The sequence below is a fragment of the Quercus robur genome, chromosome 11 (assembly GCF_932294415.1).
Source record: "Quercus robur chromosome 11, dhQueRobu3.1, whole genome shotgun sequence".
NCBI classification, from domain to species: domain Eukaryota; kingdom Viridiplantae; phylum Streptophyta; class Magnoliopsida; order Fagales; family Fagaceae; genus Quercus; species Quercus robur.
This window is the reverse complement of record NC_065544.1, coordinates 21,528,297-21,600,149: the sequence shown is the minus strand read 5'-3', so window position 1 is coordinate 21,600,149 and position 71,853 is coordinate 21,528,297. Positions and strand designations below refer to the sequence as shown.

General features: G+C 38.6%; 5 protein-coding genes across 12 annotated transcripts in view; all 5 read left to right on the top strand.

The window, feature by feature from the left end:
- The window catches only part of LOC126707593 (disease resistance protein RUN1-like), a 12,919-nt gene extending 120 nt beyond the window's left edge, over positions 1-12,799 (top strand). The window contains exons 1-8 of one of the 7 annotated variants that reach the window (XM_050407318.1): positions 1-687; positions 7,169-8,270; positions 8,466-8,738; positions 8,824-9,624; positions 9,744-10,634; positions 10,676-10,704; positions 11,805-11,849; positions 11,935-12,799. The exon at positions 1-687 is cut by the window's left edge and continues 120 nt beyond it. In XM_050407318.1, the coding sequence (XP_050263275.1) occupies positions 170-687; positions 7,169-8,270; positions 8,466-8,738; positions 8,824-9,624; positions 9,744-10,607 (3,558 nt within the window). In that variant the 5' untranslated portion in view covers positions 1-169 and the 3' untranslated portion in view covers positions 10,608-10,634; positions 10,676-10,704; positions 11,805-11,849; positions 11,935-12,799. Of the gene's footprint in view, positions 688-7,168; positions 8,271-8,465; positions 8,739-8,823; positions 9,625-9,743; positions 10,705-11,804; positions 11,850-11,934 lie in introns of all 7 variants that reach the window. The other 6 variants (XM_050407320.1, XM_050407317.1, XM_050407315.1 and 3 more) reach the window with 6 other exon arrangements.
- Positions 12,800-22,481: 9,682 nt separating this feature from the next.
- On the top strand, positions 22,482-30,417 carry LOC126707596 (disease resistance protein RPV1-like). Its single transcript, XM_050407321.1, has 5 exons — positions 22,482-23,116; positions 24,211-25,312; positions 27,023-27,298; positions 27,384-28,343; positions 29,155-30,417. The coding sequence occupies exons 1-5, from the start codon at positions 22,593-22,595 to the stop codon at positions 29,734-29,736; spliced, it is 3,444 nt and encodes a 1,147-aa protein (XP_050263278.1). The 5' UTR covers positions 22,482-22,592; the 3' UTR covers positions 29,737-30,417.
- Positions 30,418-34,006: 3,589 nt separating this feature from the next.
- LOC126706199 (disease resistance protein RPV1-like) lies at positions 34,007-36,536 on the top strand. The gene is made up of 2 exons (XM_050405531.1): positions 34,007-34,609; positions 35,544-36,536. Exons 1-2 carry the CDS (start codon positions 34,095-34,097, stop codon positions 36,370-36,372), a joined length of 1,344 nt encoding a protein of 447 aa, XP_050261488.1. The 5' UTR covers positions 34,007-34,094; the 3' UTR covers positions 36,373-36,536.
- Positions 36,537-40,184: 3,648 nt separating this feature from the next.
- On the top strand, positions 40,185-42,194 carry LOC126704833 (uncharacterized). The gene is made up of 2 exons (XM_050403829.1): positions 40,185-40,504; positions 41,354-42,194. Exons 1-2 carry the CDS (start codon positions 40,185-40,187, stop codon positions 42,192-42,194), a joined length of 1,161 nt encoding a protein of 386 aa, XP_050259786.1.
- Positions 42,195-62,310: 20,116 nt separating this feature from the next.
- Positions 62,311-71,853, top strand: part of LOC126706920 (metacaspase-1-like) — an 11,201-nt gene continuing 1,658 nt past the window's right edge. The window contains exons 1-4 of one of the 2 annotated variants that reach the window (XM_050406503.1): positions 62,311-62,791; positions 63,608-63,938; positions 64,019-64,139; positions 71,213-71,395. In XM_050406503.1, the coding sequence (XP_050262460.1) occupies positions 62,350-62,791; positions 63,608-63,938; positions 64,019-64,139; positions 71,213-71,266 (948 nt within the window). In that variant the 5' untranslated portion in view covers positions 62,311-62,349 and the 3' untranslated portion in view covers positions 71,267-71,395. Of the gene's footprint in view, positions 62,792-63,607; positions 63,939-64,018; positions 64,140-71,212; positions 71,428-71,853 lie in introns of those variants that run through there. The other variant, XM_050406502.1, reaches the window with a different exon arrangement.

Here is a 71,853-nt window from a genome sequence, read left to right as displayed (position 1 = left end):
TCAAATCAACTTTCTTTGCCTACTTTTCCGAATGCCAAGGCCTGATAGAAAAGGAAACGGGGAGCCGATCGATCTCTAACTATTTATGAGTTTCGAACCTCTATAGTCTAAGTCTATAATAATCAGTAATCACCAACACGACCATCGATCACAGTATATTACTTCTTCCATGACTTTCCAATTCCAAGGACCCTTTTCTTCTTTCTCTTCTTCTAATTCTATCATCACCCATAGATGTACTTACGACGTATTCTTAAGTTTCAGAGGCAAAGATACTCGCTACAACTTCACTGGCGATCTAGACAACGCTTTGCATAAAAAGGGAATCAATACCACCTTCATAGATGTTGATGATGATGAGCTTGAAACTAAAAGAGACGAACTTTCAGAGACCCTTGTCAAAGCCATAGAAGGGTCAAGAACTTCAGTGGTTGTACTCTCTAGAAACTATGCATCATCCACACGGTGCTTAGACCAGCTGGTGAAGATCCTCGAGTGTAAGCAAACAAAGGGACAAGTAGTTCTACCAGTGTTTTGGAAAGTAGATCCATCAGATGTAAGGCATCAAAGAAAGAGTTTTGGGAAAGCATTAGCTCAACTTGGAGACAACACTAAGATGCAGAGTTGGAAGACAGCCTTAAAAAATGTTGCCAATTTGTCTGGCTGGCACATAGCCAGAGGAAAAGGGTATGTGTATCTAATTCTTGTGCTTTCATTTTACTTCACTTTACCATGATCTTTTCTCTGTTTACTACAACACATACACACATGACTATAAAAAGAGATCTGGGTATTTACTTCACTTTACCATGATCTTCTATTTGATTCTTCTTAAAATTTTGTTTTTAGACAAGAGAGTGGGAAATTGAAGAGAAATTTTGAGACAAATGTCCTGGATCTGGAGAGGAGCCGCATCTTTGACAAAACTGTTGTGAAAATACACCCACTAAAACAAGATTAAAGAAGAGAGAAAAAAATAATAGACACAAGGATTCATGTGGTTCAGCAATTGCCTCCAGCCACAGGCGGCGACAAAGAAAGTTTCACTATAAAATAAGGAGATTACAAGAGTAGCACAAGAGCACTCTCAACAAGACCCACCCAAGCCCAAATACCATTAGCTTTCTCACACAAAGAATAAAGCACCCATTATATTTGCACTAGTCTTGTAGAACTATACTTTCTCACGTACTACAATTTCAAACAACCGCCCCCCCCCCCCCCCCCCCCCCCCCCACACACACACATATATATTTATATTATATAAGGTCCACTAGTTCAATTCCTAAACCAAGTGGAACTTGGTTTACTAGTCCTTGTTGTTCACGGCAAAACAGGCAACACAATGCCACGTAGGCAAAGTCACCAACTTTGATTTCCAAAAGCCATATTACAACAAATCTCCACCTTGGCTCAAGCCTCAAGAACTAACACCTCTGTCGCCACCACCATAACCCATAGCGCTATCACAAGCTACAAACACCAAGCAATGCTTGAACTTGACCTTTGGAACCGGCTTTGTCAACATATCAGTTGCATTCTCCAAAGTGTGAACCTTTTCAGGAGCCTTTTTTTTTTTTTTTTTGGTTAACAATTAACTCCCTTATCTTGTGGAACCTCGCAGCAATATGCTTTTGTCCTCACATGATAAACCTGATTCTTTGCCAAATAAATGGCACTCTAACTGTCACAATGCAACTGTATTCCTCCTTGGTTCAAACCAAGCTCTTCGACTAGCCTTTTCAACCATAGTGCTTCCTTTGCAGCTTCACCTACAGCCATGTATTTAGCTATAGTAGTAGACAGGGCTATTACGGAATTGTAATGTGGATCTCCAACAAATAGGTTTGCCTAAAAATGTGAAATAAAACTTGTAGTAGACTTACTATCATCCATGTTGCCTGCAAAATCTGCATCCACATACCCTACCACTGAATTATCACCCTATTGCCCCGCAAACAAGATCTCATGTTCTGAAGTACCTTTCAAGTATCTAAATATCCATTTCACTACATTCTAGTGCTCTTTACCAGGTTTTTCCATGTACATGTTGACAATACTCACTGCATGAGCCAAATCCCGCCTAGTGCTGACCATCGCATACATCAAACACCCAACAACACTTGCATACGGGACCTTTGACATTTCTTCGAGTTCTTCTTATCCTTCTGGCATTGACTCTCAAATAATCTAAATGATTCGCCAATGGAGTGCTTATAGACTTAGCATCTTGCATGTTAAATCTTTCAAGAACCTGTCTAATATAGTTCTTCTGACACAACCACAACTTTCTTGCCTTCCTATCCCTATGAATCTCTATACTCATAATTTTCTTAGTAGCACCCAAGTCTTTCATGTCAAACTCTTTGTGCAATAGAGACTTTAGCTTATCATCCTCACACATTCTCTTAGTAGCAATTAACATATCATCGACATATAGTATCAAATAAATATAAGATCCATCGTCAAGAACTTTAACATATACGCAACAATCATTCATATAACCAATCTGAATCATATAGGAATCAGACTTCTTGTTCCATTGTCTAGGTGATTGCTTGGGCCTATAGAGTGACTTCTTCAATCTGCAGATAAGATTTTCTGTACCGAGTTTCCTCAACCCCTCTGGTTGTTCCATGAAGATCTCCTCCTCTGAATTCCCATGAAGGAATGTCGTCTTCACATCCATTTGTTCCAATTCTATCTACTGATGTGCTACCAAGGCCAACACCGCCCTGATAGAAGCCTAACCACAGGTGAGAAAATCTCATCATAGTTAATCCCTTGTTTTTGTGAGTATCCCCTTGCTACCAACCGTGCCTTGAATCGTTCTCCTTCCATATCTAATATTGCTTCCTTCTTCTTAAACACTCACTTGCAACCTATCGGTTTCTTACCCTTTAGAAGTTCTCATAACTCTTAAGTCTTGCTCTTATTCAAGGATTCCATATCCTCCACCATAACTTCCATCCACTTGTCCTTTTCAAAACTATCAATTGATTCCTGAAATGTGGAAGCATCTCCGCTACTGATTAGTAAACAATAAGAAGCAAGATCCTTGAATTTGTACCTGACCGGTGGTCTTTTGTTGCATTTAGGCCTGTCTGATTTCGTACTATGAGCTTCCTTTTCTAGTTGAGACTCCACTTCATCTAGGTCCACTTGCACAACTGATTTACCACTATAACTACTGCCTCCCACTACTTGAGATTCATCTTCCTTTCTGAAAGCTTTTATCATGGACTTTTCGTCAAAGACCACATCTCTGCTTATCATCACTTTTTCTGCAATCGGATCCCAAAGCTTGTACCATTTTACCCCTTTCTTAAACCCAAGAAAGATGCACTTCTTTGATTTTGAATCAAGCTTTGACCTTTCTTCACTAGGAATATGCACATAGGCAAGACACCCGAAGATCCTCATCGAAGAATAATCAACTTCTTTCCTAATCCAAACCTCTTCAGCAACTTTCCCATCAAGTGAAAACCTAGGTGATCTATTAATGGTGTAACAAGCCATATTCACAGCTTCAGCCTAGAAGACCCTAGGAAGCACAACATTCAATCTTATGCACCTATTTGTTAAGCCTCTCAGCTCTTCCATTTTGTTGAGGTGTTCTTGGTACCATAAAGTGCCTCCTGATGCCATGCTCTTCACAAAACCTCAAGAACTCCTTATTTGTTTACTCAATGCCATTATTAGCTCTAAGGCACTTGACCTTCCTTCCCGTTTGGTTTTCCACTTCTTGAATTTTTCATAAGGCATCAAAGTTGTTTTTCAAGAATTAAACCCAAACTTTCCTAGATTAGTCATCAATTAAACTTATATAATACCGAGATCCATCTTTAGAGACAACCTTTGATGGTCCCCAAATATTAGAATAAACATAATCCAAAATATCTTCTATCTTGTGTGTGGAAGTTTTGAATTGCACCTTACACTGCTTTCCCATAATACAGTATTTACAGAAATCTAATTTGCATGTGTTAACTCTAGCCTACAGATTGCATTTCTGCAATTTTCTTATACCATGCTCACCTATATTCCTTGATCGCATATGCCACAAGAGTATATCATCTTATTGAGATTCAATAACTACAACAGCTCCACCTACAATGGTGCTGCCAAGCAATTTGTAGATATTATCATCTACTTTTTGTCCCTTCATCATAATCATAACACCCTTTAATACAATCATTATCCCATTTTCAGACTTATATCTAAAACCATTAGAGTCTAGGGTTCCCAATGAAATAAGATTCTTTTTCAAATCTGGAACATGTCTTACATCTTTTAATGTCCTCACAACATTATCAAACATCTTAACTTTAATTGTTGTTGTTCCAACAACTTTGCAAACAAGATTGTTTTCCATTAGAATAGAACCACAATTAACTAACCTATAAGTGTTGAGCCAGTCCCTGTGAGGTGTCACATGGAATGAACATGCTAAATCCAAAACCCAAGAATCGATCAACCGGTCTACATTTGATGAAACATAACACAGATGGGTACATTTGATGAAAAAAAAAAACACAAATCTCCATTTGAATCTACATCTACCGCCACTACATTGGTAGATTTTGAGGACCCTTCCTTGTCTTTATCCTTATCTCTTTTCCACTCTGGACAGTCTCGCTGTATATGCCCCTTCTTTTGGCATTTATAGCACTTCACTGTCTTACTCTTAGATTTGGATCTACTGTGTCCCTTGGAAAAATTGTTATCTCTGTCTTTCTTTCTTCCACGATCTTGATTACCTTTTACCATGAGTCCTTCCCCAGAACTCTTACCTGAATTCTGTTTCCGATGGTAGTGATCCATCAAGGCTCCTGAGATCTCTTTAAATTCCAAAGTCTCCTTCCCCCAACATAGGGTTGTAACCAAGTGTTCGTAGAAAGCTAGGAGTGAGGTCAAAAGCATCATCGCCTTATCTTCATCATCGAATTTTATATCGATCCTCAACATGTCACTAATAACTTGGTTGAGCATGTTGATGTGCTGAGCCAAATCCGCACCCTCTACCATCTTAAGCTCATAAAGTTTCTACTTAAGATTCAATTTATTTATGAAGGACTTGGACATATACTAGCTCTCCAACTTCAACCATATAATGGTAGTTGACACCTCATTCATGACATTGTACATAAGCTCATTTGCCAACATAGCCGAATTGTACTCACTACCCTCATCTTGAGTTCTTCCCGCTTGTTATCGTTCATCTTCTCTAGTTTCTTTGTTTTCCCATACAAAGCGTTCACCAAACTTTGTTGTACCAACAAGTCTTTCGCCCTTCTCTACCATAACCTGAAGTTACCAGTTTCGTCGAACTTAACTAAGTCTACCTCGGCAATAGAAGCATTAACCTCCATTGGATCAATCAACCTAGAACTCTAATACTAATTTCTGTGAAAATACATCCACTAATGCTGGATTAAAGAAGAGAGAAGAAAATAATAGACACAAGGATTTACGTGGTTCGACAATTGTCTACATTCACAGGCGGCAACAGAGAAAGTTCCACTATAAAATAAGGAGATTACAATAATAACATAATAGCACTCTCGCAAGACCCAAGCCCCAAATACACCCTTGGCTCTCTCACACAAAGAATAGAGCACCCTATTATATTTGCATAGTCTTGTAGAACTATACTTTCTCATGTACTACAATTTCAAACAATAGCCGCTAGCCGCATAACAACCCACAACAACACCACACCCCCCCCCCCCCCCCCCCCCCCCCCAACACACATATATAATACCTAAGGTCGGCAAGTTCAATTCCTAAACCAAGTGGAACTTGGTTTACTAGTCCTTGTTGTTCACGGAAAAACAACCAACACATGTGTCACTTGGTTTCCAATACCAAGTAAGCAAAGTCACCGACTTTGATTTCCAAAGTCAAGCCATATTACAACAATATCAACCAGCATTCTTTCTACAATGACTTTGATTTTGTTTTGTTTTAGGCTAATTGATTTTATATATAAAATATATATATATATATATATATTATTTCTTGGCCAAAATGCAAATTTCACCATCTAAGCTTTATCTCTATTCATTTCAATCCTCTAAGTTTGCATTCATTTATTTCAATCATCTAAGTTTCAAACCTTCTCAATTCAGTCCTGAAGAACTTGCCATCCATTGCTACTATTAAGCTCCCAAAACAGCATCCTTTTAACCTTATTTTAATATTTAATTTTTGTTTTATTAATTAAAAACGTTAATTAAAAAAACCCCAAAATTAAAATAACAAAATAAGCAACCATGTTGTCCCTCCCCACATCTAAAGAACACAAAATTGAAACCCCACCCACCCCTAGCCTAATTGGATAATTGAGAGATTGGGAGAGAGATATCGCAAGGGAGAAGGAGAGCGAGAGACCGAGAGGGAGAGACAAAAGGAGAGGGTGTTCTTTTGTGGCTCGGCTCCAAGTTTACTCAGCTGCTTGGCTCTGCTCAGCACAGCTGAGTATTGGTTTTTAGTTGTGGACCGAGAGGAAAGAACGATTTCTATAATGCAGTTGGTTTTTTCTTACTAATCTGTGTAATACAATAATTCACCCCGAGCTATTAGTAATTCTTAGATACTCTCGAAGCACAGAGAATATTCCATCATGAATTAAGAAAAAGAAGTACCATTTCACTATATTTCGGAAATACTTAAAAGAAATTTCCCCCAAGTCATATAGCCTTGCAGAGGAATTGACGCAGTTTATAAATTTCACGTTCAGGATGTTGCAAATAATGCAATTCCCTTTATCCCTACTCCTTACTAGCACTAGCACTAGGTAGGGATGTTATTTAGCATTTAATGCTATTGGCTATCAGCTATCAATTACTGTGGAGGTGGCAGATCCTTTCTCTTTACAACTTTACTCACCCCCGTCAGGCTGCCGTTAATACGTAGGTAGGGGCAACATCGGCCCGTTCAAGACTACTTGTGCCATGTGGATTCTTTACTTCAGTAGGCTTCCTCGGTCCAATCAGGCGGGTCAAATTAGATTTGGTGGATGCATCGTACATGTCTCACATGCCAAGTAGCAAACTAGATGCATCATGAATTTGATACAAGAAAAATATTGTAACTACATCATTTTCTTTTTCTTTTCAGGTGTAAAATACTCGACTAACTCTATGTTTTATCTTTTTATGGGCAGGAATGAATCTGAATTCATCCAAGAAATCATTCAAACGGTCTCTATCATAGTAAATTGTACATATCTAAATGTTGCCAATCATCCAGTTGGAATAGAGTCTCGTGTACAAGACATCAATTTGCTTTTAAGTATTAGGAGGAATGACATACGCATGGTAGGAATCCTAGGAGTTGGTGGAATTGGTAAGACAACTATTGCCAAAGCAATTTATAATTTGATTGCTCACCAGTTTGAAGGTAGTTGTTTTCTTTCAAATGTTAGAGAATCTTCCAAGAAAGAAGTTGGACTGGTTCAACTACAAGAGACACTTCTTTCTAAGATCTTAAGAGATGCTAGAAGTTCAAAGGTTGGCAATGTTGACCGAGGAATCAATGTGATTAAGCATAGGCTTTGCTCTAAAAAGGTTCTTTTAATTCTTGATGATGTGGATCATTTGTTTCAATTAGAAGCATTAGCTGGAAAATGTGATTGGTTTGGTTTAGGAAGTAGAATCATAATAACAACAAGAGATAAATCTTTGCTAACTAAACATGAAGTTAATTTCATATACGAAGTGAAGGAGATGGATCACAATGAAGCTCTTGAGCTATTTAGTTGGAATGCCTTCAAAAGAAACAAACCTATTGATGAATATGTTGAACTCACAGAATGTGCAGTACATTATGCTAGAGGCCTTCCGCTAGCTTTAATGGTTTTAGGTTCAGATCTATATGGTAAAAGCAAAATTCAATGGAAAAGTGCATTGGATAAATATGAAAGAGTTCCTAACAAAAATATTCAAGAAATACTCAAAATAAGTTATGAAGGATTGGACGAAACTGAACAAGATATTTTCCTTGATATTGCATGTTTCTTCAAGGGGCGCAACATATATGATGTTATGAGTATTTTAGATTCTTGTAGTTTATATCCAGATTCCGGTATTGCAAGACTTTTTGAGAAGTGTCTCATAACTGTTGATCGATGGAACATATTGTCAATGCATGACTTGTTACAGCAAATGGGCATGGAAATTGTTCGTCAAGAATCCCCACAAGTGCCGAGAAAACGTACTAGGCTATGGTGTTATGAGGATGCTCTTGAAGTACTATCTAAAAATAGGGTACAACTTCTTTTCTTCACTTTTTTTTTTTATCAATTTTTTTTTTTTTTCCACAGGGTAGAAGCAATGAATTTTTTTATTTAATATTCAAGAAAATATACATTTGTTGATTTTTATTTTCAAAATTTCAAATTGTAAATTCTTTTGACAAATTCTAATGTGCAATGTGTTTCACTTAATGCTTTGTCCAATTAGGGATCAAATAAAATTCGGGGCATAGTGTTGCGCTCTTCTAAACCAATAACTGTGCAATTGGAAGCTAAAGCTTTCAAACGGATGAAAAATCTCAAGTTTCTTATTGTGGATGATGTACGCATTTGTGGACAACTAACATATCTCCCCAATGGGTTAAGATTGCTTGATTGGCCTTCTTATTCTTTTGCCTTACCATCCACTTTTTGTCCTAAGAAACTTGTCCAACTCAACATGCCACATAGTCACATTACATTGGAGATGCTAATCAAGCAGGTATGCTTATTAGTATTTATGAATTTAGATCTTTAAATTTAATTTAAAAGTTTGTTGAAGACTTTTGAATTTGTTTCTTCTACAGGGGATCCAGTTTGCAAATTTGAAAGTTATCAATCTTAGTGAATGTGATTCTATTATAAAATTACCTGAGTTGTGTGCTCCAAACTTAGAAATATTAAACCTTCATCGTTGTAAAAATTTAGTTGAGGTTGATGAGTCCATTGGATATCTTGATAACCTTCAAAATTGGGAGCTCACTGATTGCGAAAATCTCCACATTCTTCCAAGCCGCCTTATGTTGAAATCTCTTTACATTTTTCGTCTTGAGGGCTGCTCAAGGCTTGAGAAGTTCCCTGATATTCAACCAGAAATGAATTGTTTATCAGTTTTAGAATTGCAACATAGTGGTATTAGAGATTTACCTTCATCAATAGGTTATCTCACTATGCTCAAATGTTTAAACCTATATGATTGCCAAAACCTTATGGAACTTCCAGATACCATCTATAAGTTGCGGCTACTTGATGAATTATCTATTTGTACTACCAAATTGATACCGACACACGATCCTTTTGATAGCTTTTCTGAATATGGGTTTATGAGGTTAAAACATCTATATCTCAATGACGGTGGAAATCCAATTGAATTAGATTTTTTATCAAAGCCCAATTACTTCCCTGTATTGAAGTTTCTAGATCTAAATGGAACCAATATAAGTGCCATCCCCGAAAGAATCAGCAAATTTACTAGATTAGAGGGACTTCGAATAGACAATTGCAAGCAGCTTCAGGAAATTCCAAGTCTTCCACAATCTATATCAAAAGTGTACGCAACAAATTGCCTGTCGTTGAATCCACAATCATTAAGCAGATTATTGACAAAGGTATCTCTCTCTCTCTCTCTATATATATATATGTCATAAAGAAACACATTTGTTATTTTTCCCAAATACATTATTAGATTATTAAATTGTAATTTCTTGAATTTGCTAATTGCTTGCAGTTTGAAGAATCTTACTACCAAGAATATGAGATTCTGCAGTCACCAGGCCTATCTTTTCCAAAATATGAACTTATACTACCAGGAACAGAGATTCCAAAGTTGTTCAACCATCAAAGTTTTGGAAATTCCATCTCATTTTGGGTTGGTCAAGATTTTCCAGCAATTCTTTTGTGTATTGTTTTTGGGCTGGAGGAGCACATAGGTAATGGATTCATTCCCGCATTTCATCTGAGATTGATCATCAAATGTCGTGAAAAGACGGTAGATATTTTGGCAAATGTAATTGACGGAAAGAGCGAGTCTGATCATCTGTGGGTTTCTTTTGTACCTTATGGCGAATTCCATGAGACATTTGATGACTTAAATCTATATGATCAGAATGAGATTGAAATTGTATTTAAAACCGCTTCTACATATGATCCACCAAAAATTACTCCAACCATAAAAAGGTGTGGTGTCCATACAAAATGCATCTGTCCTCAAAACTTTGGTGAACCAAACATGCACCACCAATGTCACTCCGCCAACCCTCTCCAGCCTTTACTACCTCTCTTCCCTAGTTCAACGAAGATAACAAATCATGAGATTGACTCTAGTTTGAGAGGCCTTTATGGTGATGACTCGGATGTAAGAGAATGCCAACCTCCTCTGGTCCCTGACCACACTAGGCACCTTTTGTTTCCATCTACAGTGGGGCTTCAATTGGATATGATAAATGGATCTGACTTAGGCTTAGGCCAATTGGTATTTGAATCAACCATTAGTGATGGGTGTGATTTGGGTTCATCTTCAATGGCCCATACCGTAAGCAATGAATCTGACCTGAATTCACATCCGCCATTGAAGAAAATGAGGACATCATGATCAGTTCAAAGAAACAGGACTTCATCTAAAAATGACATTGAAATTTTTTTCTTCTCTGTCGATTTCTTTCAGTTCTTTCACGCGCGTTTGATGTAAGGTATGTCACCTTCTTTAGTGCACTGTTTCATTTGCATCTTTGTTGCCATTTCCACGTTCTTCTTGCCGTTACTCTTATTGATTATCTCCTCTCTATTATGGTTGGAATTAAAGTATGATAAATCTTAATCTATGGAAATAAGGATTATGTTACCTTTGAGGTTGATCCATATATGGATTGAGAATTTCAAGTTTGAATTGGTAAAATGTTCTTATTAGACTTCTTTGTTATAGTGTTCTAGTTGAACCTTTATGCCTTTTCTTTTTTTTGCTTGGGCATGCTATTTTATGGCATTGAAATGTGAAAGGGTACATCGAAGCCTATGACTTCAATACATTAAAATGTAAAGAATTTCTTTCTCAAAAAAAAAAAAAAAAAAAAAAAAAAAGAGTAAAGAATTTCATCATGCATATTATGGAGATATCAGATATAGTAGCTCCTAATGAAACTCTTTTGTCCTCAAATATTTCTGTTTTTGTGTCTAAAATTGATCTTTCTGTCCTCTAGGATCCTTTAGTATGTATTTTATGCTGATGAACTTCATACTTATGCAAATCGGTACAACTGTAAGTCCTTGTTTCTATGGTATGTGATGTCCTTATTTTTGAGACACGTCTTCTACAAGACTACACCTCTGAAGATTATAGTTATATATTTTAGATATCTTTTGGATCCCCCAACTTATTCAATTTCTTTGGATGCAATTTAGATGCCATGGATATCCACTTCATCTCTTGCGTGCTAGCGTATCTTTCAAAATAAATTAATATGATTACTCCCAACTTCCCAAATAGTTGGGTTGAAGCTTTGTTTAATTATAGTAATTTTCTAAGGTTATGTGATAATCGATCTGTACAAAAAATTGGAAAAAAAATGTGATTGTTTAATAATTTTACCTTAAAAATCACCTTTTTATGTGAGTGTGTCATTAGTCCCACATCGAGCATGTATCAAGTTGACATGAGCTTAATTAACAACTGCAATGAGCTTTAATTATAACTAGACTAGTGTGAAGACTCTGTCACTTTGGAACATGTTATTAACCAATTGTTAGTTGGGATATTAGTTATTTTGATTCAATTGCAAAATAATTTTTGTAGGGAATTGGTGCCCTTTATGTGAGTAATTGCAATATAATTTTGCAGGTTGTTCTCTCTCTCTTTCCTGCTTTAGTGCTTTTGGACCTCGAATGTTGCTTGCTCCTGAATTTTTTTTTCCCCCAATTTGCAGGCCATAGAGCGGAAACCTACAGAATAATTTCTTGCTAAAATTGCCATATTTTGCTGGTGAAGTCATATTATGCATTGTCTCAAAATTATACATTGCGATTGGGCTCCCGATTTAGTAAAAATTCCCTGAAGACCACGTATCAAAGTTGAGGTAATAGAAACCATATTTGACGCTGTCTCAGTTAAATCACTAATGTCTTTGACTTTGAGATGTCAATTTTTTTTTATTTTTTGAGAATGCTTTGAGATGTCAATTGATTCTGATAAAGACACAAACTTGGAAGTTGGAATTAGAATCTAAAATGTCCTTTTAGTAATGGAAGTAATAATACAATGGGAACTAAGTACCACTAGAGAAGATTGCCGTTGAAAGGATGAACACAATTAAAATTGTTATGCCACTGTTGAGAACTAGATTTCCAATTTTGATGAGTTTTCTTTGTTGTTTACTCTTATTAGCTAGTTTTTTCAAATGCAAAAGGTGGAAAGGCTGAACACCTTGTGGCTACAGTACACGAGCAACTCAATGGTTGATAGATGAATTGTCTGTTGGTTCAGTAGAGCCATACTCAACTCATGTTGCAGTAGGTCCTTAGCATCAGAGAAGACAAGTGATTTAGCAACTTGCATATTGTTGCTTGTCTCTAGGATGTACCATTCTTTACACATCTGTGACAAAGATAAATCCTTTCGATTTGAACAAATTTTTATTATTGTTGTGACGCTAAGACACATAGTCACTGATCATTTTATGGGTATGCGCTAAGACTTCACTGATTTTTAATAGAGTCGATTGTTCTTATAAAAAAATTGTCGATTGTAATATAATTTTCAGTGCATGAATATACACAATGAATTTTGTTTCATTACATTGAAGCAGGGCAGTTTGATGTATTTAAAGGCTTTAGGTGAAAACTGAACCGAGAACTTTTTTATATTTAAATGACTTTTTAAATTTACTTTTTTAATATTATCTGAACTCTATTATCTTCTTTTAGATGCAAAATTACTAATAAATTAAATAGAATTTTTTTTTTTTTTTAAGAAAGCCTAGAGACACAAATTTGACAAAACTTTTCACACTTGTTAATGTGGCAAATTGATAGATAAATAAAAATGTGATATTAATGGTGAACCTAGATGAGAACCAGTAAAAGTTTTCCAATGTGAAAAATATTATGAAATTTTTTGTGTATTTTTTTTTTTAAAGTGTTATATTCACAACATTTTCACAATAAATCCTAGGTGTTAAGTTGTTACTAATTCTAATTTAAACCCACTACTAAAATTACTTTTTTGTCCATCAATAACAGGCAATAATAACCTGATACTCAGAATTTACTATGAAAAATATTGTTGACGTAACATTTTTCTCTCTTTTATTTTTTTCTTATTTTTCATTTGATAAAAAAATATTATTTTATTTATTGAATAATATTTTGGTTTAATTAATAATATTACAATGAAAGAAATAATCCTATTGGTTAAAATTTATTGGGTGGCATTTAGTTCAAGAAATGTTGAATTTTTGAAGTTTCTAATGGTTAATAGAACAGAAAGATTGATGATTGATAATACATTGATAGCATATTCTTGGTGCACAAACATATCCCTCTTGACGAATCAATTGGAAATGGGTAGAGATCTATAGATCCTAGTAAGTAGACATGGAAAAACGGGCAATTCGGGTCGGTTTCAGGTCGGGTCAATCGGGTTGCGGGTCGGGTCGGGTTGACCCGTATTTTTCACATGATTTTTTTTTTTTTTTAATAAAGAAAACAACATGTATTTGCCATTTGGAAAGTTATGCAACAAATTACTTGATGTAAAATGCATTATTTTGAATTCACCACTTATATTAAGAATGAACTCAGTTAAACTCATTAATACTTATTCAATAATTTTAAAATTATACAAATCTTAACGTTGCTATCTAAAACAAAATAATACAAAGATAAGTAAAACAAATATACAAGTTTTATTTATACACAATATCAACATTCCAAAATATAAAACAAAATTACAAATGACTTATTGGATAACCCATTTGATAAAGAATAAAAACATATAAGAAATTTACTATCTTCAAAATTAATTTTATAATCTATTATCAATTGTGGTTGGCACTTTATTTCAATTGAGATATACATTAAAGTTTGATTGCTTACTTATTTATACATGGTCTCTTTTATGAATATCATATCATATCATTGTTAAGCAACACACACACTAGGAAATATCATAATTTATTTTGAAAAACCATTTATTTGGACATAAATTGTTAAAAAAATAGGTCTAAGCATTCATAATTTATGCTAATTTGATATTTTGGTTTCATTATTTTCACACTTGTGAATGTTTCTCACACATGTCTACAATTTTAAATTTATGTTTTTAACTCTATTGTAATTAGATTATCTTGGCATGTACTTTACTATTTGATATTTAAAAATCTTTACTCATTACAGAATGCTCAACCATTTATCTTTCAATTAATTTACATGCAGTTATGTAAATGCATCAATTGTTTCCTTAAAACTCACAACAAACAATTAAATCAATATTGTCTTAATTTTACTATTTTTTTTACCAAAAAAAAAAAAATTTAAAATGGTTCAGGTTCAAGTCGGGTCGGGTTGACCTGCAAAAAACGCGGGTCGGGTCATGGGTCAACCCGTTTTTGCTTCGGGTCAAAAAAATCAGGTTCAAGTCAAGTATTTTTCAGATTGGGTTGAGTCGGGTCAGAAAATTCTGACCCGTTTTGCCATGTCTACTAGTAAGCTGTAGACTCTGCTTTGTTGGGTAAGCAACAGCAAAGATTTTGCCTTACCTATTTTCCTTCCCTTTATGTTTTGGGGCCTTAGGATTTTTTTTTTTTCCCCAATTCAGCATCTCTAATAGGCTTTATAAAGCCAATTTTGGAGAGTAAAAACACAAATTTTAAGTAAACACCCTCCAACAACCTCTCTAACTCTTTTTTTTTTTCTTCAGAGTTACTACAGTAGTTTTCTTGGCATGAAGAGCACTGTAACAACTTCAAATCAATATTCTCTCTTTAAAAAAATAAATAAATAACTGGTTGAATAACAAATTATTCTCTCTCTCATCCCTTCCTCTTTTCTCTTTGTTTCTTCAAAGCACTCTCTCTCTCTCTCTCTCTCTCTCTCTCTCTCTCTCTCTCTCTCTCTCTCTCTCTCGTATGTCTCTAAACGAAGACAAATAATCAAAACACAAAACATAATCTAGTTCTCATAAAACAAATTGTAACAACAAAGTGTTTGTAAACACAATAATAATGGAAATAACACAAAGAGAAACTGAATAATACTTTTGAATATTATTAATTTAAGATTAGAAAATACATAACATTATTTGGACTGAGGCACGGCACTCGCTCTTTTTAAGGAGATTTAAGCCCTTGGTTGGCTAAACTTTGTAATCGATGCAGACCTTCTCTGACTTGTCTCCCTCAGGATGCAACAACCCAACAAATATCGTATGACTAAAACAACCCTTGCACAAAGTGTTCAAGTCCAAAACTCTATCAGAAAGAAGGGTTCCATTTTTTACACCTCCTCCCTTCACCTCCCCCTTGTGGACGTATCTAGTCCAATATATGAGTCAATTCATATTAGCTCATTAATTACCACAATTAAAAAATAAAAAAAAATAGTCTCTCTCCTTTTCAACGTAGGATTAGGATTAAATATTTTCATTAACTCCTCATCTTTCATATTAACTCCAACATCTTTACATTTATATTGTAACATAAATCAATTTTAATTATATAATATTAAAATGCTCCAACACAAAGTGAATCAAACAAGAAAAGAAGGAAGAAAAAAAGGGTTAATTACACTTTACCACTCTAAACTATAACCTAGATTATGCTTTGCACTATAAACTATTCGAATGCACAGTTTGCACCTTAAATTATGATTCTTGTTACATTTTGCAACCCTACATTAGTTTTAATGTTAAGTTGGACATAAATATGAAACATGTGACTTGCACATGTGATTTTCTTAAAGCCAATTTTGGAGAGTAAACACACAAAAAACACCCTCCAACAGCCTCTCTAACTCTAATTTTTGTTTTGTTTTTTTTTTAGAGTTCTACAATAGTTCTCTTGACATGGAGAGCACTGTAGCAATTCCAAAACAATATACTTTCTTAAAAAAAGTAACTGGTTGAATAAAAAATTATTCTTTCTCTTTCATCCCTTCCTCTTTTGTCTTTGTTTCTTCAGAGCATTCTCTCTCTCTCTCTCTCTCTCTCTCTCTCTCTCTCTCTCTCTCTCTCTCTCGTTTTTTGTCTCTCAAATGTCTCTAAATGAAGACAAATAATCAAAGCACAAAACACAATCTAGTTCTCATAAAACAAAAGGCTCAATTAGTGTGAAAACACTAAAACTTATTTAGACCCCCAATTTTAAATTACAGCTAAATTACTTTTACTCTAACTTATCTAAATGCGAAACAAAAGTAAATGAAGCGCAATAAATGTAACACTACTTTAAGCCATAAGCACACCACAATGATACAAACACAAAATAACACCAAGAAGTATTATCGAAGGGGAAACCGAAGTATTCGGCAAAAAACCTCTCCGCAACCCTCTAAGTTGAAATTGATCCACTAGTGAATAAGTTGAAGTACATGAATATCAAAAAGACCCTCCAAGCCTAATCCACCCAATGTACTTGAGCTCTCTAAGCTCCTGTTATCAACGGACTTCTTGGAGCCTTGTCTTCACTAGCTTTTTGGATCCCACAATTCTGCATGATTGCATCTGCCACTCAATGGCTTCTTCCAATACTTCCCAAATGCACCAAAACTTCTCTCAACACTTAAAATGGGTAAAGTAAGTGTTTGGGTTAAGAACCTCTCAAGGATGTGTAAATGGAAAGGTGGGAGTAGATGAAAACTTTAGAGAAATGATGTAGAGAATTGTGGATAAAACAATCTCTAACTCTTAAGTGTTTGGCTAGGGTTTCTTTCTCAAAAGTTTCTTTAGAAAATAATCCTTCTTCTTCTTACATTTCTTGGGTAATAAGGGTTTATATAGTGTTAGTAAAGAATGGGAAAAGTCACACTCCAAAAAGCAATAGGTAGTGGGTTTCGTGGGTCACTCGTGACTTAGGCCTGTCAAAAACTCTTCAAATTCCAGCATGTACTTCTCACATGGCTTGTTTCGTGAGTCATCAGTCGTGAGTCAGTCGCGAAAACCACTTCTTTACAAATTCTTCACCAAACTCTTACACATAGCCCATATATAAAATTTCACAAAAATACAAGGAAATGATTGAACAGAATTACAATCAAATTTGACACGGAATTAAAGCCAACATAAAACATAGTTGTAAATCAAAAATTCTTTACACAAATTGTAACAACAAAGTGAATTAGAACAAGAAAAGAAGGAAGAAAAAATGGGTAATTACACTTTACCACCCTAAACTATAACCCAGATTATGCTTTACACCCTAAACTATTCGAATTCACAGTTTGCACCATAAACTATTCGAATGCACAGTTTGCACTTTAAATTATGATTCTTGTTACACTTTGCACCCCTACATTAGTTTTAATGTTAAGATGGATAGAAATATGAAACATATGACTTGCATATATGTATTTACTTAAGTGGCACAAACTTAAAAGACTAAAAACCCCATCTTCTCAATCAATTAAATTTTTTTTTCCCTACTCGCTCTCTTTCTCATGCGTATACCCCTCCCAAAATCAAAATCCCTACAGTCATAAATCCACAAAGCAAAATCATCTTCGACACTACCACTGTTTCACCACCATGACATTTTATTTATCAACTTTTAGATAAGCCGATGATTTTGCAACATAGCATGAAATTCCTAAATGGTTTTGAAGGAAAAGTTGTTACGATGGAGCAATGAGTAATGGTTTTCAAAATAACCCTCCATGCTAGCTTCCTAGATTGCTGTAAAAATGTGCACAAACAACAAAGAACAACAAATGATGATAAAAAAATTCAGTTGAAAGCTTTGTACATAATTCAATTATTAATACCATGGAGTAGTATCTTCTTTTCCTTCCCTAGGCATCAAGATTGAAGAATGTCAAATTTCGTCCATATATACACACTTCCCATCCTTGAAATACACCAAAGAGACCACGTTACCAACTATATAAATGTGGATAGTAAAAAAAATACTGAGCTGCAACAAGCATGGAAATCTAGATAATTTTTTTCCCCGAAAGTTATCTAAAATATGAAGTCTAGAGACTGATGCTTCTAGGAATAACAGTGGCGGAGTAGTAGCGATTCCAAAGATGATTTTGATTTGGGGATAAGGTTGCAGGGATTTTGATTTGGGGGAGAGGGGCTGATATGCAGACACATGTGAGAGACTAGGAAAAGAAAAGTTTTTTTTTTTTTAATTGACTAAGAAGAGGGGGTTTTTGGTCTTTTAAATTTGTTTCAATTAAGAAATACATATTTGCAAGTCACGTGATACATACTTTCGTCTGTAAAGTTGTAATTTACAACTATGTGTTTTGTTGGCTTTAATTCCGTGCCAAATTTTATTGTAATTCTATTCAATCTTTTGTACCATGTATTTATTGTGGGGTTTAATTGTAAGGGTTATGTGATAGAGAGAGAGTGTGAAGACTTAAGCAATTGAAAACAGAAGAGTTTTCGCGGGTAGCTCGTGACTAAGCATCCCGCAAAATGATGCATGTGCCTTACACATGACTGGAATGCGGAGAGTCAGGACAGATGGAGATAGCTGTGTTTTGCGAGTAGCTTGCGGGTAAGCCTTCCAGCGAGACACTTGCGAAACATTCTGTTTTACTAGACTGTGCTATCTGATACACAATTTCTGTACCCACACTATATATACCCACATTACCCACAAAAGTTGAGGAGTGCTTCAAAGAGAAAACCCTAGCCGCAAACCTTGAGAGTTAAAGATTGTTATATCCACAATCTTCTATATAATTGCTTGTGGATTTTCCTCAACTCCTACCTCTCCATTTCCATACCATTGAGAGGTTGATAGCCCAAGCACTTACTACACCCTTTTAGAGTGTTCAATGAGGTTTTGGAGCTACTAGAAAGTATTGGAAGAAGCCAAGGATGGCAGATGCAACATGGAGCTTGTTGCGAGATTCGGAGAGCTAGACAAGACACAGTTCCAAGAAGCCTTGTTAGAGTAGGAGTTTGGAGGGTTTAGGTACATCGGGTAGATTAGGCTTGGAGGGTCTCTTGCTAACCCATGTATCTCAATTGATTGTCTAGTGGATCAATTACCGCTTGGAGGGCGGCGGAGAGATTTTTCGCCGAGTTTTTCGATTTCATCTTCGATAACACATCGGCGAGTTATCTTGTATTTGCATTCTTCTTCCCTACTAATATCGGGGTGTAAAGTGTATCAAGGATCATAATTTAGAGTGCAAATTGTGCATTTGAATAGTTTATGATGTAAAGTGTAATATAGGGCATATTTTAGGAGGATGAAGTGTAACTTCTCCACAAAGAGAGAGAGAGAGATAAAAGTCGATCTGATCCAACTAGGTTCCCTATGCACTTGGTGGTGGGGAGGAGGACCAATAGCGGTGAGTGGATGATCTCCACGGGCCTTCGTAGCTGCAATCTCTCTCTTTGGGCAATTTCTATGTGTGTTTCGCAGAGGTCCTTAACTTAAGTGAGGGAGGCCTTCTTCGAGGGTATGGTGACGCGAGGGTGTGGTGATGATGTGATGGAGCAGGGGTGATTTCTCTTATCTTCTCATTTGATGATAATGAAACCAAAAAGGAAAGGGGTGGAGAAAAAAAAGGAAAATGTGTGGTGTGTGACTGTGTGGTGGACTTTTTAAAAATGATAATTAGTATATAATTTTTTTTAAAGAAATTAATTATAAATTAATGAATAATAAGAAAAAAATTTATTGGTCTAAACATGTGGTGGACTTTTTTTAATGATAAGTAAGTTTTTTTTTAAGGAAATTAATTATAAGTTAAAGAATAATAAGAATAAAAATCCCTTAAAAAATATTACCATTTGAGAAATATGACTATTGGAAATTTTAAAAATGTTATCGTTAGATAATTTAAAAATATAGCTATTAGAAATTTGAAAAATATAGTTATTGGGAATGAATAAAGGAAAAATAATGAAAGATTTTGAAGAAATAATAAAAAAAAGAATGAAGAAATAATATTTTAATGAATAGAGAAAAAAAATGGAGAGTTTATTGGAAAGTGTATTTTAAAAAATAGGAAGATAAAAGAAAAATATAAATGTTCACTGTCAAAATAGTACTGAAATTTCGAGAAGTGAGATGCTCTAAGGTGTATTTAACTATTGATTATAGAAGCAAATAGAGAAGGAGGCGTTTGGTTTGCCGTGATGTTATATTATACCGTAATATTACGTTATTGTAATCTTACATTAATTTATCTCAATACAAGAATACAAAATTACATTATTTAGGATAGTGATGTGATTAAAATGATGTGATATATTTTATAATTTTAAATTATGATAAGGTTAAAAAAAAATAATATAAACTAAAAATTTTAATATCAAATTATCGTAAAGTCCGTTACAACAAACCAAATGACTCATCAAAGATGGTAATATTGCGATAGTACTTATCAAGGCAGCATGGTTTTAAAAATCAAACTGGACCGGCCGGTTCAACTAGAAACCGGACCTTAATCCGGTCCAGTTATTAGTTAAAACCGAAAATAAAGAAAAAACAGGATAAACAGTGTAAACCGTCGGTTCAACTAGTATAACCGGAAATTGGTGCGATTAAACCAGTTTTAACACTTCTTCATAAAATACTTCAGCTGTTGTGTTTTTAACCAAAAAAAATATTAAAAATTAAAAATTAAAAAGAGAGAGATCTTGTTTCAGATTTAAAAAGAAAAGTTTTGATTTTGAAAATGCCCTCTTAAGTATGAAATGGTGAAATCTAAGACACTCACAGTGACCCAAAAACATCATATTTACTTTACTTACCTTTTGCTCTAAAGAAAAAAAAAAAAAAAAAACAGATTTCCTGTATTTGTTAAGCAGATTTGTAACGATCTCATGCTTCAGTTGAGGCTTTTATTTTTTCTGCTCTTGCCTCTTGCACATGCTCATTTCACGAGAGAGAGAGAGAGAGAGAGAGAGAGAGAGTTTTAAAGAAAGATTTGAAAAGCAAAAAGTGATCAATGCGTGAGAACACTTCAGCAACACTGATGGAGTTTGGGATACGCAAGGTCAAACTTATTGTTTTTGGAACTTGAACCAAACGTGTGGCAGTGGTTCAAAATGTGTGGTAGTTTTTATTTTTTTTGAGCTAACGTGTGGCAGTGGTTTTGAATAGATTTCAAAATGTGTGGTATTTTTTTTTTTTTTTTGAGCTAACGTATGGCAGTGGTTTGAATAAATTTCAAACTTAGTTTTTTTGTTTTGATATTAACTACTAACTATTGACGTGTCAAATGTGAGGGAAAAAAATATTAAGTGGGCAATGATATTACTACCATTGGTGCACTTATTTTTTTGTTATTTGAAAGGTTAAAAAATAACTAAGATATTTTTATAGTGGGTTGTGAACTTGTGGGTGCTTGTATATCAGTATATGTTTTTTTTAGTTGAATTGTGTTAAGTGGCTGCGACAGAACCAGATTCATACATAGGGGGGCCAAAGTTTAAAACCAAAAAAATTTATGAAAATAAAAACTAACATTTATATCATATTCAACAAAATACTGCATATAAAATAAGCATTTCTTAATCATTTCATGTTATAAAACATATCAACAAAGTATAACATAAAAAATAAGTGTTTCTTATTTTGTGAGCGATTTTTGTTTAGTCCATATTTATTTTTTTATTTTCTTGTTAAAGGAGCATGAATTTTATTTATTTATTTATTTATTTTCTTGTAGGTCAATATCTAAATATTTTAAAGTAAGAGAAACAAATATATATATATATATATATATATGTGTGTGTGTGTGTATGTGTGTGTATAAAAGGGCAAATGATAATTTTTTTATACTAGTTTTTTTTTTTTTAATTTGGGGTGGGGGGGGGGGAATGGCCCCCCTCTGCCCCAATGTAGATCTGTCTCTGTTAAGTGGTGTTTAAAAGTTGGTAAGTTAAAAGTTTAATGTTTACTATTATTTAATTTTTTAATTAAAATAATCAAGTATAAAATTATTTATTTATTTATTTTCATAATTATTAATTAAATTATTTATAATGTCATCAATTCGGCCATCATAAATTATTTATGATGTCATCATACCTTAATCCAGCAAGAAAACTAAAAATGAGTCCATTTTCCAGTTCTTTCAACCTACCAATATTTAAAACCATCGCTAAAAGCCATAGAGCCATTCCAAGAATAATTTCTCTCTCTTTGAATTTCAGTCCTTGGTTCATTTCTATATATTTTTTTTCCACCACCCCATTATTTTAATTTTTTATTCTCCCAAGAAGTTTCTCACTTTGACTTGAAATGCGTGGAACCAACGAGCATCATATTCTCGAAATAAACTTTCTGCATCTAGAAGTTTTACACTGTTACTCGATAGTCTGTAGCAATCAGTAATCATCGACACGAGAATTAATCACACAGTATTCTTCTTCTTGAGAATTTAGCTATTTTCTTCCATGACTTTCCAATTCCAAGGACCCTTTTCTTCTTCTTCTTCTTCTTCTAATTCTATCATCACCCATAGATGTACTTACGACGTATTCTTAAGTTTCAGAGGCAAAGATACTCGCTACAACTTCACTGGCGATCTATACAACGCCTTGCATAAGAAGGGAATCAACACCACCTTCATAGATGGTGATGATGACGAGCTTAAAACTAAAAGAGAAGAAGAAATTTCAGAGACCCTTGTCAAAAGCATAGAAGGGTCAAGAACTTCAGTGGTTGTACTGTCAAGAAACTATGCATCATCCACATGGTGCTTAGACCAGCTGGTGAAGATCCTTGAGTGTAAGCAAACAAAGGGACAAGTAGTTCTACCAGTGTTTTGGAAAGTAGATCCATCAGATGTAAGGCATCAAAGAAAGAGTTTTGGGAAAGCATTAGCTCAACTTGAAGACAACACTAAGGTGCAGAGTTCGAAGACAGCCCTAAAAGATGTTGCTAATTTGTCTGGCTGGCACATAGCCAGAGGAAAAGGGTATGCTTTTCCAACCATATCTATTTACACTTTACTATGATCTTTTCTCTTTCTATTTACTACAATTATATCCTGGATCTAGAGATTAGCTACATCTTTTTGCAATTACTTTGATTTTGATTTTGTTTTGTTATTTCGCTAAATGATTTTGTTTTTGGTTTTTTATTTTTTTATTAATCATTTCTTTTATGTCTATGTTGGTCAATAAATACTAAATAGGCTGCCAGATAACTCTCTCTTTTTTCTTAAAATTTTTTTTTTGGGGACTTTTTTTAGAAATTTATCCTAAAGTTCTTTCTCCTCAAAATCTAAGATTTGGAGAGATAACACTTGAACTAAAGAGTTTGGTGGTAGCTACCAAATAACTTCAACCACTGCTCCTGTAACTAAATTTCACTATGTTTTGTGCTTTTAATTTTCTTATTTTTCAATAAATTTGGGTTTCTGATTATGGTCAAAGAGTATTTAAGTAGCCTTTATGCAAAATCATTATAAAATTTTCACTTCATTGCTCTGTAAATCACATACAAGAAAATTAACAAAACTAGATGGAGAGACCAATAGAGCTTGTTTTTAAAATTGTAGGACTAATATCGCTTATTTGAACTATCATGAGCTAAAAATGCTCAACATGTGAACTTCAATGGCAAAAAACGTATTTTGACCAGAAAAATAATAATAAATTAAAATTAAATGAATTCGATTAGGCTTTTCTTTTAGAAGAAAATTGATTAACCCAAGTTACGGAAATTTCATTCTTTTAAAGGAGATTCAAGTCCCCTATTGTTATCAACGTCTAGAAATTCATACAACAAAAACTCTTTTTGATTTATATCTTCATGATAAACAGCCCGACTAAATAGTTAAATTACTTAAATTGATTAAACCCAATGTTTTACCAAAATGTTATCTTCATTTAGGTCATACAACCATTCTACATCATTATTCTATATCACATATCTCACACACCAAGTAGCATGCATGATGAGTTTGGTACAAGAAAAATATTATAACTAAATCTTTTCTTCTTCTTTTTTTCACTTGTATAAATACCTAAGTGACTAAATTTTTTTTTTTTTTTTTTTTATGGCTAGGAATGAATCTAAATTTATCCAAGAAATCGTTCAAACGGTCTCTATTATAGTAAATTGTACATACCTAAATGTTGCCAATCATCCAGTTGGAATAGAGTCTCGTGTACAAGACATCAATTTGCTTTTAAGTATTGGGAGGAATGACATACGCATGGTAGGGATCTTAGGAGTTGGTGGAATTGGTAAGACAACTATTGCCAAAGCGATTTATAATTTGATTGCTCACCAATTTGAAGGTAGTTGTTTTCTTACAAACATTAGAGAACATTCTAAGCAAGAGTTTGGATTGGTCCAACTACAAGAGACACTTCTTTCTGAGATCCTAAGAGATGCTAGAAGCTCAAAGGTTGGCAATGTTGATCGAGGAATTAATGTGATTAAGCATAAGCTTTGCTCTAAAAGGGTTCTTTTAATTCTTGACGATGTGGATCATTTGTCTCAATTAGAAGCATTAGCCGGAAAATGTGATTGGTTTGGTTTAGGAAGTAGAATCATAATAACAACAAGAGATAAATCTTTGCTAACTAATCATGAAGTTAATTTCACATACCAAGTGAAGGAGATGGATCACAATGAAGCTCTTCAGCTCTTTAGTTGGAATGCCTTCAAAAGAGACAAACCTACTGAAGAATATGTTGAATTCACTGAATGTGCAATACATTATGCTGGGGGCCTTCCACTAGCTTTAATGGTTTTAGGTTCAGATCTATATGGTAAAAGTATAATTCAATGGAAAAGTGCATTGGATAAGTACGCAAGAATTCCTAACAAAAATATTCAAGAAATACTCAAAATAAGTTATGATGGATTGGATGACAATGAGAAGGATATTTTCCTTGACATTGCATGTTTTTTTAAAGGAAAGCATGCAAATTATGTCATTAAAATATTAGACGGGTGTGGTTTCTTTCCAGATATTGGTATCCAAGTGCTTATTGATAAGTCTCTTGTAACTATTGATGAGAATAAAAAATTGGGAATGCATGACTTGCTGCAAGACATGGGTAAAGAGATTGTTCGACGAGAATCACCAGAAGAACCTAGTGGGCGTAGCAGGTTATGGTTTCATGAAGATGTTCGTCATGTATTAGAAGAAAACAAGGTAAGAGTCACATCTAAAACATTTTTCAAGAAATATATATATACTTAATCATTCCAAGGAATTATTTTTTTTTTGTGTGTTTTTGGTTGGCACCATGAGTGTTTCAGCTTAAATAGAATTTCTTAATTAGGAAAGAATAAATGAAATCACCTGGTCACCCTTTCTCCTATCAAATATGAAAAATCGAAAGCGGTTACTCACTTTGGACATCAAAAAAAATTAGGGCAAATTACGACTTACCCACTCGTGGTTTGACCTAAACTTAAGTTGCATACTTGTGGTTTAAAAGTTGGCTACTTTGCCCACTTGAGGTTCATTCATTAGGCTTCCATTACCCACCTCTCTACTTTTACCATTAAAAACATAAAAAGCATAACAAAAACATAAAAAAATCAAGATCTAAATGTATATTTCTTAAAATGGTGAAGCTTTGGTTTAAGAACATTCCTCTTCATAAGAACACTCTTAAGCCTATCAATCCAAACAAAACTGTTTAGGGATATTCTGATATGAGAATCAATAAGAACTTGACAACTCAACAATTGTTAAAGTTGTGGTGAAAAATGTTGTGTATTTGGCATTGCTTCTTTCTTATTCTTTTTATTTTTTTTTTTCCTATTTTTTTTTCTTTTTTTTTTTAATTTTTAAAATTTTTTTGTTCCTTTCATTTTGATTGATAGTCCTGGTTTAGCTGTAATAGATGGTTTATTAGTGTGGCTGAGATTTAACTTCCTCCCAGCAGTTGAATACTTATTCGTAATTCTAATTCACAATAGGATAAAAATAGAAATCCTCTTGAAAGTACAGAAAATGCTAAAGGTGTACAATATACAAAGTGGCGTCCTACATGGAGTATATCACACCAGCAACTTAAAAAATGAGCACATTTCTGACTTCTACATCCAAAATTTAAAAATTCATCATTTCATAAAAATTCGAAGTAAAATTAAAATTTTGATGAAATTAAATATCATTACATCTCCCCCTTCTATCTCATCTTCATCAACTATTGGTAATACCCAAAATGAACTCCATTCAAGCACAACAACAGAGTTGGAGATGATGATGGCCTCTCTCCTAGTATATAATAATTTGGTTTTGTCTAGTCCAGAATAATTTTATCATATCAAAATATGCTAAAAATTAGTTTGTAAGAGGCTAACATCTGTGATTTGCATAATATCCATAAGTCAAGACATACAAAAATTCAAACATTCATTGATTAAATGGAGGAAGAATATACCCTTGACAGTTTTGTTTGGATTGATAGGCTTGAAAATGTTCTTAAGCCAAAGCTTCATCATTTTAAGAAATATACTTTTAGATCTTGATATTTATGTTTTTGTTATGCTTTTTGTGTTTTTAATGGTGAAAGTATAGAGGTGGGTAACAAAAGCCTAATGGAGTGAACCTCAGGTGAGCAAAATACTAACTTTTAAACTGCAGGTAGGCAATTTAAATTTCAGCTAAACCACAGGTGAGTAAGTTGTAATTTGCCCAAAAAATTATTACCCATTTACAAATCACAAAAGGAGAAGCAAGATAAAGGGAAGACAAAGACATAATAAATTTCTTTATTTTCCACAAAGTGAATATATTTTGTCAATTAATTTTTTGAAGTTACTGGTATAATTTTCGCAAATGTTAAATATGGAGAGCTTTCATTTTTTGTATCTATTTTGCTGGCACACTAACCCGTTGTCTTGCTAGGGAACAAATAAAATTGAAGGCATACTGGTAGATTTGCCTAAAAGAGAGATGATACACTTGAGTTCTAAAAACTTCATGAAGATGAAAAGACTCAGACTGTTTATAAACCGCAATGCACTCTTTTCTGGAGGGCCTAATTATCTCTCTAATGAGTTAAGATTGCTGGAATGGCCTGAATATCCATTACAATATTTGCCATCCAATTTTCATGGAAAGAGACTTGTTGTTCTTAATATGCGTAATAACCTCTTCAAGGGATTGCATAATGGATTCAAGGTACAATTATTATTTTCAATATTCTGTCCTCTAAATATGTTGGACACTAATTGCTAGGGCTGATTTATTTCCTTTTTCTTTACAGAATTTGCAAAACTTGGCAATCATGGACTTCTCTAATTGTGAATTCCTAACCGAAGTCCCTGATCTTTCAATGACGCCAAATTTAGAGGAATTGGCTCTTGAAAATTGTGCAAACTTAGTTGAGGTTCACCATTCTGTTGGATTCCTTGATAGGCTTAAACTTATGAAATTTGTTGAATGCCCTAACCTCAGGAGTTTCCCAAGAAGCCTCAAGTTGAGATCTCTAGAATTACTTATGCTCGAAGGTTGCTCTGGGCTTGAGAACTTTCCTGAAATTGATTGCAAAATGGAACGTTTAGAATACATTGGCTTAAGAAGTACTCCTATAAAAGAATTGCCTTCATCTGTTGAGTATCTCTTTGGGCTTAAAGAATTAAATCTAGATGGCTGTGAAAATCTTATGAATCTCCCAATTAGTATTCATCAATTGCAACGTCTAAAGCGACTTTTTCTCAGAGATTGTTCAAAACTTGTCATACAGTCCATGCCCTTGATTGTATCAACAAAGGAACCTGAAATTTCATCAAGTGCGGAATTAAGCATTAGTAATGATGATTATTCCTCGATGGTATTTCCGGAAATGCGACTATTAGATATTGGAAACTGTGGGCTATCAGATTCAGATATCTTTATGACACTTGATTGTTTCTCCAGATTGGAGCAGCTAGATTTAGCAGGGAGTGATTTTGTTAGTCTGCCTTCATGTATTGGTGGATTTGTTGGATTGAGGAGCCTTAAATTGGATGATTGTAAGAAACTTCAAGATATTCAAGTACTTCCACCAAAAATGGAAGACGTATATGCAAGTGGGTGCATATCATTGGAAAGTTTTTCAGAAGTTTCAAAAAGACTTCAATTTAATACATGCGAGTTACCAGCACTCGAGTGGATTGATTTGTCCAGATGCCATAAACTGGTACAGAATATTGGAAATGATGCGGACAATCTTTTATTAAGTGAGGTAATTCATTTTATATATATGTATATGCCTAGATTAGGGGTGGCAAAATCTGACTCAACTTGCGAACCCAATACGACTAATTCATTTATAAACAGGTCATGGGTTGAGACTAAACAAGTTTGAGTTATATTCGGATTGACACGGCTAACTCATTTAATAAACGGGTTATGTTTGTGTTCAATATGCGAACCCACCGGTTTGATCCGTTTAGCTTATAAAGGTTTTTTTTTTTTTTTTTTTAGATTGAAACCTTATAAAGTTATTAGTTATTTTGATATTATTACATAATTTATAGTTGTTTTTATATATTTATTACTATATTTATAGTTGTTATTGTATTTTAATTTTATATATATGGGAATTGATAAAAATTATATTAGTTAGGTATGACCTATTAATTAAATAGATTATAAAACGGGTCATTTATATTAACCTTTACATGACTTGTTAATTAAACGAGTTAAACGTGTCGGGTTAGGTTGACCTGTTTAATAAACTGATCATGTTCGAGTTGAGAATTCCTAACATGTTTAGTAAACAGGTCGAATTTGCGTTAACCCATATAACTGAATACTCATAGCTCAACATGACACAAACTTGACCCGCAAACATGCTTAGACATATAGAAGAATGAGTTTAAATTACATGTTAACTTAATAATTTAGTATATTAAAATAGTCTGCATAATTCATATTTGCATTATGACCTCATATGCATATAGTGAGGTATAATGCATGTCTGTGTGTGTGCACGTGTGCCGGGGTTTGTTTTTGTAAGGTATGATGCTCCAAATTTTTTATGTTTGTGACAGGGACATCAATTGAGTATGATATTTCCGGGAAACAAGATTCCAGACTGGTTCAGCCATCGTAAAGAGAATTCAAGTGGCAATATATGTGAAATAGATATTAATGAGCCTTCCAATGTGGATGGGGAGATAATAAGAATGGCTCTTTGTGCTGTTATTGGACTAAAGGATGCAAAAGTACCCAGTCGTATTCTTTGTAGTGTTAACATCATCAGTAATGGTTTACCAATATATGGAGATGATAAAGCATTTCATTTATCCAACTCAGATCATGTTTGGCTGCGTTACTATGTTCCAGAACACAATGAGCTAAAGGGGGACAAGCTGCAAGTTAGGTTTTGGTGCTCTACAAAGTCGGTGTCCTTTACAAGTTGTGGAGCTCATTTGGTTCGCAAGTATGAAGAGAAACCGAAAGATGGTATGGTACTGAATGAACACAATGATTTAATGAATGATATTCAACCTACCAAGAGGCGCCGCAGTGATGATGGTGATGGTGGCAACTTGGAATCCAATTTGTACCCACTAGTACCACAACAAAAGAGGTGTCCTTCAACCATGAGCTTCATAGTTTCTGATGATTGACCACTGGTAAATCACATCTGCAAGCTTTTCTGATGGTTGAGGTGCCCTTCAACCATCACAATAATTGTTCTTAATTGTATCTGATTAACTGCTTGATATGCTGTGATCAAACTTTGGTGGGATGGCTGCATCATTTGAATCTTATCAGCCTATTCTTGATTGCTACTAAAAGTAACAGTTGTAAATTTTTACAGTAATGGAATGACTTAGCTCTAGCGTTTGCCTCTTGATTTGGATCTAATCCAAGTTTGGAAAACTAGACATGCATGCCATATTTTCGGGTGTTCAGAGCAAATGAAAACTCGGGTTCAATTCGGGAAATCTGGGGACAAATTCAGATTTAACTACGAAGTAGTTTGTGCAGGTAAGCATTTGACAGAGTCACTAGCTTCATAAAGTAATGAATGAAGTGTTTGTAGTCGTTCTTGTCATTGACTTAGCTATTTTGATTTCAAATTTACAAAAAACTTATTTCATTCACACATAAAATTGAAATTCAGCAATCATTCCCAAGCATTCCTTTATTCATTGGTTAGTTGTAAAAGATAGGTTATCAACTTGTGATAGATTGATCAAATGACGGTAATGGTGATGTTCTATGTAGTTTTTGTAGAAATCAATTGGAGACACGGGATCCTTTATTCTTTGAATGCTCATTTTCTACTAGAGTTTGGAAGAATATTTTCTGACAATGTTTCAGGAAGCAAATTGTTAATAAGTGGGATGTAGTCATTGAGTGGGGCAAAGAGTTGAAGGGAAAGACTATACAAGCTCCAATAGGAATACTATTTATTGCAGCTTCTGTTTATCACATCTGGAGGTAGTTAATATGCCATTTTAAGAAAAATATTATACCAATTTTACAAGAAATATAATATATTGTAAAAAAAAAAAAAATCAGTCATTTTTTTCCTTTTTCATAAAAAGTTTTTAAAAGTATTTTGTTAATGAATACCCGCTAACAAAATCCATATTTTTATATTCTAAATAAAGTATAAAATAACAATAAATAATTTTATTTTGTTATTATTGTTATAGTTCCAAGAAACTTGAATGCCAAGAAGCAAGGTAAAGAAAAAAAAGTTATTAAAATAGAAGAATGAGAATGTATACTAAATGTTGAAGATGATGAAAAAGATGATGGATAAGAAGAAGAAGCCTCTGATGAGAGGTTTGCAAGATTATGAAGATGTTGTAAGTTGTATCCTTCATTTTGTATTATGTAGATGAAGTTGATCAGTCACGATGAAAAAGAATTATTTTTGTTTACATTCTCTCTATATATTAAAAGGATTCAGAAAATTATTTATGACTTAATAAAATATCAAAAATGCCCCTAATCTAATTAGATAATCCGTATTTTTTTTTTTAAAAAAAAAAGGTTAAAATTGTAATTCAACAAAAAAAAACTACATGATAAAATTTTTTCCTAAAAATTAGCAGACTCTCTATTTGAATATAGCTCTAGCATCTCTCAAAAAATATATATATATATATATATATATATAGCTCAAGCATGTTTAATACATTTTTTTCCTAAAAACTAGAACACACTAAACTCAACAGTTTACTAATTTTCAAATCTTAAATTTTAGTTTCTTAAAAGTTCACTTTTGTATAACCTCACTAACAATAGATAAATTCAATTGAAAAACTACATTAAACTAAAAAATAAAATAAAAAATTCTTATTGCACGTGCGGAGCGCGTGTGATGAGGCTAATCATATATTATTACTATTACCTTCAACCAATTTTATTGTGGGTGTTATAAATAAATTTGCGTTTGATTTACTTACGTAGTTTTGCTATTGAATAAGTTATGATTAATTAATCATTAGTTAAATATGTTTCAAGTTTATAACAAATAAACTTTTCATATAGGTATATTTAAAATTTTCTACAAATTTATAAAGTGTTTGTATATCTTAGAATATATGTTACCAGGGTAAAAAATAAAAAATAAAAAAATAAGAACTCAATTTTTACAATTATATGCACAACACGCATCACTAGTATAGGGAAATTAAGAGGGTCCTCCCTATCTTTAAATGACATTCTAGAATCAATTATCTAGTATTTAATGAAAGTGTAGCTAATGGAGTTATTATTTAACTGGAACTCATTCTCAAAAAAAAAAATAATAATAATAATAACTAGAACTAGAAGGGCCAATTATAACTTACTCTCTATGGCATGACTGAAATTTAAGTTGTCTATTCGTGGTTTGAAACTTAGTATTTTACCTACTTAAGATTAGCTCTGTTAGAGACCTATAACCTATTTTTGTTAAAAATTGAACTAAATATGTATTTTTATTCTCCTTTTATGTCTCTCTCATTCCAAAGCATAAAAATCATAAAAGAACAAGAGAGAATAAGAAAAGAAAAGAAAAAAAAAATTTCTGGGGCCAACCTAAATATAACACAACTCTTAAAAAAATATTTACTCAAAACAAATACTTAATTTCATAAATTAATTTTAACTTGACAACATTATGTTGTAAGTTATTTCTATGTATTAAAATCATTTGTAATTGATCTTGAATTAATCAAGAATTACATTCTAAGGAAGCAATATCTATTTATTTAAGTTTAAATCTTTGAACCTTTCTAAGGGGTTCAACATCTAAAATTTCATCATTTGGAACAAAATATTGAGCAATGGCTTCTAGAATTTTTTTTCCCCCTCTTAAAATATGTATAAATCATTAAATTGTGGATATTTTCCCATTACCTTAATTTGAAACCAATATATTTGAATTTTATAAACTAACTAATTAAAAAATAAAATTGAACAACCACGTGTAAACTACTATATTTACGTACCCAATACCAAACAAAACCTCCAATTATTATCAAATATTAAAATATATAAATACATAAATTCTAAGCTAATTACTCAAAACTCAAACCATCATTTCCAAATCTAAAAATACAGAACTTATAATAAATAACACTATTATATCTTATATTATAATATATTATGTAACGTCATAGACGGTAGACACTCAACAAACATATATTATATTATTAATTAGGATGGTCAGACAAGCTTGGCAATTGTGTTTACATCCAAACAAACGCATATAATATTTCTCCAAAAAGAGAAAAAAGAAAAAACACACATATAATAGAGTCAGTCAAAGTTGAAAGTTACAACTGTAAGCCAGTAACAAGTAACAACAAACATTCTCAAATCAAATTTAAAAAGTGCAGAAACAAGAGAAATTGTAATATATTAATATTCTTCTAGTAAGAATAGCACTTGTTTAAACAGAAAAAGGTTTTAAACATTAAGTAACTACTGACTCAGCATTCAATACAATATATAGAAAGGTGCTACTCTATAATATTTTTACAACACAACAAATCATAGGTGGTTAGTTGATATTAGTTCAAATTTGAACCTAATACTAAGATTACTTTTTGACCCTAACAATAACAATCAGTAAAATATAGGATTTTTTTTTTCCTTCATGCTCATCTTTTTATTCCCTAAAATTTAGCATTTTTTATTCATTTTTCATCCAAATAAAGGTAAAACACTCCAGTTTTTTTAAAAATAAAATAAAAAATTATGAGAACTCCTAAAATTTAGCATTCTTTCCCTTCAAATTCATATTATTTTTCCTACCAAAACTTTTCTCTATACCTTATACCACTACGCCACTTTCTAACACACGCTTAAAAGAGAAATTACAGTTACTGCTTATCTCTAAAATTTATTATTATTTTTAAATAAAAATATATTTCTAAATTATAATAGATGTAAATTATTAACTTTTACTTAAAGAAATAAAAGAGACTCTGGACACGCACAATATGTGAATCTTTTAGTGGAAAAGATATGGTATGCCCACAACATTTTTACAACAAATCACAAGTGGTTAGTTATTATTTGTTCAAATTTGAACCTAATACTAAAATTACTTTTTTGCCCTAATAATAACAACTAGTAACAACTTTTCACTTAGAATTTATTGTAAAAATATTGTGAAAATATTGTAGACAACTCATTTCTCTAAGTGAAATGGTGAATAAGTAATCCGCTATAATTACGCTATAATTTCTCCGGAAACACTCACGAAATCACGAAGAAACCCAGAGAGAGAGAGAGAGAGAGAGAGAAATACTAGTGACGGTGAGGATGTTGCCAAGAAGCCCTCTAAATGCGTAAATTTTACATTATGGAATGCGTAATTTTTTTTATTATTATATATGGAACACGGTATCAAGTTCTAAGTGTCGGAAACCTCCGAAAGACTTTCTCTATTGACCATTCAACTTTCATTTTCTATAAGCTTCACTCTCTCTACTGTTCTTTCCTCAACCCCTTGTTCTCCAGCTTCTTTTCTTCTATGACCTCTGAATTCCAAGAACCCTCTTCTTCTTCTTCTTCATCTTCTTCTTCTTCTAACACCCATCAATGGACTCACGATGTATTCTTGAGTTTCAGAGGCACAGATACTCGCAACAACTTTACTGGGTATCTGTACAACGCTTTGCATAAAAAGGGAATCAACACCTTCATAGATGATGAGCTTAGAAGAGGAGAAGAAATATCACCCGCACTTCTCAAAGCCATAGAAGGGTCAAGGATTTCAATCCTGATACTCTCTAAAAACTATGCATCATCCTCATGGTGCTTGGATGAGCTTTTGAAGATCCTCGAGTGCAAGGAAACAAAAGAACAAATGGTTCTACCAGTGTTTTTCAAAGTAGATCCATCGGATGTAGAGCATCAAACAAAGTGTTTTGGAAAAGCATTTGATGAACTTGTAGACAAGGTTAAGGACGAGGGCAAGATGCAGAGGTGGAAGGCTGCTCTAATTGATGTGTCCAATTTGACTGAGCGCTGGCATTTTTCCAAAGGGTAAATCTATCTCTAACCACTTCTTGCCTTCATTTTACAACCTTTTTTTTCTCATTCCAATTACTAATAATGCATTCTTGTATTATAATTACATTTTGATCCAATTCTATTTGTAGAATACTATATATAATAAATTAACTTTAGATTCTCATTTTTTGGTTGTAGGACAACTTAAGAATTAAGATGGATACACATATTTTAGGGGCTAATTTTATTTATTTATTTCATATACTGTGTAATCCTTTTTTATATTTTACTGAACTAGAATGAAATAGTTTTGGAATTAGCCACTCTCTCAGTATTTTATTTTTCATTTCATTATAATTAGTAAAACAGATTTGAGACGAATCTATTTTCAAAGCTACTCTGTTTCTTTCCTTAAATTTAGTTTTGGTTTAGATTTTAACAGAGAGAGAAGCAATGAATATATATATATATATATCTGTAATCCCACCCACTAGTCTTAGACCCCAAGGAACACAGTGATTAATGTAGCTTTGGCAGCCTCCTCTCACTTGCATCTCTGGAATTACGTTGTTGTCATTTTTAATGCTTTCAATTTTGAAATGGATTGCTTAAGTCTATAGTTTAGTGGAGATATTACTGTCACTCAATGGCCTGGGGCAGAAGAGTATCACTTTCCAAAATAAAAATAAAGATTTTAGAAATAAATAAACCTACCTTGTAACATAGAAACCTGTTACCGATTAAGGATCCAATGAAGGGAATCCGGGCTTTTCTAATAAAGGGAAGGACTTGTGTTCAACCCATATATATGAGTGGGAGGTGGGGGATTATTCTCTATCTTCTAGCCTACCATTATCATTTGTTAGTTGTTACGGGGAAAAAATAAAAATCTCATATCAACATCATGTTGTATTTCAATGTTTAAAGTATCCAACTCACCAAAACTTCTTATCTATTGACTTTGTAGGAATGAATCTGAACTTATCCAAGAAATTGTTCAAAGGGTTTCACTTCTAGTAAATCGTACATACCTCAATGTTGCTAAATATCCCGTTGGAATTGAGCCTCGTGTAGATGATGTAAATTCGCTTTTAAGTATCGGGAGTAATGACATACGCATGGTAGGGATCTTGGGAATCGGTGGAATTGGTAAGACAACCATCGCCAAAGCCATTTATAACTTGGTTGCTTATCAGTTTGATGGTAGTTGTTTTCTTGCAAACATTGGGGAAACTGCAAAGCAAGAATCCGGGTTGGTCCACTTACAAGAGACCCTTCTTGCTGAGATTCTAAGAGATACAAGAATTTCGCAGGTTGGCAATGTGAATCGAGGAATCAATGTGATAAAGCATAGACTATGCTCTAAAAGGATTCTTTTAATTCTCGATGGTGTGGACAAATTGGTCCAATTAGAAACATTAGCTGGAAATTGCGATTGGTTTGGTTTAGGAAGTAGAATCATCATAACAACAAGAGAGAAAGCTTTGCTAGCTAATCATGAAGTAGACTTGATATACCCAGTGAAGGACATGGATCATAACGAAGCTCTTCAACTCTTTAGTTTGAATGCCTTCAAAACAGAAAAACCTTCTGAGAATTATGCTGTACTCACAGAACGTGCAATACGTTATGCTAGAGGCCTTCCATTAGTTTTAACAGATTTAGGTTCGGAGCTATATGGTAGAAGCATAGTTCAATGGAAAAGTGCATTGGATAAGTACGAAGCAGAGAGAAAAAGAAAAAGAAAAGTACGAAAGAGATCCTCAAAAAAAATATTCTATAAAAATTCAAAATAATTTGCTCATACCTAAGTTGAATGCTATTGATGGTCATTATTATTTTTTTGTAAACTCTTTGAAAAAGCTTTGTAAGGATTTTATTTGGTAGACTATGCTAATTGTTCATCATTGATCGTTTTATTTCTAAAAAATATATAATATTTTGTCACTTCTTAACTTAATTCTTGTTATTTTGGTACAATAAATTTTTTTCATGTTTTTATATTTCAAATGGGATATGACCAACTAAAATTTCAGAATATGATAAAAATTTTCAATGAAGTTTATATTTGTAAAAAAAAAAAAAAATGATTAGTTTTAAGTGCATCGTAAGTGGTTTCAAATGAGATCTTAATATAATTGGATGAAAGTAATTTTAGGGACTTAAAATAGTTTTAAATATGTTAGAAGTATTACACATTCAAAGTGTTACACAGATGTATAATAAATTTTAATTAAGCACTTTATAGTTTTTTAGTTGAGATTCGTGAATCTATATGTAAGGACATTTGTTTCTAGAAAAAAAAAATATAAGGACATTTGAATGACTTGGTACAAAATAGAAACTCAGTTAGATTCCAAAGATATAAGGCATCAAAAATTAAAGAAAAGTTGAAGGATATTTGACACAAAATTAGAAATGTAATTAAAATCCAACTTGAATGTTTGATTGAACTTTATCTCAAATTTTCATTATAATGGTACAATATGTGTGTATATATATGGTATGAAGCCGCAAGTAGAGTTCTTTTTTTATTTTGAGAGATAAGATAAATTTGAGAATTGGAGGGAGCAAGATACACGAACGCTTAAATTGTTTTCTAGCATCAATTTCACAATATTTGGTATAGGCGGCTGTGAAGTCTGAAGCCAAGCATTATCATATTCGATGGATGCAAGTATTATTTGCATGGTATGGCACATTTTGATTGGTATCAGTGTGTCAGTTAGATTAATATTCTTTGGTTGGATGGGTGATACATGTTTAATGAGTAAAAATTAATATTACGATTCAAACATGATCGCCATAAATAAAGGTCTTTCAAAATTAATAAATCCACCGAATTTCAAAGTAATTGTTAGGATACTGACTGTGTTGTGCCAAGTGATGTGCTTAACTGGAGTTCAAATCTTCTGTCTCACTTTTCCTGCTCCACTCTATACTCTACTAATAAAAACATGCCACGTGTTCACCTAATTACTTAAATACTATCATTATTGACTTATTAATACTACCGTTATTAATTAATAGTAGTATTTAATTAATTAGGTGAACACGTGGTAAGTTTTTATTGGTGGAGTATAGAGTGGAACAGGAAAAGTGGGACAGAAGGTTTGGACTCGCTTAACTGTGCCTGTAGTTGTAATGTACTTAAGCCATGTGGAAGATGTAATGCTTGGTATTGTATTTCATTGTAGCAGTTAAGTAGTTGGTTAGTGCTGAAGAAGTGGAGGCAATTAAGGGAGTTAGTTAGAAGGTTGTTAGTCAGTTAGTAGTTACTGGTTTGACAGTGTGTGCTTGGCAAGATCATGATTGATTGTAATTGTATATAAACAGAATTGTTGAGTGAGAATGGATAAGCATAGAATCAACTAAGTTCCTCTTCTCTATTCTTCCCTAATCCTTGCTCTATTTTGGAGGTGGTTACCCTCGAAGTAACTGACATTTCATCATCCCAATTCTCCATTTCTGTCATCACCCATTATCTTCCTTCCACTTTTTCTGATTGGCCAAACCCTTAACAGTAATGGATGAATGATTGATATTTATTTTCCTCAATTTTTGCAATGAGCAATAAACACTTGCACCAAAATTAAGAAATTGAATTGACACATAACACAAAATTAGACTCTAAGGTCTATCTTGTTGATATCATTGGTTTAGTTATTTTCACCGATACTTAAGCCAAAAACTAGGTATGCCTATTTCATAGCTTTTGTGGCTATGAGAAGCCTCCAGATCTTGGCTATGGAAAAAAATGTTATTGTTTGTGCCTTAGCCGTTGATTTCACTAGATCAATGGGATCCCAATTTTGATTTTCTAGGTATTCTAGATTACGTTGCTTTGATTTGTGAAAGTTTTTATACTATTTCTTTTATTAGTGTTCTATTGGGATGTAATAAAGCTACTTTAACTCTTACTAGTGTTGCAAAAGAGAATGAGAAGGTTGTTGTTTGGCTTGAAGAGTGCCCCTCTTTTCTCTTCTCATTGTACAACATGAATATGAATGAATTCAACAATTATTGTTTCTTAGTTTTATATATATATATAGTCACATATAAACATAAACAATTTTCTACTTTGAAGAATATAAAATAAATAAAAAACCATAAACAATAATTTGAAATTTAATATTAAAAATATAATCAAACTTATTTGAAATCTCAAAATTAAGAAATAACACAAATCATAAATTAAGAAATAAAAGTAGAAAAAGGACGAAAGAACATACATGATTGTTTCCTCTTTGACTTTGAGATGTAGAGAGAGAGAGAGTAATGAAAGTGTAAGAATGTAATTGAAACTTGTTGATGGGAAAGAAAAAATGAGTATGAAAAATTTGACAACTCATAAATGAAAAAATGAAAACTAAGAACTAGTTATTGTAGAAGAGAACAAATGAATATAATTTTTTTAAAAAAAAAAGAAAAAAAAGAGAGAGACAAATTCATACCTATTGATAGGTAGGGTAGATAGAAGAATGGAAGAATACACCAATAAGTTGTACGGTATGTACAAGAATGGAAGAATACATATTTTATATATATATATATATATATAAATTCCACTATTATATATAGAATTTTAAGTTTGGTTGAAGTTGATATGGAAGAAAGGAGTTTACGTTTAACTTAAATACTTATTAATCTCTTCTCAAAACAAAATATATTTATTACGTTATTGACAATTTTTTTTACTCAATCCAAAAAAATTTGTAACTCAATATGAACAAATAACGTTGCAATCTTTTGTTTCTTATGGCTAGTAATCAAATTTAAGTTAAATTAATCATAAAAGATTAGATGACAAATTTATATTGTAACCTGTGGTGGGTAAAGTCTGTCAGTTGATGTTGGGCCATAACTCATGTACCAAGCCCAGCCGCGATAAAGAAGAAAAGGCGTGGGCGTAGGATACCCCGTCCCAATAGTGATGGGCCGGGCCTACTAAGGGGCGTCCGAGGAGGAACACCTCCTCGGACTCACCAAGTAAGCATCCAATTTGCACCCCATACTTAGCGAAAGGTCGCCCAGTACACGGAAACAATGCGTGACACTCAGGAAGGAGGAAGAGACAATCACAACTGCCGCATTAAATGCCAGGGAACTACTTTTCCAGCCGCATTAATGTGGAAGGGACAGGAACGCAGAGTGACCTTGGCCACTGCAACTCACAGAAAGGAGGGAGAATGACCTATGGAACAGGCACTCGAGTGGAGGATGGGATGACTGACAAGTGTAGGGACATGATCTCAGGAAGGGAGCTATATAAGGAAAGGAGATCCCCATGGAAGAGAGATCGGATGGTGTAGAGAAGAAAGGATAAAGGAGGAGAAAAGAGAGAGAAGCAACAAGAACAGCCTCAGGGACCTTTACTAAAAATGCTCGAAGGAATATCCCTACGTCCAACTAGGTTGCATGGCTTGGTCGTAACTTCATTTTCTCCTGTCAAAGACCTAGTTCTATAACTCGCTCTCTACAAATTCATTGTTGAGGGACTTTTGGGCCAGGATCTCCCACCTGTTGGGCCTGAACCCCGAATTCGTCACCCTACAATTGGCGCCGTCTGTGGGGAGAACTTGTGTCTTGACAAGTGAAACAGCAAGGGATGGAAGGATCAGGTCCGCGCCAAGCTGGACGTACTGAATCTCAACGACAGGACAACTTTGTAAACCTCGAACGAGCAAAAGACCAAAATGATCAACGAGAGGGCAGTGTGAACACCGCTCACACGAGTAAAAGTCGCTCGAAAGGGAAAGACCATGCATCCCGCCAGCACAACGAGCAGAAGGCTCTGCAGCAAGAGATTGAGGATTTGAGGAAAAGGCTGCGGCGAGCCCAACAAAAACGTCCTTTGCCCATTTCGGATACTAGCAGTGGTGAGGATGATGAATACAGACGAAGGAGGAGGACCCCCCCGAGCGAGACGTTCTCCTATGAGGAAGAGAGGCCTCACAAACGCGGCCGCAAAAGCCCACCTTACCAAGGCTTAGTCAATGACGCCATGAGCAAGGCCCTGGATCGAATCTCCCAGTCGCCATTTACCCGTAGGATAGAGCGGGCGGTGCTCCCTCGGCGATTTAATCAGCCAACGTTTAGCCTGTATAATGGTCGAACTGACCCAGTGGAGCACGTGAGCCAGTTCAACCAGAGGATGGCCGTTCACTCCAGGGACGAGGCGTTGATGTGTAAAGTGTTCCCCTCCAGCCTGGGGCCCCTGGCCATGAGATGGTTTGATGCCCTCCCACCAAACTCTATAGACTCCTTCAAACAATTGACGCAGGCCTTTGGTTCCCGCTTCATCACCAGCACTAGAGTCCCTCGGCCCCTCGATTCCCTTTTATCTCTGTCCATGCGAGAAGGAGAGACGTTAAAGGCCTACTCGGACAGATACTGGGAGGTGCACAACGAGGTAGAGGGGAGTCACGATGACGTCGCCATCAGTGCCTTTAAAAGGGGCTTGCCAACAGAGCATGGTTTGAGAAAGTCTCTCACAGGGAAGCCAGCAACCAGCGTGCGGCAACTTATGGACAGGATAGACAAGTATAAGAGGGTCGAGGAGGACCAGCAAACCGGGAAGGGAAAGGCGAAGTTTGTCCCCCAGGAGAGAAGGGACTTCAGGTCGGACCGCTTCAGTAACAGTAATAAGCCGAGAAGAGATTATGCAGAACAGTCGGGATCTACAGGGGCTCAGGTAGTCCACGCTGTGTTCCGAGAGCCATTACACGTGATCATGGGAAAAATAAAGCACGAGCCCTATTTTCAATGGCCAAATAGGATGGCAGGTGACCCCTCAAAACGCAATCAGAATCTATATTGTGCGTACCACCAAGAGCCCGGCCATGTCACAGACGAATGTAGGAATCTGAAGAACTATGTGGATCGACTCGTCCGAGAAGGAAAGCTAGGGCATCTGTTGCAACGTCCTGAGCAGTCAAATGTCGATACCAGGCAAAGTACCTTGAGGCCACCCATCGGCACGATAAATGTCATTCTTGCCGCACCTGGGAGAACCGGTTCCGTCCCATTCAGAGTAATGTCAGTAGGTAGGTTCCCGACAGAGTCAGGCGAAAAGGAATCCAAGAGGGCTAGAGGGAGAGTGCCATTAATTGGATTCACGGAAGAGGACAAAGAGGGAACTATTCAGCCCCATGACGACGCCCTAGTCGTGACACTCAGAATAGGAGGTTATGACGTGAGGAGGGTGTTAGTTGATCAGGGCAGCGCCGTGGAAGTGATGTACCCGGACCTGTATAAAGGGCTGAATTTAAAGCAGGAGGACCTGTCGCCATATGACACTCCTCTGCTTAGCTTTGAGGGAAAAATCGTCATCCCTAAGGGCATGATCAGATTGCCTGTGCAAACAGACATAGAAATAGTGGAAGTGGATTTCATTGTGGTGGATGCATACTCACCCTACACGGCTATCGTGGCACGGCCATGGCTTCATACGCTAGGGGCTGTGTCATCTACCCTGCACCAGAAGGTGAAGTATCCCTCAGAGGGCCGAATCAAAGAGATAGTGGGGGATCAAGGAGTGGCCAGGCATTGCATGGTATCGGCCATTGCTCGACAATTAAGCGACGCGCCTTCCACTTCAACCGGGAATACCTTATAGCAATCAAAAGCCCCGGTCCGAGTTGCAGGTAATGAAGGACCGGACCTGGAGGTGAGTTGTGAAGAGCTAGAGAAAGTGCTCGTCGGATCAGACCCCGAAAGGTTTTTCCAGATTGGCTCGGAGCTGCCAGCACAGGAGAAGTCGGCGCTAATTGATTTTCTGCGTCGAAATGAGGATGTGTTCGCTTGGGATCCTTATGAAGCCCCTGGGGTCGACTCAGACCTAATACGCCATCACCTTAACGTTAACCCAGCTATTACCCCAAAGAAGCAGCCGCCTCGGCGCCCGTCAAGGGAGCATGCAGACGCTGTGAGGGAAGAGGTGGCGAAATTGAAAAGAGCTGGGGCTATCAAGGAAGTCTTCTACCCCGAATGGCTGGCGAACACAGTCGTGGTGAAGAAGAAGAGCGGGAAATGGCGAGTCTGTGTGGACTTCACGGACTTAAATAAGGCTTGCCCGAAGGATCCTTTCCCAATGCCGCGAATAGACCGACTGGTCGACGCAACCGTCGGGCATCCCCGAATGAGTTTTTTGGACGCTTTCCAGGGCTACCATCAGATATCCTTGGCCACGGAAGACCAGGAAAAAACTGCCTTTGTCACCCCAATTGGCAATTATCATTACAAGGTGATGCCTTTTGGCCTGAAGAATGCCGGTTCGACCTATCAAAGGATGATGACTAGGATGTTTGAACGGCAGATGGGAAAAACTGTCGAGGTGTATATAGATGATATGGTTGTAAAGAGCAAATTAGAGACCGACCACATCAGGGACCTTGACGAGGTGTTTCACATCCTGAGAAGGTACAGGCTGCGACTGAACGCATCCAAGTGTTCATTTGGAGTGGGATCGGGAAAATTCCTTGGCTACATGGTAACCCACCGGGGGATCGAAGTTAACCCTGACCAAATAAGGGCCATTCATAGTATGCAACCGCCTCAGAATCCCAAAGAAGTCCAAAAGCTTACCGGCATGATAGCAGCTTTGAACCGTTTCATCTCCCGCTCGGCGGATCGATGCCGACCTTTTTTCCTCTTATTGCACAAGTGGAAGGGTTTCGAGTGGACTGAGGAGTGTGACATGGCTTTCCAACAGCTCAAGGAATACCTCGCCCGACCTCCGATCATGTCCAGCCCCGAGACCGACGAGGTACTCTATGCGTACATCGCAGTAGCCGATCATGCAGTCAGCCTAGTACTGATCCGAGAGGACAACGGCACGCAACGGCCCGTGTACTACGTAAGCAAGTCGCTACAGGAGGCTGAGACCCGGTATCTCCCCCTCGAAAAGGCAATATTGGCTGTCGTGCAAGCTACAAAGAAGCTTCCCCACTATTTTCAAGCACATACAGTTGTTGTGCTAACCCAACTTCCATTGAAATCAGTCCTCCGCAGCGCCGACTACACTGGGAGAATCGCTAAGTGGGGCACCATCTTAAGCGCCTTTGACATCAGATATATGCCGCGCACCGCCATAAAGGGTCAAGTCCTCGCTGATCTGGTAGCTGAATTCGCGGAACCAACCGTGGAAGGAGTGGACGTGTCAGGGTCACCGAATAATGATAGGAGACTGGTCAGTGCGATTTCTGTGCAAGAGCACGATGAGTGGAGGGCATACATTGATGGTGCAGCGAACCAAAAGGGATCTGGAGTGGGGCTCGTTCTGATCTCTCCCGAAGGTATAACCCTGGAGAAGTCGTTGAGACTGGAATTCCAGGCAACGAACAACGAAGCTGAGTATGAAGCGCTGCTGGAAGGGATGTTGATGATCCGGAAGCTGGGTGGGAAATGCGCGAGCATATTCTCGGATTCAAGACTCGTAGTGGGGCAAGTAAGCGGGGAATTGGAGGCGAAAGATGAAAGAATGCAACGGTATCTTGCCCAAGCTAAACGCTTACGCACCCACTTCGATGGCTTCCGTTTGATGCATATACCCAGAAGCGGGAATACTCACGCCGATTCTTTGGCAACACTGGCCACATCCTCGGCCCAGCCCCTTCCGCGGGTTATCTTGGTCGAGGACCTCTGCCGCCCCACGGAGGAGGTGGCTAAAGGTGTTCGGATACACAATGTCGGCCGCGGACCAAGCTGGATGGACCCCCTTGTACAGTTCTTGAAGAATGATTCTTTACCCAACGACAAAGTCGAGGCCGACAAAATCCGGAGGAGAGCCTCTCGATTCTGGTTGTCCGAGGACTCCAAGCTCTACAGACGTTCATTCTCGGGGCCATACTTGGTGTGTGTACACCCAGGCGCAACTGAACTCATTCTGGAGGAGTTGCACGAGGGGATTTGCGGGAGCCACACGGGGGGCCGGTCCCTCTCCCACAGGGCTATGACGCTGGGTTACTGGTGGCCAAGCATGCATAAGGAAGCTCTGGAATATGTGAAGAAGTGTGACCAATGCCAACGGTTCGCTCCGAATATACATCAGCCCGGTGGGGAGCTTAACCCATTGTCCAGCCCTTGGCCATTTGCACAATGGGGCCTAGACATACTAGGTCCGTTCCCCAAAGCTGCGGGGAACAAGAAGTTTCTTCTCGTCGGCACCGATTACTTTACGAAATGGGTTGAGGCTGAGGCACTGGCAAACATTAGGGATGTTGATGTCAAGAAGTTTATCTGGAAAAACATTGTCACCCGATTCGGCACCCCACACACCCTAATCTCGGACAATGGACTACAATTTGATAGCAAGGCCTTCAGAGAATATTGCAGTGAATTGGGGATTGTCAACAGGTACTCTACACCAGCCTACCCGCAGGGTAACGGACAAGCCGAGGCAGTTAACAAAACCATAGTGAATGGGCTGAAGAAGAGGTTAGATGACGCGAAAGGGAGGTGGGTTGAAGAGCTCGCCCATGTTTTGTGGACGTATCGCACCACGCCCCGCCGATCCACGGGAGAAACCCCCTTTTCATTAACCTACGGGGCCGAGGCCGTCATCCCATTAGAGATAAACTTTCCCTCCCAAAGGACTGCTACATTCGACCCCATCGTTAACAACGGGCTTCTAGAGAAAAGCCTGGACCTCCTTGAAGAGAGAAGGGATTGCGCGATGGTGCATCTAGCTCAGTACCAGCAAAAGCTCAAGCGGGGCTATGACGCCAAGGTGAAGTCAAGGCCGTTGACGCCTGGGGACCTAGTGCTAAGGAAAGTCCTCGGCAATGCGAGGAACCCTGCCTGGGGAAAACTCGGGCCGAATTGGGAGGGTCCATACCGTATCACCTCTGTGGCTGGCATTGGAGCGTACTATTTGGAAGACTTGGATGAACGTGTAGTGCCACGTCCGTGGAATGTAAATAACCTGAAAAGGTACTTTTATTAATGAAGAATATTTTGCTTGATGTAGCTCTATTGTGCAATCTTCAATAAGCGTTAAACAGAACCCAAGTCCTGCATGGCTCCTCGGACCACAGACTTGGGGGAAATTAACCACACAACGATTCTCAGTAAGCGTTAAACAGAACCCAAGTCCTGCATGGCTCCTCGGACCACAGACTTGGGGGAAATTAACCACACAACGATTCTCACTAAGCGTTAAACAGAACCCAAGTCCTGCATGGCTCCTCGGACCACAGACTTGGGGGAAATTAACCACACAACGATTCTCACTAAGCGTTAAACAGAACCCAAGTCCTGCATGGCTCCTCGGACCACAGACTTGGGGGAAATTAACCACACAACGATTCTCAGTAAGCGTTAAACAGAACCCAAGTCCTGCATGGCTCCTCGGACCACAGACTTGGGGGAAATTAACCACACAACGATTCTCACTAAGCGTTAAACAGAACCCAAGTCCTGCATGGCTCCTCGGACCACAGACTTGGGGGAAATTAACCAGACAACGATTCTCACTAAGCGTTAAACAGAACCCAAGTCCTGCATGGCTCCTCGGACCACAGACTTGGGGGAAATTAACCAGACAACGATTCTCACTAAGCGTTAAACAGAACCCAAGTCCTGCATGGATCCTCGGACCACAGACTTGGGGGAAATTAACCACACAACGATTCTCACTAAGCGTTAAACAGAACCCAAGTCCTGCATGGCTCCTCGGACCACAGACTTGGGGGAAATTAACCACACAACGATTCTCACTAAGCGTTAAACAGAACCCAAGTCCTGCATGGCTCCTCGGACCACAGACTAGGGGGAAATTAACCACACAACGATTCTCACTAAGTGTTAAACAGAACCCAAGTCCCGCATGGCTCCTCGGACCACAGACTTGGGGGAAATTAACCACGCAATTCTTACATCAAGGGTTAATCGCTCCTGACTCACGAAGAGCGTTGAAGGGAGCCCAAGTCCTGCGCGGATTTCTCAATCATGGACTGGGGAAAAATCAGCATTGAAAACGGTGTTGCTCAGCTACAAAGTATCGCAATTCTAACGTCTTTATTTATTATTGTTCGATTTTAAAGCAGTAAAAGGGTAAGACCAATATTCATCCATGATTAAAACAAAATGAAGTAAGGCAGCGATATACGTAATCAAATAACTTTTGTCATATAAAGTTCAAAGTAATTCAGTTCTAAAATATTAAGTAAGGATCAAACAAAACAAAGTACAAAAGCGGGACAGACGAATTCCTAGTCTACGTCCCTAAGGGCCCTGAGTTGGGGCAGGCTGATCATCCACTACTGGGTTCTCCGGGGCGATCCCCTGGGCCTGGGCGAGGATCTCGCTGATACGAAGACTATCCTCGGGTGACTGGCCCTGCGTAGCTTGTTCCATGCTGCCAGTCTCCGGAATGGGGGGATCTGCTGGAAGGGGCTCAGTGGAAGCAACCTCCCCAGGTGTCTCACGTATCTCGGCAGGATAAAAGATGTTCTCAGCTTTCCTGAGATCAGAATCTGCGGGAACGGCTGCCCTATCCATGGCCAATCCCCAGGTCGAGGTGACATAATCCCTGCAGACAGCGGCGATTTCCTCGGTCAATCTTTCCTCGGTATCGTGAACTCCACGTTCATACGAAGCCGCCACAGCCTTCTCGGCAACCTCCCTGGACAAAAGGGCTTCCTCCTTCGCCCTCGCGAGCTCGGCCCTAAGCTCCGAGACCGCTTCTTGCTCCGCTGACAGTTTTTCCTCAGAGTATCGGAGCTGCTTGCGCAGCTCTTCGGTTTGCTTTTCAGCAGTCTTCAGGCCAGCCTCTGCACTCGCCGTGGCCTTCTTTGTTTCTTTCAGCTCATGATCCTTACGATCAAGATCTCGTTTGAGATCGCTCGCGGCCCTCTCAGCTGTGGCACGGGACTGAGCCTCCTTATGCGCCTCCTCCCGAGCTTGCTTGGCCCACTCCTCAGCAACATAAATTTGTTGGGTGACCTGCACTCAGACGGAAATGAAGACGATACCAAGATAAGACGATAAGAAGGTTCTCAACACAAAGATAAGATAGAAGATTCCACTTACCACAGCCATGTCCCTCTTCAGTGACATGAAAAGCTCCGGTTGACGAATTTTCCTGAGGCCTTCCATATCACGAGGCAAGAGAAGAGGTTGCTGCAACGCTTCAGCCAAGAACGAAGCTGGCTCACGCTGGGACTCCCATAGCGTCGCATCCCAGAGGATTGGAGCGCCATCTAGCTTGATCCGAGGAGACCATGTCCGAGGTACCCTCTGAGTGACCGCCTCATCTCGGCTCTCAGTGGACCTTGTTCTTTTTTCCCGGGTCTCTTTTGTTTCCTTGCCCTTCTTTTTAGGCCCGGCCTTCTCACGAGCGACCTCCCCCTCCTCTGCCTCTTCTACAGGCCTTTTTCGCTTTAGATTAGGCATGGGCTTCAGCGCCGCACCCGACGAGGGAGGGGGAGGAAGAGCGGGGGCTTTGGAAACGACCTGTTCTCTCGAGGCCTCCTTAGAGGTCTGCCCTTTGGACCTGTTGGATAAAAGGCCCCTGAGACCAGTCCTCGGCTGGAGGTCCATTCCTTCTTCTTCTTCTGTGTCCTCGCTAAGATCAGGCTGTGCTACGACCAAACCAGTACCAGGAGCCGCTGAGGCACAGTCCAAATCAGCTTCAGAGTCGGAGATCTCTACTACTCTGACTGAGGCCTCCCCTTCCTCAGTAAATTGGAACCGGTCTATCTGATCCTCTAAGGATGAATGCGAGGAGCCGGACTCCACCTCTGGGATGACTACTGGGGGAAAAACGTGTTGGGGGGGTAATTGAATTGGAGGCAAGTCTGTATCAGCGAGGAACCCTGGTATGGACACGTCAATCCGTGCTAATCTCGGACTACCGGCCCTTATAGCTTGCCCGGCTTCTACCTGGGCTCGTGTGAGTGGAGTATAATCCAAAATTAAAGGAGCCGACCGTAGTTGTCCGTCCCTGCTAACAAAAATCTCGGACCTCAGGAGGTAATTTAGAGCTGGGACATTGACTAGGCTCAGCCGAGGAGTGGTTAGCTTCTTGTCTGCAAATGCCGTCAAACGATTTATGTTAGTCCGAGGAAACATGCAATCAAACCAACAAATCTAAAGCAAGTAAAAGAAAGAGGGGTGGAGGAGCTTGAAACCAAAATCCTCCCCACGGCATCTAATTCTACGACACCCCACCTGGTTTTCCCTCCCTAGTCGGACAGTGAGGGCCGTCAGACCATGGCCCGGAGACGATTAAATGGTCGTCCTTCAAGCCTTTGCTAGACTTCGAAAGGCAAGATATCAACCTCACTGCGTCAACCCTAGACTTTAGATAGTATGTGTCGCCGAGTTTATGGCATTCGTAAAGATGAACCACGTCGTGCCATGAGAGGCCGAGGTTCATCTGATCGTTCAGGGCTTCGACACACCCCAGGATCCGAAATACATTAGCGGTGCATTGATGGGGGGCCAACCTATGGCCACGCAGATAGTCCCTAGTTATTTTCCCCATCGGAATAGTCATTCCTCCTTCCACGAAGGCTATCATTGGAATTGCGACTTCTTCTGTTCTCCGTTTCATCAAAATGTCCTCCAGATGACAGTACTCTAACCCTACCTCCGGTGGGATACGATACTTCGCCCTGAAGCCCGCCATACCGGCCGGAGAATCTACCAGTTTCTCAAGCCTACCCATCCCCTCTAATCCTAAAAACAACTTGAAGGCAGTATGATTAATGAAGAATAATGGAGAAGAAGCGCGAACTTACGGGTAAGAGGTTCGAAGAAGTCTTCAAGAGAATGGCAGCGGAAGCAAGAACAGACTGGAGGAATAGGCTCTGAGAAGTTCTGAATATTGGGAAGCTCGTCAAAAATAAGAGACGAGCGCCCTCAAGACCTGTTATACTTGGTGGAAATCGAACAGACGCGCTCGCGTCTAAGGCATGCGAGGCGCTGTCCACCGTAGATCCTGCCTCTAACCGTTGGATTGAGCGAGTGTAAAACCTCAAAAGCTGCGGTTACTTCCCCCTAAGCCACCAACTGCCCACAGCATTAATGAAGCACGTAAAGGCGTGCACTCCCCCTTCCACGTGTGAAGCAGTGGTTAGCCACGAGCCGTCTAGTGGGTATCAAAATCCCGCCTTTTCTCCTCGGACTCAAAAAAGGCCGACATTTTGAGGGGCTATTGTGGTGGGTAAAGTCTGTCAGTTGATGTTGGGCCATAACTCATGTACCAAGCCCAGCCGCGATAAAGAAGAAAAGGCGTGGGCGTAGGATACCCCGTCCCAATAGTGATGGGCCGGGCCTACTAAGGGGCGTCCGAGGAGGAACACCTCCTCGGACTCACCAAGTAAGCATCCAATTTGCACCCCATACTTAGCGAAAGGTCGCCCAGTACACGGAAACAATGCGTGACACTCAGGAAGGAGGAAGAGACAATCACAACTGCCGCATTAAATGCCAGGGAACTACTTTTCCAGCCGCATTAATGTGGAAGGGACAGGAACGCAGAGTGACCTTGGCCACTGCAACTCACAGAAAGGAGGGAGAATGACCTATGGAACAGGCACTCGAGTGGAGGATGGGATGACTGACAAGTGTAGGGACATGATCTCAGGAAGGGAGCTATATAAGGAAAGGAGATCCCCATGGAAGAGAGATCGGATGGTGTAGAGAAGAAAGGATAAAGGAGGAGAAAAGAGAGAGAAGCAACAAGAACAGCCTCAGGGACCTTTACTAAAAATGCTCGAAGGAATATCCCTACGTCCAACTAGGTTGCATGGCTTGGTCGTAACTTCATTTTCTCCTGTCAAAGACCTAGTTCTATAACTCGCTCTCTACAAATTCATTGTTGAGGGACTTTTGGGCCAGGATCTCCCACCTGTTGGGCCTGAACCCCGAATTCGTCACCCTACATAACCAATTTAAGATATTTAATTTTTTATAAACTTAGAAATTATAGGAGAATATTTTGTTACAAATATCTACTTTTTTAGATCTAAAAGATATAAACAAATAATTATTGTTGCTATTTTTGGTTTCTTATGGCTGTGTAGTAATATAATTTATGTAAAAATAAATAGTAAAAAAATATATTGATAATAAAATGACCAATTGAAGAATTTATTATCAACTTAGAAAATATAGAAGAAGATAAGAAAAAAAATTATATCTAGTTTTGGGGGGTCAAAGAATTTGGCAACCTCGGCCCACCTTATACTAAGCCCAAGACCCACGCCGAGGAGGAAGAAATGCTCGAGGATGAATGAAGAAAGCCCAAATTGCCAAGAAACATCGCCGAGGACAACCTTGTTCTTGGCCAACCGAGATCCTAGAAGGGAAGAACAGCACGCCATCGAAGGCAACCTCCCAGAGCATCCCAAGAAAAAGGACAAGTACAGTAGGACAGCCATGGGAGCATGGTGGAGGAGCAATTCAAGCAGAAACTGTCTTCTCTGCATTAAATGCCTACAACTAACGTTCTGGCCACATTAATGAGAAAATGACCCTTGAATAGTGTTGTCTTGGTTGCTGCAACGCACAGAAGGTTTGGGAAGGTGGCCAATGGGACAAGCACTCGAGTAGTGACCTGCATGATCAACAGATGGAGGGCCAAGATCAACCGGAAGGGGGTATATAATGTGAGAAATCCTCCTGTACAGGGGGATCGGGAATTAGAAGGAAAGAATACGGTAGCAATTTGCATGATCTTGGAAACCTTTGTAACCAAGCACTGAATAAATAATAAGAACAATAAGTTCCTCGGAAGAAATGCCCAAGGACAGAATTTCATACTTTAGTCCACATCCTTGTTATTCAACCCATTCATAACCATGTCTAGTTGTTGTAACCCTCACTAAGGCCTAGTTGTTAAACTCATTCTCTATAAAATTAATTGTATTGGGCTAGTTGGGCCTAAGTTCACTCATCTAATAGAAGAAGTGCTCAATCCCAATCCCTACAATTGGCGCCATCTGTGGGAAGAACTTGTGTATTGATAAGGGCAACAATCAAGCATGGTAGGATTAGGCCCTCATCAAGCAAGCTCCCATGAGGAAGTCTCTGACTGGCAAGCCTACCACTAGTGTGCGCCAACTGATGGATCAGATCGATAAGTATAAACGAGTAAAGGAAGACTAGCTGCAAGGTAAGGGAAAAGAGAAGGTTATCCCTCAGGAGAGGAGGGATTTCAGGTTAGACTGATATAACATCAACCGCCCAAGAAGAGATTTCGTAGGGCAATCCAGAGTAACCAACACACAGACTGTCAATACTGTATTCCGAGAACCAGTACATCGGGTGTTGGAAAAAATCAAGAACGAGCCATACTTTAAGTGGCCGAATGAGATGGTGGGAGAGTCCACGAGGCGCAATCAGAACTTTTATTGCCAATACCATTAGGACCACGGACATACCACGGAGAACTGCAGGAACCTCTAGAACTATCTGGACCAGCTAGTCCGAGAAGGAAAGCTGAAGCACCTTCTGCATCATCCCAGTGGTCATCAAGGCCAAACCCATCAAGAACCCTAGAGAGATACTGCCCTAAGGCCACCAGTAGGGACGGTCAATGTAATCTTGGCCGTGCCAGGAAGAACAAGCACGCGCCCTTCACAAGTGTTATCTGTGGCTCAGCGGCCTGCCGAGGAGTCCCAGCCAGAGCCGAAGAGGGCCAGAATGAATTTTCACCCAATCTTAAGTTTTTCAGAAGAAGACAAGATCGGAACCATCCAGCCCCATGATGATGCACTGTTGATCACTCTTAGAATTAGGAACTATGATGTGAAAAGAGTGATGGTGGATGGTGGCAGTGGGGCCAAGGTTATGTACCCTAACCTCTACAAGGGGCTGAGGTTAAAACCGGAAAATTTGATGCCCTATAACTCTCCTTTAATGAGCTTCGACGGGAAGCTTGTCATTCCAAAGGGCATGATTAGGCTACCCATCCAAACCAGCCCAGAGATAGTGGAGGTGGACTTTATCGTGGTGGACACCTACTCTCCCTATACAGCCATCATCGGTAGGCCCTGGCTCCATACCTTAGGGGTTGTTGCCTCCTCATTGCATCCGAAGGTGAAATTCTCGTCAGGGGATCAGGTTCTCAAAATTCGTGGATGCCAATCCACGGCAAGGCAGTGTGTGGTGGCTGCCATCTCACATCGGCTCGATGCAGAGTCCTCGGCCTTTGCTGAAAAGAATTTATAGCAATCAAGGGCCCCAGTGTCGCCTCCTGATACAGCTGCCGAAGAGGCGAAATGTGAAGATCTAGAGAAGGTGGTCATTGGTTGTGACTCGGAGAAGTTCTTTCGTGTAGGGGCTCAGTTGCCTCTTCAGGATAAGGAGGAGTTGATTGAGTTTCTTAAAAGAAATATTGACGTATTTGCATGGGATGCCTACGATGCTCTTGGGATTGATCCAACCTTCATCTGTCACCATCTCAATGCCAACCCGTCCATCACTCCTAAGAAGTAGCCGCCCCGTCGCCCATCAAGAGAGCACGCTGATGCGATTAGGGACGAAGTGGTGAAGCTTAAGCGTGCAGGGGCTATCAAAGAGGTTTTTTATCCCGAATGGTTAGCCAACACCGTGGTGGTCAAGAAGAAAAGTGGAAAATGAAGGGTTTGTGTAGACTTCACAAACCTAAATAAAGCATGCCTAAAAGACCCATTCCCCCATGCCTCAGATAGACCAACTGGTGGATGCAACAGCAGGCCATTCTCGGATGAGCTTCTTAGATACCTTTCAAGGCTATCATTAAATACCACTAGCCTTGGAGGATCAGGAGAAGACAGCCTTTGTGACACCTACTGGGAACTACCACTACAAGGTAATGCCATTCGGTTTGAAGAACGCAAGGTCCACTTATCAAAGGATGATGACAAGAATGTTCGAGCCGCAGTTGGACAAGAGCATCGAAATCTATGTTGATGATATGGTGGTGAAGAGTAAAGTGGTGTCCGAGCATTTAGGAGACCTCAGCAGCACCTTTGATGTCTTAAGGAAGCACAAGCTGCGCCTAAATGCTTCCAAATGCTCATTTGGCGTGGGATCAGGCAAGTTTTTAGGCTACATGGTTACCTATAGGAGAATTGAGGTTAACCTGACCAGAGCAAGGCTATTAATGATTTAAAACCACCGCAAAATGCCAAGGAGGTCCAAAAGCTTACTGGAATGATCGCAGCCCTGAATCGATTCATTTCCAGGTCGGTGGATAGATGCAGACCATTCTATCTCTTGATCAACTAGTGGAAAAGATTTGAGTGGTCTGAGGACTGTATTGTGGCCTTCTAGCAACTCAAGGAATACCTATCCTGGCCACTTATCATGTCTAGTCCTGAGGCCGGTGAAGTCCTATACGCATATATTGCTGTGGCCCTTCATGCTGTGAGCTTGGTGCTAATACGGGATGACAATGGCCTTCAAAAGCCAATCTATTACGTGAGCAAGTCGCTGCATGAAGCTAAGGTCAGATACTTACCCTTAGAAAAAGCCATACTAGCTGTGGTCCATGCTACGCGAAAGCTTCCCCATTATTTCCAAGCCCACACAGTGATTGTTCTAACCCAACTACCCTTAAAATCCGTACTTCAGACCGCTGATTACACTGGAAGGATTGCCATATGGAGCACAATTCTGGGAGCTTTTAACATCAAGTACATGCCTTGGACCTCTATAAAGGGCCAGGTCCTAGCTGACTTGGTGGCCGAATTTGCTGAACCACCAGTAGAAATAGTAGCAGAGGAGCGCAACATGGATGGAAAATCGGTTGGAGTAATCTCTATGCCAGGACCCCCATGTTGGAAGGTGTACGTTGATGGCACAACAAATCAAAGGGGGTTCGGAGTGGGGCTAGTCCTAGTATCTCCTGAGAAGACTATCATAGAGAAATCCCTAAGACTTGGGTTCTCGGCCAACGAAGCCGAATATGAGGCCTTGTTACAAGGAATGGCCATGGTGCAAAAAATGGGAAGAAAAGCAGTAGAGATGTTTTCGGACTCGAGATTAGTAGTGGGCCAGGTAAAGGGAGAGTTGGAAGCCAGAGATGCAAGGATGCAAGAGTACTTAAGCTAGGTCAAACGCTTGCAGTCAGACTTCGATTTTTTCAGCCTGTCACACATCTCCAGAAGTGGAAACACCCATGCAGATTCATTGGCCAGCTTGCTACCTCCTCAGTAGGGGGTCTGCCTCGAATTATTCTTGTCGAGCATCTGGATAGAGCAAATGAGGTTACAAAAGGCATGGTCCATATCCATGAGGTTAGAGTGGGTCCTAGCTGGATGGACCCTATAGTGAGGTTCCTCAAAGATGATATCTTGCTTGAGGAGAAGTCAGAGGATGAAAAAATATGAAGAAACGCTCCTTGGTTCTGGTTGTCCAAGGACCACAAATTGTATAAGTGCTCTTATTCTGGGCCATATTTACTGTGTATTCACCCTGAAGCATCAGAATTACTACTTGAAGAGTTACACGAAGGGATCTGTGGGAGTCACACAAGAGGAAAATCTCTGTCGCACCGAGACATTACCCATGGATATTAGTGGTCGGGGATGCAGAAGGAAGCCCTAGAATATGTTAAGAAATGTGACCAGTGCCAAAGGTTTGCCCCAAATATTCATCAGCCAGGAGGGGTCCTCAACCCTTTGTCCAGTCCATGGCCGTTCGCCCAATGGGGCCTTGATATTGTAGGCCCTTTCCCCAAGGCAGCAGGAAATAAGAGATATCTGTTGGTCAGCACAGATTACTTCACCAAATGGGTCGAAGCTGAGCCATTGGCCAACATCAGAGATGTGGATGTTAAGAAATTCATTTGGAGAAACATTGTTACACGATTCGGGGTCCCTTGTACCCTCATTTCAGATAATGGACTCCAATTTGACAGCAAAGCCTTCAGAAGATATTGTTGCGAACTGGGGATCACTAACAGGTACTCAACTCCAGCTTATCCTCAAGGAAACAGACAGGCCGAGGCTATCAACAAGGTCATAGTCAATGGGCTTAAGAAGAGACTGGATGATGCCAAGGGAAGATGGGTAGAAGAGCTGCCGCACGTCTTATGGACTTACTGGACTACACCACGGCGGTCAACAGGGGAGACACCTTTTGCCATGACCTATGGGGCCGAGGCTGTTATCCCACTAGAGGCAAGCTTCCCAACCCTGAGGACGAGCTCCTTCACTCTAGACAGTAATGATGAACTATTAAGGAAGAGCCTAGATCTGATCAATGAACAAAGAGAAAATGCAGTGATCCAGTTGGCCTATTACCACCAAAAGCTCAAGCAGGGATATGATGCCAATGTGAAGCTGAGACCACTAGCACCAGGGGACCTAGTGTTGAGGAAAGTTGTGGGTGCTGCCAAGAACCCATCTTGGGGAAAGTTGGGACCCAATTGGGAAGGACCATACCGAATTACTTCAGTAGTAAGAATAGGTGCATACTACTTAGAAGACTTAAATGAAAAAGCTGTATCTTGTCCATGGAATGTAAATAACCTTAGAAGGTATTACTATTAACAAAAGCATTTCTCTAATTCAAATTTTAAGTCTATTATGATTATATGTCTTGTATTTTGGCAACCGTCTAAGTATTAGACAGAACCAAGGTCTTGCATGGTCCTCGAACTCAAACCTATGGGGAAACTAGTTGCTTCCAGAAAAGTCTAAGTATTAGACAAAACCAAAGTCTTGCATGGTCCTCGGACTCAAATCTATGGGGAAACTAATTGCTTCCAGAAAAGTTTAAGTACTAGACAGAACCAAGGTCTTGCATGGTCCTCGGACTCAAACCTATGGGGAAACTAGTTGCTTCCAGAAAAGTCTAAGTACTAGACAGAACCAAGGTCTTGCAAGGTCCTCGGACTCAAACTTATGGGGAAACTAGTTACTTCTAGAAAAATCTAAGCACTAGACAGAACCAAGGTCTAGTATGACCCTTAGACCACAACCTTTGAAGAAATTAGCAAGATCAAGCATTCATGCAAGTTGCAAATACAGCCTAAGTATACGCTCGGTACCTCGGATCATCTACTCGGCCCCCGCCCCCTAAAGATGTAAGCAAACGTAAACTAAGTGTCCCCTTAATGCCGGTGAGTTAGAGTTTAAAGGTCTAATTTCAGATATGGTATGTACATAACCATTTTTACCCATTAGGATAACCAACTCATGAGACACAAGATTCACACTAATAATAATAATAATAATAATAATAATAATAATAATAATAATAACAATAAACACATAATGTAAAAAAAAGGAATTTCATACATTTGATTTAAAGGTCTGATTACAATGATTCCAATGTTCAAAAAAAAAAAAAAAAGAGGGGGCAAAACTAAAACAGAAGCTAGCCAAGATGGCCTATTTTTGCAGCTTTATCTTGATTCCATCATTGGAGAGCTGAGTAGAAACGACCTCAGGATCCTTGGAGCCCTCACTTGGAGGAATAATCTGAAGGGGCTCAATAGGGAAAGCTGACTCCTCGGCATGAGGGGCCTGAGCATTAGCTGTAGACTCTGCAGTCTTCTGAGGCGCTTCGGGGTTCAAGCATTCATTTGTTGCGATCACCCCAGAAAGCTCACTCTTCTTGGCTGGCTCGTCAGGAACGGTTATGGCCAGAGCAGCTTTAGGCCGAGCAGTCTCAGCCTCCTCAAGAGCAACCTCAGCCTCAGAGCTAGTGGGGGCAGTTTCCTGGATGGCAGGAGGGTAGTATACATTCTCCATCTTCCATAGGTCGGATGACGCCTCAACCCCAGCTTGTTTAAGGGATTCATTCCAAACCTGGGAATAATAGAGCCTGCATACCCCAAGTACTTGAGCCTTGAGAGTGGCCTGGGTCTTAGCCACTCCCAAGGCATAAGCCTCCTCCTCGGCTTTCTCCTTGGAGCTCTCGGCCTCTACCCTGGCGAACTCCACCTCTGCCTAAGCCCTCAAGGCTTCATCCCTGGCCCACTCCATGACATTCTTGGCCCCCTCTCCCTCGGCCAGCTTCTTCTTTAGGTCAGTGATTTGCTTCTTGGCAATCTTCAGCTGATCCTCGGTTTCTAGCAGGCGCCTCGTCTGGCCTTCAGCCTATTTTTGAGTGCCAGCTAGGCCTGCTTCAGTGCTATCTCTAGCCCTTGTCATCTCCTTCAGATCCTCCCTTACTTTCAAGAGATTGGCCTCAGAGTTTTTAAGGGTCTGTGTAGCATCAAGGCGCTTGTCATGCTTGAGCTCCAGGGCCCTGCTCTGGTCGTTGGCTGCCTCTTCCAATCTATAAGTGGCCTGGATAGCCTGTCAATTGAAACAAGCACACGGTAAGTTGGAAACCAAGGAACAAAAATCAATGGAGTCACAAGTGTTAGAAGTCTTACCATGCCCAAGTACCTCTTGATGCTGAGGAAGACCTCCAACCTCCTCAAATTCCCTAACTTGGCCATGTCGGCGGGAAGTAGCAGGGACCTCTCCTGTGTATCGGCCATGTAGGTGCCTTCACCCCCTCGGAAGTCCCTGAGGGAGGCGTTGTCCATCAAAGGCTCCCCGTGGAGCATTGGGGCAGGAAGCCAAGCCTGGGGTTTGAACTGAATGGCGACTTCTTTTTCTTAGCCCTGGTGCCTGATTTTTAGTTGTTTCGAAGCTCATCGAGCTTCATCTTCCTCCTGGAAGGAGTGAGACCTCCCCCTATCCATGGGCTCCTTGCCTTTGGAAGCCCTCTTCCTTTTTGGATCGACGGGCTCGGGTCGAGGAGGCAGAGTCGATTAAGGAGGAGGAGGAGGAAGTTTGGACTGTGGAGATGATGGCTGTGATTGGTTGGAAGATGACCTGGTCTAAGCAGGCTGAGGCTTGGGTGGAGGAGGAGGAGGAATCTTGGATTGTGGCTTCCCTAGCACGTCCTTTCCCGGCTGGCCTTCAATTAGGTCGAGCAAGTTGGTTGGAGGTTTCCTCTTAAAACCCATTTCAGCTTGAGAAGAAGTCCCTACTGATAGGAGATTCGCTTCAGTCAAACTGGGGTCACCTAAGTCACCAGAGGGATCCTTGGATAGATTAACTTGGCCGAATACACTAAATTCGTCCTTGGGCGTACCCAAATCAGTGACCTCTTCTTCGCTTTCTACTTTTCCTCCTTCAGTCTCTGCAACTTGATCGGATGAAAAAGGGCCTGCCAATGGAACGCCTTCTGGGACAAGAGATCCTTTGGGAAGCAAGAACCTGTGTTCTGCTATGGTGATTCTGTGAAGCCGAGGATCTTTAACTCTGATCACATACTTCAGAGCTGAGAATGATTTCTGGATGGGATTGTACCCGAGGATCTTGTGAGCGGCTCTGACTTGGTTGTCAGCTTCGTTTACAAAGACCTCTGCCTTAAGGATGGTTTCCAAATCTTCCCGGTTGACCAAGTGAAAGTGTCGTTCAAAGGCGTGTGGATCTGTAAAAAGAAAGCATATTCATATTAGCAACCGAACAATGCAAACTATGATAGCACAAAAGATTAACCATCTCCTACTCTGAATACCCCACCTAGTTCCCCCTCCTCTGTTGGACAATGAAGGCCGTCATGCCACTCCCCAGACACAATGAGAAAGTCCTTATTTAACCCCTTGCTGGTCTCGGGGAGGCACTAAATAAGCCGAACCTTATCGTCCCTCGTCTTCATATAATAGGATTTACTCTTTAGGTGTTGGAGGTTGTAGCACCAGTTTACATCGTGATGGGTTAACCTCAACCCCATTTTCTCGTTTAAGGCGTCCACACAACCCAGGATCCTAAACACATTGGCGGCGCACTAGGTGGGAGCTATTCGAAAATGCCTAAAGTGATTATGGGAATCACTACTTCACCCTCTTACCTCCTAAAATGCTACTCCCCTTCTTCATAGTATCTCAAACCTACATTACAGGGTATTCTATAATCAGCAACAAATTTTTCCATTGCCTCTTCGGACTCAACCAACTTTTTTAACTTACTCATCCCAGAAACGGCTAAAAGACTCAGGGAAGGACGAAAAAAAGAGAGGAATAAGAGGAAAAGAAACTTAGAAGAGAGAAAACATGAGTTAGAGAGAGAAGAAAACTTACAGAAATGAGGAAAAGCTCATCGAACAAGCTTTTTATGCTGAAAAGAGACGTGAGTTTGGTTGGAGATTTGACCGAACTCAGGATATGTGCGCAAGAACTCTTGAGTGTAAAAGTAGAGAGGCAAATCGATTCAAATGGGTATTTATACTTTCAATTAAAAATAACCATGCGAGTTTTTCCGCCCATAAAGTTAAAGAAATCCCCACCGTTAGATTACCATCATACCATTGAATATGGGGAGCACAGAGCTGCCAGAATTTAATGAGGACACACTCCATATACCGAAGCACTAGGAACGTGCCTTAGACAAGTGAAAAGGTTCTAGCACTGATGGAGGATAAGACTTGACAAGCCATGATAAAAGCCCGAGGACATCAAAATCCTCCTCTCCGTCCGAGGGGCCGAACAGCAGGATTTTGAGGGGCTATTGTGGGGTCAAAGAATTTGGTAACCCCGGCCCACCTTATACTAAGTCCAAGACCCATGCCAAGGAGGAAGAAATGCCCGAGGATGAATGAAGAAAGCCCAAATTGCCAAGAAACATCGCCGAGGACAACCCTGTTCTCGGCCAACCGAGATCCTAGAAGGAAAGAACGACACGCCATCGAAGGCAGCCTCCCAGAGCATCCCAAGAAAAAGGACAAGTACAGTAGGACATCCATGGGAGCATAATGGAGGAGCAATTCAAGGAGAAACTGTCTTCTTCGCATTAAATGCCCACAACTAACGTTCTGGCCGCATTAATGAGGAAATGACCCTTGAACAGTGCTGTCTTGGTTGCTGCAACGCACAGAAGGTTTGGGAAGGTGGCCGTTAGGACAAGCACTCGAGTAGTAACCTGCATGATCAACAGATGGAAGGACAAGATCAACCGGAAGGGGGTATATAATGTGAGAAATCCTCCTGTAAAGGGGGATCGGGAATTAGAAGGAGAGAATACGGTAGCAATTTGCATGATCTTGGAAACCTTTGTAACCAAGCACTGAAGAAATAATAAGAGCAATATGTTCCTTGGAAGAAATGCCCTAGGACAGAATTTCACACTTTAGTCCACGTCCTTGTTATTCAACCCACTCATAACCATGTCTAGTTGTTGTAACCCTCACTAAAGCCTAGTTCTTAAACCCATTCTCTATAAAATTAATTGTATTGGGCTAGTTGGGCCTGAGTCCACTCATCTAATAGAAGAAGTGCTCAATCCCAGTCCCTACAAGTTTATTTTTATAAATCTAAAAAATTACTCAATTTAGTGAGGGAAAATATCACATGACACATTAATTTGATTGTAAATCAGTGTCATGGGCGGCTAGCCATAGCACAGGGGTTCAAATGAACCCCATAACTTGGCCAATCTATAAATATATATATATATATATATATTATCTGTTTTGACCCTCTAAAATAAAATTTTGAACACTCTGATCCTTTTTTTTTTAAGCATAACTAAAATAACCTTAAATATAATCCTCTTACTAACATCTTAGCATTAAAAAAAAAAAAAAAAAAAAAAAAAAAAAAAAAAAAAAAAAAGCCCAACAACAAGCCAATTTAATCTAAACCTTGAAAATAAAAATTAGTTATTGAATCTAAAGTGCTTTTTATTTGTTATTTGTTAAGTGAGGACCGGGCGAGTAGAACAAGTCAAGAGTGATTGAGTGACGACAAAAGCAAATGTTAACACAATGAAAATTAGTATCTATTTGGGAATCATTTATCTAACTTTTTGCTAAAAGTATTAAATAAGTAAGAACTCACATGAGACCTGCAAATATTAGGAAAAAAGTGAAGTAATAAGTTGGCTTATAATCAAGACCCAAACACACTTAATACAATTACAAAGGACAATAGTTGTCAATGTTGAGTTGAATTGTTAAATACAAGAATTGTTAAGACTTAAAACAAACTAATAAATAAAAGAATTTTGAGCAATAATAATTAAAGTTCACTTAGTGACAATGATTAATATGTTTATTGTATTCGAAAATAATGGATGATTTCCAAGATTTCATCTTAGTAATAATTAGTATGTTCATTATATTATGAGACTATGAGGGAGTTTGGATACGGCGTTTTGTTTGCTGCGTTTTAGTTGTTGCGTTTTGCTTTTTTTTTTTTTTTGGAGCACGCGTTTTACCCCAATGCGGTTACTGTACATGAATAGTAGCCGCAACTTTTGACCAGTCTTGCATGAACAGTGCATCCGTGCACTATTCACGGATCCACAAATTTCATTTTTTATCAACTTTTTCATTAAATATGGATCCCACAGTACTATTTACACATTTAAAAATTATTTTGTTATAGTGTTTTCAGTTTTCAGTTTTCAATTTCAGCAAAATAAGTTCTATCCAAACAGACCCTATATGTCAAATGAACTAATAGTTTATATTTTATTTTTTTGCTAATATTATAGACAAATTTGTAATAAAGAAACATCGAAAACAACAAGATTCATTTATCTTCTTATTGGGCCTCCTAAAAAAAATTTCTAGAGCCGCCATCTATCAGTGTCACTACTTTTCAACACACAAAACAGTTGGCCAGTTGGCCTGCCTTCAAATCTAGCTGATATTGAATCGAATCACGTAAAAGAAATTTCATTCATAGAAGAAAGAATCTAATTCTCCACCATTCCCTTAAGTGCCGAATATTGACATATGGTACAAAAAATGATTCCTGCATGGTTCACTTTAAAATCCGCAGGAACTGGGTCTAGCACCATTAGGTGTTGTATGCAGAACATTAAGTAATGGAAGGCAAAAGTGAAAGGTGCAGTTGGTGTGGGGTGCAACTACTTGTGCCCCCAGAAACCAAAAGCATTCAATGTTCTGTATGCAATGGCATAACTCGGGTTCGATCAAATGATCGTTGGGTTCAAGTCCAGGACTCGATTAGCCATACAGCAAATCGGTTTAAAGACCTTGTCAATACAGTGGTTTCTGGATCTGTAAACAGCTATCCAGCATGGAATGCACAAGTTTATGGTTATTATCCTCAGCTGCCACCACCACGACCATCACCGCCATTGACACCTCCTAACCCGCATGGGAGGAAGCGAGCCCTTTTATGTGGAGTGAGCTATTATGGGCGTAGTTACAAACTCAAAGGAAGTGTGAATGATGTCAGGTGCATGAGATACTTTTTGGTGGAAAAGATGGGTTTTCCCAACGAGTCAATACTCATACTCACAGGTACTAATTAGAGGACCTAATGGATTAATTGAAATGACAGTTCAAAATAATTAGGAAAAACATTTGGATGTTTAAATTTTTCTATATTGTGCTGATAAAAGTCAGGACCAGCAGTTAGTTCGCACATACATTCCAAAGCTAGGACCATCAATTTCATACAAGGTACTGACTTATAAAATTGATGTAATAACACTATCCACAAGCATCAATTTTCAACTCAATTCTCCTCATTGAAAAGAAGCATCCTCCTTTCAAAAGAAGCTTTTAGTACCAAACCATCTTTGGAATAAACAATATCTCAATCTGATGTAAATGTGTGTACTGCGTTTAACTATTAAAACAAAGAAGTTCAAGGACATTAATTTCATGAGCATTAGTTAACAACTTATAAGCTTCTTTGACAAATTAAATGTCTAAGTTGTCACCTAGTTACCAAGTACGGGTAACATTCTAAGTTAAGAACCTGTAGATCAATGAAAATGCAGGTGAGCCTATCATTATATATAATGATATTAGCTAGGGGCCAATATCTGATAGTTATGTTTGAACTGAATAATTTTATTTCAATATTTCATAGAATTCTAATCTTAAATCATGAACGTAATCAACAAACTAACTAGCACTTCAAATTCTAGCCTAGTAATAGCTGGACTCTAAATCTTTCTAAAATAACAAGATTAGTGACTCGCGGTCTCAAGGGAATCTGGACCAAAAATAAATATCTTACCTTCCCAAAACGAAAAACCAAAAGAAAAACAAAAGTAAATTATGCTGTTTATTCGTATCCTTCCTGCTAACATTTTGAACAACCTACAGAGGACGAGACAGACCCACTTAGGATCCCAACAAAACATAACATCAGAATGGCCTTAAAATGGTTAGTCCAGGGGGTTCAGTCAGGTGATTCATTGGTCTTCCATTTCTCGGGCCATGGCTCAAGGGAGCGTGACAAAAACATGGATGAGATTGATGGGTACGACGAAACACTATGCCCTGTTGACTATGAGACTCAGGGGAAGATAATTGATGATGAAGTGAATGACACCATCGTTAGGCCAATACCCCGTGGTGCCAAACTTCATGCCATTATCGATGCCTGCTATAGTGGAACCGTACTTGACTTGCCTTTCCTGTGCAGGATGAATCGGTATGATACTTGTTTTATAGTAATGATTCTTGATTAGTTGATCATATTGAAAACAGAAGTACATTCTTGTGTCGGAGCAGGGAAGGAGTATACACCTGGGAATTTCAAACATATACACCAAGTGTTTATAAAGGCACCAGTGGTGGGCTAGCGATCTCTTTTTGTGCTTGTGATGATCAGCAGACTGCTTCAGACACAACTGTGAGTTATATATACTTCTTCAACAATATATCTATAGATTTAGATAGCTACACCCCAAAATAATCTGACTGTTTAAAATCAGAGATGAACATACTATTTTTTTTTAATAAGAAGAACATACTAATTTGGCAATAGGGTAGTACTGTTGGTTTTCCTAGCCAATGAGAAATTTTTATGCATCTTTCTAATTGCTATCAAGGATTGTGATTGCTTTCAAAGTGCACTCCATCTTGTAAATCCTCCATGCTGTTGCTTCACTATTGATTTATATATGTGTGTATATATATACATATGTGATCCGTTGGCATTCATAAGAGATTGCAAGAATATTATAAAGGAAGAATTGAGAATTCTTGGCTATTAGATTGATTTATTTTGAAACATGGGAAATGATGTCACATAAGCCTAAAGAAAGCACACACAATACTCTCTTGATAGAACATAAACTAAATTGTTAATTCCTGGTAGTAAACTTCGAATTCATAAGGGGTTTCCCTAAATCCACAAGGAGAAGAAAACTAGAATCCACCAGAGAAATAATTTGACATAAGTCTGTGTTTATTGATAATAGTCTGATTTGCCTCTGACGACTACAAAACATATAATTACTGAGAAAAAAAAAAAACATCTAAAACCCTAATTCGCACTAATTACGCGATTAGGTGACAAAATACTGAAATTTACCAAAATGGCAAAATTGAGTTAAATGTAGAATCATAAACTACTGGCCTTTATATACTTCTTCAACAATATATCTATAGATTTAGATAACTACACCCCGAAATAATCTGACTGTTTAAAATCAGAGATGAACATACTAATTTTATTTATTTATTTATTTATTGATTTATTTTTGAATAAGATGAACATACTAATTTGGCAATAGGGTAGCACTATTGGTTTTCCTATCCAATGAGAAATTTTTATGCATCTTTCTAATTGCTATCAAGGATTGTGATTGCTTTCAAAGTGCACTCCATCTTGTAAATCCTCCATGTTGTTGCTTCACTATTGATTTATATATATATATATTGTGGGGCCAGAGAATTTGTGATCCCGACCCACTTTATGTTAGGGCCCAAAGCTCGTGTCGAGGAGAGACGTTGCCGAGGATATTCGACAAAAGTCCCAATAGCCTAGAGATATAGCCGAGGATGATCCTGTCCTCGGCATCCCAAAGCGCTCCCAGAAGAAAAGGCGAGTACAGTAGGACACGCACGGGGGTACAGTGTAAGAGCGGTTCAAGGGAAAGCTGTCACCTCCACATTAAATGTGTCAACAAACATCCTGGCCGCATTAAGGGGGAAAGGACCCCTAAATAGTGTGGCAACAGAGAACAAAGGAAAGGCTGCCATTACTGCAATTAAGTACTCTGCGTCTGACAGAGCCATGCTCTTCAGCTTTTACAACCACCCCCAACCACTTTGGGTATGGGCTGATAAGACCAGTATCGGCCCTCTAAAGCTGAACCTACACGTGGACGTTCGAGAGAGAAAAAAAGCCAATATAAAAGGAGGAGGAAGCACGCCAAAAAGGGAGATGGTCTCCAGGGCCATTGAACCCTAGCGTAAAAAGAATAATAAGAACATTAAGCTCCTCGGACAAGGTCCAAGGACCGGAGCCACTCAGGCCGTGCCGAGGATAAAGTCTTCTTGGATACGCTCAGTTCACCTCTATGTGACCATCATGAACACCATGACTAACGACTGTCCGTTCACCAAGGCCTAGCCTTTTAGCCCACTCTCTACAAATTTATTGTTTGGGCCTTTAACTTTCGAACCCAATACCAATTTGAGATCGATACAAATTGAGTCCTTACAATTGGCGCAGTCTGTGGGAAGGCTTGTACGTTGGTGCAGGCGGCGGTTAGTCATGGTGGGATCAAGCCCCTGTCAACCAGGGTCCCTCAAAAGAAATAGTTTTGGCGATGGTGTAAGCTATGCGAAAGCCTTTCCATCATTTCCAGCAACACGCGTTTGCTGCCCTAACTCAGTTCCCACTCAGGGCTACACTTCGAAGCGCCAGTGGCACGGGCAGTTCTAGGGGCTTCTAACATAAAGTTTCTGCCACACACATATGCCGAGGGGCCAATCCTCGTTGTACAAGAAAATATAAGTGTTGGACAGAACCAAGGTCTTGCATGGTCCTCAGACTCAAACCTATGGGGAAACCAACTACTTCAAGAAAATATAAGTGTTGGACAGAACCAAGATCTTGTATGGTCCTCGGACTCAAACCTATGGGGAAACCAACTACTTCAAAAAGAAAGTGCTAGACAAAACCAAGGTCTTGCATGGTCCTCGGACTCAAACCTATAGGAAAACTAGTCACTAGAAAATATAAGTGTTGGACAGAACCAAGGTCTTGTATGGTCCTTGGACTCAAACCTATGGGGAAACCAACTACTTCAAAAAGAAAGTGCTAGACAGAACCAAGGTCTTGCATGGTCCTCGGACTCAAACCTATAGGGAAACCAACTACTTCAAGAAAATATAAGTGTTGGACAGAACCAAGGTCTTATATGGTCCTCGGACTCAAACCTATAGGGAAACCAACTACTTTAAGAAAATATAAGTTTTGGACAGAACCAAGGTCTTGTATGGTCCTCGGACTCAAACCTGTGGGGAAACTAGTCACTAAAAAAATATAAGTGTTGGATTGAACCAAGATCTTGCATGGTCCTCGGACTCAAACCTATTGGGAAGCCAACTACTTCTAGAAAATCTAAGGGCTAGACAAAACTAAGGTCTTGCATGGTCCTCAAACTTAAACCTATGGGGAAACTAGTCACTAGAAAATGGCTTAAGTCCTAGACAGAATGGAAATCCCGCGCAGTCCTCGGACCCCCAATTCTAAGGAAACTAGCACAACCGAGTGCTTAGACCCGGTGCAGTCATACCTCGATCCTTGGACTGGATGCCCAAAACAAGTTAAGGCTATGAATACTGTCTGAAACGCGGCAAAGCACCCTAGTGCTCGGCGACCCCCTCGGACAGTTCATTTTAGGTTACATGTCGTCGGGTGATATCACCCCATATACAATACAAAACATTCAGCTATTATCCCGATTAGTCTCATAAGGCTAGCCTACTTGAAGTTAGCATTGTTGTGCCCGTCAGTTTTAATAAAGTTCGAAGTGATAACTTTCTGGTAACAAGGGCATCGGCCCTAAGTACTGTTCGAAGGAAAAGGACACCAGCACAGCCATTCACAAAATAATTATTGCGGAAAAGAAAGAACACGCAAAATGGGATAAAGTCATCTTTTATTAGACAAAGAAGCAGTATAGCGTACAATAAGGGGGTTAAACAAGCCTACACCAGAAGCTAACTACAAAAGCAAAAGGAAAAAAGAAAAAAGAAAAAAAAAAAAAAAAAGATCCCAACAACAGGGTAACTTTCCCAACCCTGAGCGTGACCAAAATGAAGAGAATGGAAGGTTTCAAGAGGGAAGCGTGCACACCACTCAAACCAGCAGAAGCCACTCTCGTGTGGGCAGTCACGTGCTCCAGAGACAAAATAACAACCGGGCCATGCAACTAGAAGAAGTTAAGAGTCACGTATCTCAGAGACAGAATGGTAAGCAAGCCATGCAGCGAGAGATAGATGATTTGAAGAGAAAGCTGCGCCAAGCACAATGAAGGCGATCTCATTCTAGCCCTGACATGCCCTCCGATGATGAAAGCGATGATGACTATATGCAAAGATCGAGATCTCCTCTAAGCGAGACCTTCTCTCACGAAGAAGAGCACTACCGAAGGCGTAAACGTAAAGGCCCATCTCCTAGAGGCTTGGGAAACAATGCCATGAGCAGGGCACTGGATCAACTTTCCAATCACCTTTCGCACGTCGCATAGAAGAGGCTACACTTCCTTGACGATTCCAGCAGCCAACCTTTGCCATTTGTAATGGCAAAACAGACCCCGTGGAGCATGTGAGCTAGTTTAACCAAAGGATGACTGTCCATTCTAAAAACGAGGTGCTGATGTGCAAGGTTTTCCCATCTAGCTTGGGACCAATGGCGATGAGGTGATTCAATGGCTTAAAGACGAATTCCATAGATTCGTATAGGCAGCTAACCCAAGCTTTTGGCTCCTGTTTCGTTACAAACAGCAGAGATACATGGGAACGATAAATCCTTCAATTTTGCTCTAGCAGCGACTAAGCACGTCCGGATGGCACCAATGATGGAAGAGAAGAAGAAGCAGAGGCGCCTGGGTGGCACCAGTGATGGAAGAAAAGAAGAAGCAGAGGCACCTAGGTGGCACCAGTGATGGAAGAGAGGAAGAAGCGGGGATGCCAAATCCCCGTACCAGCTCTGACTGCAATCGAGCAAGTATCATATTAGCAGCAATCGAGCGAGAACGGATGGTACCGACGATGAGAAATCTCAGTGCTGTCGCACCAAAAATCTGATGCGACCTCCACCTACTTCGGATTTTGGCTGAAGGAAGAAGAGGCTCCTTTCTTGCCTTGTCAAGTGGAAGAAGTGTCTTTGAGTCTTTGTCTCCCTTGCCCTAACCGGGCCATCTTGAGTCTTGAAGAAACCCAAGACTTCTGGAGAGGGTGTGGTCCCTTTGCCCTAATCCTGGATTTGACCATATCACCCCCTAAGACTCAGTCACACTAGTAATGGGGACTATGGGCACAACTGGAGGGTTAGGGATTTGAAAAACTTAAAGGGTCTGCAAATAAAGGAAATGACCCCCCACCGTGCTTCTTATATGGGGGGCAAGCCTGGCGGCATTTAATCTGTACAAATCTCCAAGAAAAACTACAAACGAGATAAGTCCCGCTTAATTCCCAAAGCCGTCTTCAGCCGTTGGATTTGCGTCGCCTCGTAAAGAGACCTTATTAAAGGCGCGCCTCGTGTACCGAAACGGCAGGAATGCGGCGTGGGTAAACTAAAAGAATGTCTCACAATTAGGAGCGTGTCCCAGGCAAACGAAGAGGCTCCGGCATTGATGAAGGACAAGACTTGGCAAGCCATGACATAGGCCCGACGTCACCAAAACCCTCCTCTCCGTCCAAGAAGCCGGACAGCAGGATTTTGAGGGGCTATTGTGGGGCCAGAGAATTTGTGATCCCGGCCCACTTTACGTTAGGGCCCAAGGTCCGCGCCGAGGAGAGACGTTGCTGAGGACATTCAACGAAAGTCCCAATAGCCTAGAGATATAGCCGAGGACGATCCTGTCCTCGGCATCCCAAAGCGCTCCCAAAAGAAAAGGCGAGTACAGTAGGACACGCACAGGGGTACAGTGTAGGAGCGATTCAAGGGAAAGCTGTCACCTCCGCATTAAATGCATCAACAAACGTCTTGGCCGCATTGAGGGGGAAAGGACCCCTGAACAGTGTGGCGACAGAAAGCAAAGGAAAGGCTGCCATTACTGCAATTAAGTACTTTGCGCCTGACAGAGCCATGCTCTTCAGCTTTTACAACCACCCCCAACCACTTTGCGTATGGGCTGATAAGACTAGTATCGGCCCTCTAAAGCTGAACCTACACGTGGACGTTTGAGAGAGAAAAAAAGCCAATATAAAAGGAGGAGGAAACACGCCAAAAAGGGAGATGGTCTCCAGGGCCATTGAACCCTAGCGTAAAAAAGAATAATAAAAACATTAAGCTCATCGAACGAGGTTCAAAGACCGGAGCCACTCAGGCCGTGCTGAGGATAAAGTCTTCTTGGATATGCTCAGTTCACCCCTATGTGACCATCATGAACACCATGACTAACGACTGTCCGTTCACCAAGGCCTAGCCTTTTAGCCCACTCTCTACAAATTTATTGTTTGGGCCTTTAACGTTCGAACCCAATACCAATTTGGGATCGATACAAATTGAGTCCTTACATGTGTATATATATATATATATATATATATATCTGTGATCCGCTGGCATTCATAAGAGATTGCAAAAATATTATAAAGGAAGAATTGAGAAGTCTTGGCTATTAGATTGATTTATTTTGAAACATGAGAAATGATGTCACGTAAGTCTAAAGAAAGCACACACAATACTCTCTTGATAGAACATAAACTAAACTGTTAGTTCCTGGTAGTAAACCTCGAATCCATAAGGGATTTCCCTGAATCCACAAGGAGAAGAAAACTAAAATCCACCAGAGAAATAATTTGACATAAGTCTGTGTTTATTGATAATAGTCTGATTTGCCTCTGACGGCTACAAAACATATAATTACTGAGAAAAAAAAAATCTAAAACCCTAATTCGCACTAATTACGCGATTAGGTGACAAAATACTGAAATTTACCAAAATGGCAAAATTGAGTTAAATGTAGAATCATAAACTACTGACCTTAAGGGTCGTCCCAAAACAAATGAGACCTTATTCTAACTTTTAAATTAAAAGTTGTTAAGGAAAAACAAATATTACTATAAATAGCAAAAACACTATTTTCAAAGCCTTGATGAAGGAATTCGCCTAAATTTTGGCGACATTCATGACTCTGGATCAAAATGCCATTTCTCTTCAACCTGCCAAATTTCATGCAATTCCAACACTATCACCCCGATGGCCTCTATTAGCACCTCCTTTTGATCTTGCATTGTGACTTCCTACACCCTTACTGCTCTAGGAAGGTATGTGCTATCTGTTCTACATCAAGAAGCATTTGTTGGGTATGCTTGTGTTTGTGAAAGTCCCATGTAGAAAAAAACAAAAACAAAAACAAACAAAAAAAAAAAAAAAAAAAAAAAAAAAAAAAGAATTTGACGAATTAATATAAGATGGTTGGACCGTCACAAGTCTTATAGCTTAACTAGCCCGTTTTCGTATTTCCCAATAAAGATTTACAGGATTCAACTCCCCTGTGAATTATATATATAATATATATAGGTAGTCAAGTGATCATATACACGCCTTTTAGAAAGCTTTTTATGCTATATGTGATTGCAATTACATGAAAGTCTATGAACAGCGTATTTCGTAATCTTAAATCCATGTAGAATGAAGTTATGAAAAGTGAAAATGGTCAAGGTTGACAAACATAATTGAAAGCAAACACTTGGAGACAAAATATTCTTTTATTAATTGGATGGATAATATTTGTTTAGTATCCAACTTCCAAGTGCAGGCTTTGGCAGGTAAGGCTTCAACAGGTGCCTTGACATATTGCTTCATCCAAGCTGTGCAAACTGAACCTGGATTAACTTATGGCCGCTTGCTTAATTCCATACGCCAACAAATTCGTGAGGCCAAAACTGGAATACGTCTCAATGGTCCAATTGCATCTCTCATTAATAAAGTATTAGGCGCAGACTTATCACAGGTACTACATTAATTACTATCTTGGTAAATGCAGTTAGTTGATTCTCTCCCCAAAAAAAAAAAAAAATGTAGCTAGTTAATTAATTCTTATATACAGTTTGTGTGTATGTGTATATATATATATATATATTGACAGGATGTAAAATATAGTGATACATTAAAAAATATCCACAGAAATTTACAATTAGGGAAAGAGTTAGGATTTCCCCTTTGGAGGGGCCAAAGTATTAAGATAAATTTTTCACCATTTAAGAATAAGAATTAAACAAAGATTCAAAAATAACGTACATAAAAAATAAAATTAACCCATATTTGGTGTTAACAACGAAGTATAAATAAAAGAGATGATAGAATGATTGTTTCTTAATACATTTTACTTTAATCATATATGAAAACATAACTTGATATTCTTTTAATTTCACAGTAG

Excerpts from the sequence above, each read along its gene's own strand:
- LOC126707596 (XM_050407321.1), top strand. The coding sequence starts at position 22,593 with ATGACTTTCCAATTCCAAGGACCCTTTTCTTCTTCTTCTTCTTCTTCT. Across the intron at positions 23,117-24,210 it reads CACATAGCCAGAGGAAAAGG|GAATGAATCTAAATTTATCC; the intron begins GTATGCTTTTCC and ends TTTTATGGCTAG. Across the intron at positions 27,299-27,383 it reads GATTGCATAATGGATTCAAG|AATTTGCAAAACTTGGCAAT; the intron begins GTACAATTATTA and ends TTTTCTTTACAG.
- LOC126706199 (XM_050405531.1), top strand. The coding sequence starts at position 34,095 with ATGACCTCTGAATTCCAAGAACCCTCTTCTTCTTCTTCTTCATCTTCT. Across the intron at positions 34,610-35,543 it reads CGCTGGCATTTTTCCAAAGG|GAATGAATCTGAACTTATCC; the intron begins GTAAATCTATCT and ends TTGACTTTGTAG.
- LOC126704833 (XM_050403829.1), top strand. The coding sequence starts at position 40,185 with ATGGAAGGATCAGGTCCGCGCCAAGCTGGACGTACTGAATCTCAACGA. Across the intron at positions 40,505-41,353 it reads AGGACCCCCCCGAGCGAGAC|GATGGCAGGTGACCCCTCAA; the intron begins GTTCTCCTATGA and ends ATGGCCAAATAG.